Source organism: Salmo salar, chromosome ssa18, assembly GCF_905237065.1.
Source record: "Salmo salar chromosome ssa18, Ssal_v3.1, whole genome shotgun sequence".
Lineage (NCBI taxonomy): Eukaryota > Metazoa > Chordata > Actinopteri > Salmoniformes > Salmonidae > Salmo > Salmo salar.
In genome coordinates this window covers 5610453-5671400 of record NC_059459.1, presented here as the reverse complement: position 1 = coordinate 5671400, position 60948 = coordinate 5610453, and the positions used below count along the sequence as shown (strand labels likewise).

The 60948-nt window shown below is 42.1% G+C and overlaps 1 protein-coding gene across 14 annotated transcripts; it reads left to right on the top strand.

The window, feature by feature from the left end:
- The first annotated feature begins 8134 nt into the window (after positions 1-8134).
- On the top strand, positions 8135-55276 carry LOC106576859 (LIM domain-binding protein 1). 14 transcript variants are annotated; one of them, XM_014154338.2, is made up of 12 exons: positions 8135-8284; positions 15086-15187; positions 42684-42789; positions 42909-42953; positions 43103-43178; positions 43312-43414; positions 43554-43726; positions 43894-44016; positions 46510-46593; positions 46899-47022; positions 49796-49932; positions 51160-51948. In XM_014154338.2, exons 2-12 carry the CDS (start codon positions 15160-15162, stop codon positions 51382-51384), a joined length of 1224 nt encoding a protein of 407 aa, XP_014009813.1. In that variant the 5' UTR covers positions 8135-8284; positions 15086-15159; the 3' UTR covers positions 51385-51948. The 14 variants fall into 14 exon arrangements, with proteins under 14 accessions (XP_014009813.1, XP_014009815.1, XP_014009817.1 ...); XM_014154340.2 differs by having other exon boundaries at positions 8219-8237; XM_014154342.2 differs by lacking the exon at positions 8135-8284 and adding an exon at positions 10053-10071.
- The last annotated feature ends 5672 nt before the right edge of the window (positions 55277-60948 follow it).

The following is a 60948-nucleotide window of genomic DNA, read 5'->3' as shown; positions in this document are numbered from 1 at the left end:
TATTAATTCATATTTGTTAGTAGTTAATACTCTGTTGGATTTAGAAGTGTGGGGTATTTTTATTTGGTTTTAGTGTTTTTTTCCCCAGGTTAGAAAGGATGCTGTACACACATTCAAGTTTCTACAGTCAGAGTTTTGGTTGCACACATAAATTCTCTTGATTAGTAGAACTGTACTGAAAACCACAATGTAAATCTGACACAGAAAATGTTTGAATTGTTTGAAATATCTTTAAATAATGTCTGAGGTACAGGAAAACAATCACTCGCTTAATAAGGCTGACTGAACTTTGACCTCTGTTCTGACTTCCTGGTGAGGCATGATCACCCTCACTAGGAACAGGGAGACATAGTTTCTTTAATGGGCTATGTAAAAAGAAATAATTAGGAAAATGTGCATAATTTATAAATAGTCCTATGTTCGGGCCACGAGAAGGACAGAGAGAGAGCTGTCGCTATTCTATTTTATCCTTACCTTATGTGATACAATTATTTCCTTATGGAGTTATCAAGAGATAATTTGATTTGTTATTCTAATTTGTTTATTTTTGTTGTAGTTGTTTATTATTATTATTATTATTTTAAGTAACCATCATTTATTTGCCTGCGCGCTGGAGAGGTTCCAGTCAACTGAATGCACCATAGTATATGTCAGTCAGAAGCTCTGCCTGGGCAGTCCCAGCAATTGTCTTATATACGGCTATATACAGACAAGTTCTATTTGCATGATTTAGCTGTCATGTGACTTTTACTAAGGAGTGGTTTCCATCTGGCCACACTACCAGTAAGGCCTGATTAGTAAAGTGCTGCAGAGATGGTTGTCCTTCTGTAAGGTTCTCCCATCTCCACAGAGGAACTTTGGAGCTCTGTCAGAGTGACCATCTCCGCCAATTGCTGTTTGGCCAGGCGACCAGCTCTACGAAGAGTCTTAGTGGTTCCAAACTTCTTCCATTTAAGAATGATGGAGGCCACTGTGTTCTTGGGGACCTTCAATGCTGCAAGATTTGTTTTGATACCCTTTCCCAGATCTGTGTCTCGACCCAATCCTGTCTCGGGGCTCTACGGGCAATTCCTTTGACCTCATGGATTGGTTTTTGCTCTGACATGCACTGTCAACTGTGTGACCTTATATAGACATGTGTGTGCCTTTCCAAATCATGTCCAATCATATGAATTTACCAAATGTGGACTCCAATAAAGTTATAGAAACATCTCAAGGCTGATCAATGGAAACAGGATGCACCTGTGCTCGTCTTCGAGTCTCATAGCAAAGGGTCTGAATACTTCTATAAATTAGGTATTTCTGTTTTAATATTTTTAATACATCTGCAAACATTTCAAAAAAACTTTTTTCACATTGTCATTATGGGGTATTGTGTGTAGATTGATGAGGAAAAACATTTATGTAATCAATTTTAGAATAAGGCTGTACTCTAACAAAATGTGGAAAAAGTAAGCCTCTACTTTCCGAATGCACTGTATATATGTTATTACATTTAGAATTACAGCAGTATGTACCGGTATGTTAGCTAGTTACCTAATGTTAGTTGGATACTAATACATCGAACTTGCCAGGCAGTATATTAACTACCGTAATTTCCGGACTATTAAGCGCACCTGAATATAAGCCGCACCCACTGAATTAAAAAAATATATATTATTTTGAACATAAATAAGCCGCACATGTCTATAAGCCGCAGGTGCCTACCGGTACATTGAAACAAATGAACTTTACACAGGCTTTAACGAAACACGGCTTGTAACAAAAATAAATAGGCTTTAACAAAACACGGCTTGTAACAAAAATAAATAGGCTTTAACGAAACACGGCTTGTAACAAAAAATTAAAAATTAGCAGTAAGCTTTAGTTGTCTTTTTTGCACTGAGTCAATTCCTCACGCTGCTGTTTCCAATGTCTTATCATCGACTCATTAAGACCAAGCTCCCATGCAGCAGCTCTATTTCCTTTTCCAAAAGCCAGATCAATCGCCTTCAACTTGAAAGCTGCATCATATGCATTTCTCCGTGTCTTTGCCATGATGAGGGTGACAAAATGACTACCGTAGTCAGAATGATGGGAAGTTTGAGAGTGCTCGATTTAACCTAAACAGTAAACAAAAAAGTTGTTTGACCTTAACCCGTTCGGCAATTTCATTGGTCTAATGAAAGCTTCATGCCGCCAAAAAACTGAGCACATCACAGGATGTGTTTTTTTGGAGAAAAAAAAATTGAAAGCGTGAAAAATCCATATATTAGCCGCGTCATTGTTTAAGCCGCGAGGTTCAAAGCCTGGGAAAAAAGTTGCGGCTTATAGTCCGGAATTTACGGTATCTGCTATCTAACTAACTAACTAACTAACTAACTAACTAACTAACTAACTAACTAACTAACCAACGTTTATTGACTCGATTATTCACATCATTCTTAGCTAGGTGGTATAGTCGTTGTGCTTTCAATGGACATTGTTAATTCTGGCTGTCTACTCTGATTTCAGAGCACTCTCGCGCACCGTTAAATATGGCCGGGGTCAGTAAACATTGGCAAAAAAAAGTGTCATAAATTGTTGCCAGCAGCACAGTTCCAGTCACCAACACTCTGGATAACATGAAAAACAGCCTAAACAGCTGTGCTGGGGCGAGTAAAGTGAGGTGTTCTCAAATAGTTTTTGGAAGTAACTAGCCACCATTAGCCAGTTAACGCACTCTGGCACTCCAGATTGAATTTACGAACACAACCAAAATTGCAAAATGTTTAGCTAGTCATTTGTTATGCTAACAAGCTAGCAAGAGGTTGCATAGCAACGGCATCAACTTCCGGTAGACAGGTGAAGCTCTAGTACTTTCAGCTGAAACGATATTGTTCGTTTACAGTATACTAAAATTAACTAATTGTATATAGTATGTAGTATATACACATTAAGTGTGTAGTATACTGTATGTTAGTATGGGTATTCGAACACAGCTCATGACTTATTCCACATTTTGTTGTTACAGCCTGAATTCAAAATGGATTAAATAGATTTCTACACACAATACCCCATAGTGACAAAACTACGATTTTTTGTTGTTGACCATTTTGCAAATTTATTGAAAATTAAATACAGAAATATCTAATTTACATAAATATTCACATCCCTGAGTCAATACTTTGTAGATGCACCTTTGGCAGCGATTACAGCTTTAAGTCTTTCTGGTTAAGTCTATAAGAGCTTTCCACACCTGGATTGTGCAACGTTTGCCCGTTATTCTTAAAAAATTATTCATTCTATGTCAAATTGGTTGTTGTTCATTGCTCGACAACCATTTTCAGGTCTTGCCATAGATTTTCAAACAGGATTGTAACGGGTACGCTATGAGTCAGGAAGCAAGTACAGGGAGTGAATTTAATAGTAAATGAAACATGGAACAAAACAAGAAACACGAGTATGGTACAGACATAAAACACAGGAACAGAATCAATAAAACCTGGGGAAAGAACCAAAGGGAGTGACAGATATAGGGGATGTAATCAGGAAGGTGATGGAATCCAGGTGAGTCTCTTGAAGCTCTCAACCTACTCCACTTCAGCCCCATCGATGAGAATGGGGGTGTGCTCAGTTCTCCTTTTCCTGTAGTCCACAATCATCTCTGTTGTCTTGATCACGTTGAGGGAGAGATTGTTGTCCTGGCACCACACGGCCAGGTCTCTGACCTCCTCCCTATAGGCTGTTTCATCGTTGTCAGTGATCAGGCCTACCACTGTTGTGTCATCGGCAAACTTAATGATGGTGTTGGAGTCATGCCTGGCCATGCAGTCATGAGTGAACAGGGATAACAGAAGGGGACTGAGCACGCACCTCTGAGGGGCCCCCGTGTTAAGGATCAACGTGGCGGATGTGTTGTTGCCTACCCTTATCACCTGGGGGCGGCCCATCAGGAAGTCCAGTATCCAGTTGCAGAGGGAGGTGTTTAGTCCCAGAGTTCCTTAGCTTAGTGATGAGCTTTGATGGCACTATGATGTTGAACGCTGAGCTATAGTCAATGAATAGTATTCTCACTTAGGTGCTCCTTTTGTCCAGGTGGGAAAGGGCAGTGTGGAGTGCAATAGAGATTGCATCATCTCTGGATCTGTTGAGGTGGTATGCAAATTGGGGGGGTCTAGGGTTTCTGGGATAATGGTGTTGATGTGAGCCATGACCAGCCTTTCAAAGCACTTCATGGCTACAGACTTCTTGAGTGCTAGGGGTCAGTAGTCATTTAGGCAGGTTACCTTAGTGTCTTTGGGCACAGGGACTATGGTGGTCTGCTTGAAACACGTTGGTATCAGTCAGGGACAAGTTAAAAATGTCAGTGAAGATTCTTGCCAGTTGGCAGGTGTGTGTAATTAAGATGAATAAACTGGCGACAACCAGCACCAGAGAAGGGGAGCGGGAGTAGACTTGACATGGATTTTAGTCAAAACAGTAAATCGGCCACTCAGGAACATTGACTGTCTTCTTGGTTAGCAACTCCAATGTATATTTGGACTTGTGTTTTAGGTTATTATCCTGCTGAAAGGTGAATTAATCTCCCAGTGTCTGGTGGAAAGCAGACTGAACCAAATTTCCTTCTAAGATTTTTCCTGTGCTTAGCTCCATTTCTTTTCTTTTTATACTGAAAAACTTCCCAGTCCTTAACGATTAAAAGCAAACCCATAATATGTAGCCACCACTATGCTTGAAAATATGAAGAGTGGTACTTAGTATTTGTTTTATTGGATTTGATCCAAATTGAACACTTTATTTGTTAAGCGGAGAAACACAGGGGAACACAAGAGCAGACTCAGATGAGGAAACAGGGATGAATGAACCAAAATATTTATTGTTACAGAGCGAGATATGGAGTGCAGATCCGGGGAAGCTCGGATAAGTTGCAGAAAAACCAGATGTTGCGACTGAGGTTGGATTTAGCTGAGTAGAACAGGGTAAACAGGTCCTGAGGGAATCCAAGGTAGTGGTGGGGAGTAAAATCCAGAGCAATGTAGTTGGGCGGTGAGATGTGGAACAGGAGCCAGAGAGGTAACTGCAATGAGAAGATAAACAGGGTCAAAGAGGGTCAGGCAGGGAAACAGGCACAGCAGCATAACATGATCTTGAATAATCATAAATGGCTAGAATCATGAACTGACTGAGCAGAGATTACAATATGGCAGAGTGGAAGTGGCAGGACTGAGTATTTGTAGAGGTCTTGATTATGGAACGAGTTGCAGCTGGTAGGGATCTGCTCTGACTCCAGCACACCTGTCTCCAACCACACAATCACACAGAGAGGGAGAGGGAGAGAGAGTGTTCAGGGGGAGTAACTGCAGGTCAAGAAGACACCGGATGAACACCAGAGGTCATAGCAAGAGCAGATGTGACAGTATTCATGACAAAAAGTGAATTGCTTTGTCACATTTCTTTGCAGTATTACTTAGTGCCTTCTTGCAAACAAGATGCATGTTTTGGGATATTTGTATTCTGAACAGGCTTCCTTCGTTTCACTCTATCAATAAAGTTAATATTGTGGTGGAACTACAATGTTGTTGATCAATCCTCCATTTTATCCTATCACAGCCATTAAACTCTGTAACTGTTTTAAAGTCACCATTGGCCTCATGGTGAAATCCCTGATCGGTTTCCTTCCTCTCCAGCAACTGAGTTTTTTCCGGCAACTGTATCTTTGTAGTGACTGTTTAATAGTGATTTTACCCAAATCAAAATTGCATTTGACTAAGAATTCCAGACCACTGACCTGTTGGTATTAAATTAGGGAATATATTCCAAATGCAATCATTATTTCTTTGATCATTTTGGATCTCTTGATCTTAAAGATTCTGTTAGAGGTTTTAAAATCCAGAGCATTCAACACTCACTCACCTTGGGTGTTACATATTACCTATTTTCTTAAACAATGAGGTTTATTCTTCATATCAATTTAAATGATTTTGTATCAACCATTTTAGTTACTGACAAAAGAACATCTAAGGCAAGGAAGGTATAAACTAATCTGGACAAACCTTCAGATTTGGATAAAAGTACAATTACGATCTCTTAATAACCAGGAGTTAAATCTCTTTCCAATTTCTCTACAATAGGAGATACATTTAAATTCTCCTTTTCTTTTTGATCTTTGCAAACTTTAATTCCAAGATATGTTATCATGTCCTTTACAGGAATATTACATTTTGGGTTCAAGTCACATCTTTTCAACGCAAATAATTCACATTTCCTATTATTCAGAGATCAACCAGTATTATCTTTTAAAATAAAGAAGTGTACCTCTTTATCTTGTATCTGAATACCGCCAAAACTATACTTATTGATAGGAAGCGCCATAACTTGTGTAACTAATTCCGAGTCTAATATTGAATCTTTGTGAGATTCCTATGGGATTACTATTGATATAAAGTGCCTTAATTATGCCTTGAAAATATTGAGCAAAACCAAAGAACGAAGTCTCAAAAATAAAATAATGTTCAACTATATCAAAGCTTTGTAAAACTCAACAAATAAAATAAAGCTCTCTTCGATAATATGCTCATTGTAGTCTATCAAGTGCAATACTAGTCAGATATGATTACATACATTTCCAGTCAAAAGTTTGGACACATTCAAGGGTTTTCTTCATTTTTACTATTTTCTACATTGTAGAATAATAGTGAAGACATCAAAACTATGAAAAAATACATAAGGAATTATATGGTAACCAGAAAAGTGTTAAAGAAATGAAAATATACTTGAGATTCTTCAAAGTAACCACCCTTGATGACAGCTTTGCACACTCTTGGCATTCTTGGTAAAGACCAAGTCCATATTATGGCAAGAACAGCTCAAATAAGCAAAGAGAAACGACAGTCTATTATTACTTTAAGACATGAAGGTCAGTCAATCTGTAAAATGTCATGTTCTATGAAAGTTTCTTCAAGTGCAGTCCCAAAAACCGCCAAGCACTATGATGAAACTGGCTCTCATGAGGACCTCCACAGGAAAGGAAGACCCAGAGTTACCTCTGCTGCAGAGGATTCATTCATTAGAGTTACCAGCCTCAGAAATTGAAGCCCAAATAAATGCTTCACTGAGTTCAAGTAACAGACACATCTCAACATCAACTGTTCAGAGGAGACTGCAGGAATCATGCCTTCATGGTCAAATTGCTGCAAAGAAACCACTACTAAAGGACACCAATAAGAATAGACTTGATTGGGCCAAGATACACGAGCAATGGATATTAGACCGGTATAAATCTTCCTTTGGTCCAAATCTGAGATTTTTGGTTCCAACCGCCGTGTCTTTGTAAGACGCAGAGTAGGTGAATAGATGATCTCTGCATGTGTGGTTACCACCGTGAAGCATGGAGGAAGAGGTGTGATGGTGTGGTGGTGCTTTGCTGGTGACGCTGTCTGTGCTTTATTTAGAATTCAAGGCACACTTAACCAGCATGGCTACCACAGCATTCTGCAGCGATACGCCATCCCATCAGGTTTGAGCATAGTGGGACTATCATTTGTTTTTCAACAGGACAATGACCAAACACACCTCCAGGCTGTGTAAGGGCTATTTGACCAAGAAGGAGAGTGCTATATCAGATGACCTGGTCTCCACAATCACCTGACCTCAACCCTATTGAGATGGTTTGGGATGAGTCAGACCGCAGAGTGAAGGAAAAGCAGCCAACAAGTGCTCAGCATATGTGGGAACTCCTTCAAGACTGTTGGATAAGCATTCCAGGTGAAGCTGGTTGAGAGAATGCCAAGAGTGTGCAAAGCTGTCATCAAGGCAAAGGGTGGCTACTTTGAAGAATCAAAAATATAAAATATATTTTGATTTGTTTAACACTTTTTTGGTTACTACATGATTCCATATGTTATTTCAGTTTTGATGTCTTCACTATTATTCTATAATGTAGAAAATAGTAAAAATAAATAAAACACTTGAATGAGTAGGTGTGTCCAAACTTTTGACTCGTACTGTATATAAACAAAATAAAGATTAAATAAAAACTAAGATGTTTGGTGCAGTTTTTCTCAAGTGCAAAAAATGTTTCATGAAAAGTAGTCATCTCTCGTTGAATGACAACAAACAGTTAATGTTCCCACTCCAGTTAGGAGTAGTACTGTTGACCAATCACTGACGAAGGGGCGTAGACTTCGGCTACGGATACTCGACTTGCCTCAAGAACATCTTTGGTGTGCTGGAACAGCTGAAAAAAACCCTGCCGAAGACCAAAACGAACGACAAAAGTAATAATACTGTATATGCACGAACTGTTTTGACTGGCAAGCATACGGTAAGCTTTAGGATGGACTCAGTGTAGCCAACTGTGTGATGATCATCAAAGCTTAGCTTATGCAAAAGAAAACTGACATATTTATGAAGTATATGTAGCTGGAGTAGGCCTATTAGGGAAAGGGGATACCTTGTCCGATAGTACAATTTGTGTGCTTATAATGATGATCACTAGAAGTACTGTAGTAAAACAGTAATTACTGTGGTTTTGTAAGAATGATTCATTTGCTTACTTCATCAACAACAGTAGGCATGGTTAAGGTAGGCTAGGCTACTACTAGGCCTATAGCCTAATCTAGTTCTTCACTGGTCCAAAAAGTTGTACCTGACATGAACTGGAGCAGTGGATATTCTACTCGAACCGAATGATTTTCAAAAAAGAGACCCGACCAGATCGGACCTGAGTGACAGATGAAACGTTATTCAGCTAATTTGCCCAACACTATGTAAGCTATGCAGAGCTGTGGTCAGGTTCGGAGGGGTCCACTCGGATATATCAGCTCTACTTACACAGACCTGATCAATGACAACTCAACCTGACTTGGACCCGAGGGACAAGTTGAATTTTGGACCCTCATGGTACACTAACCTGAATACTGGACCCAGGATCAGAACAGGCCCAAAAATCTAACTTGTCCCTCTGCCCCGGGTCTCTTTTGTTCTTTTGCACAACTTTTTGGACCCTTGAAGACCTTCACCTTCTCATCATCGATTGATAAATAAATAAAAAATACTTGCCATTTTGTAGGTGGCTTGAGGTATGACATGGCATTGCATTATTGCCAAAGACCAGCCTCTTTCCAGAGATTACATACCTCACCAAAACATCTTCAGAAGCTGAGAAGGGCAGATGGAGGGAGGGGGACCCTAAATTAGGTCCCCTTGTAGTGTGGTAGTCTGTCATCATTAGGACATTCACTGCTGCTCTGGAGGACTATAGGGAATCACACAGGCTGTGTGCATGTCAGGAACAGACTGAGATAGCGTGCTCATTAAAGAGCGAGAGTGACTGTGTGTGTGGGGGGTGGGTGGGGGGGGAGAGCTGGGAGAGAACACTGCTGTGCCCCAGCGCGCTCAGTAACCACCGCTTACTGCTGCTCTGTAGTTGCCATGGATACAGTGCCCTCTCTCTCATGGGTATGGAGGGATGGGGTGGAGGAGAGGAGAGGAAAGAAGTGACTCTGGCTGCTGCCTCTGCGTCATATTTATACCATCGGAGAGCTAGCTGTCTCCATCCCTCCTCATCACCTCCGCGATCCATCACATCTCTCTCTGTTTCGCTCTGTCTCTTTTTCTGGCGGTCTATTTTTCTTTGCGGTTGACCTGGTGGATGTTATAGTGAACTGGCTCTGGTGTTTCTACAGCCAAGGACAGAAGACTGGAGGAGACAAAAGGGGGGGGGAAGGTAAGCATGGATGGCATGTGTGTACGTGTGCCTGTTTGTGTAGTGAGGTGCCAAGTAGACAGACTGACAAAGAGGGGAGGTAAGAAGGATTTTGTGACCTCACCTGAGATGGACTGGGACTGGGAGATGGATGTCATGCCTCTCAGGCTAGACTATGCCAAAGTCCTTATTTTGTGTGTGTAAAATGTAATGTTCATAATGAGTGTTTGTTTACCTCCAGAGGTCAACATGTTCTTTACATGTTGTGTGATGCCTCTCATTCAGTTGTGTTTGTGCAAGTACTTGACTCCTCCTCTGACATTACTGTTGTGCTGTTGCTGCATGCCTTATGACAGAGAAAGACAGCGACACCATCTTTGTTTTCGGAAAAGCTGCTTCGGAGGGTGAGTGACAGAGTGTGTGAGTGTGAGCGCCGGTGCGGTTAACATTGCCTGTTTGTGCAGTCAGCGGTGAAGTGTATATCTCTAGGCTTAAAGCCTACCTGGTTTATAAACAGGAGCCATTTCTCCAAAGCTGCAGTGGAGACAGACACACTGTACATGCAAACACACATACAGACACACAAACACTCACTGTGTGTGTGTGTGTGTGTGTGTGTGTGTGTGTGTGTGTGTGTGTGTGTGTGTGTGTGTGTGTGTGTGTGTGTGTGTGTGTGTGTGTGTGTGTGAAAATACTCATATCTGCCTTTGTTCTCAGTACGCCATTTCAAAAACAGAGTTCTACTGCCAGCTGAGATAATTCTGTTTTAGTCTGGCTGGACTGAGAGAGAGAAGGGGAGAGAGAGGAAACAGAGTAGAGAGATCTAAGAGCGAGAGATGTGAGGACTGACAGTAAAGGCCTCAGGGAGGGTGGTGATAGTTCTTCAGAAATGTGTCTAACAGCATGTCTGACATTCAGCTCTGATGGCTCGGTCATCGACACGGCGCTTAATAGCTTGTGGAGAATGTCGTGTCCCACTTGTCGTTTTTGTAAAATGGTTGTTGTCTACTCAACGTATTGATCCTGACTGACGAATAACAAAGAGCTGTAGCTTGTGAAGAGGAGTCCCACTCCTACTGTGAGTATATGTGTGTCACTGCGAGTGTGTGTGTGTGTGTTTGATTTAATATTCTCTCCTCACCATTCTTGATGTTCCTAAGATATCATGTAGTGGAGCGAGGAAGAGTAGACATGGGGCTCAGAGGAGTGTGTGTGTGTGTCTGTTTCTGTCTGTGCCCGTGTGTGTGGTGGACTGTAAGATTATTGGGTTAGAGAGCAGACACGCTTGATGGAGAGAGGGGAGGCTAAAGAGAGGAGAGAGCTAGTGTAACCGATGTGAAATGGCTAACTAGTTAGCGGTGGTGCGCGCTAATAGCGTTTCAATCGGTGACGTCACTCGCTCTGAGACCTTGAAGTAGTTGTTCCCCTTGCTCTGCAAGGGCCGCGGCTTTTGTGGCGCTATGGGTAACGATGCTTCGAGGGTGGCTGTTGTCGATGTGTGCAGAGGGTCCCTGGTTCGAGCCCAGGTAGGGGCGAGGAGAGGGACGGAAGCTATTCTGTTACACTAGCGTGTGTGTGTGCGCGTTCAAATTTTTTATTTCACCTTTATTTAACCAGGTAAGCTAGTTGAGAACAAGTTCTCATTTACAACTGCGACCTGGTGTGTGTGTTTGTGGGTGTTATTATATATATTTTTTTATATACAGTTGAAGTCGGAAGTTTACATACACTTAGGTTGGAGTCATTAAAACTCGTTTTTCAACCACTCCACAAATTTCTTGTCAACAAACTCTTGTTTTGGCAAGCCGGTTAGGACATCTACTTTGTGCAAGACACAAGTCATTTTTCCAACAACTGTTTACAGACACATTATTTAACTAATAACTCACTGTATCACAATTCCAGTGGGTCAGAAGTTTACAAACACAAAGTTGACTGTGCCTTTAAACAGCTTGGAAAATTCCAGAAAATTATGTCATGGCTTTAGAAGCTTCTGATAGGCTAATTTGAGTCAATTGGAGGGGTACCTGTAGATGTATTTCAAGTTCTACCGTCAAACTCATTGCCTCTTTGCTTGACATCATAGGAAAATCAAAAGAAATCAGCCAAGACCTCAGAAAAAAAAATGTAGACCTCCACAAGTCTGGTTCATCCTTGGGAGCAAATGCCTGAAGGTACCACATTCATCTGTATAAGCAATAGTATTCAAGTATAAACACCACGCAGCTGTCAAACCGCTCAGGAAGGAAGAAGCCACGACTCCAAAACCACCATAAAAAAGCCAGACTACGGTTTGCAACTGCACATGGGGATAAAGATCATACTTTTTGGAGAAATGTCCTCTGGTCTGATGAAACAAAAATAGAACTGTTTGGCCATCGTTATGTTTGGAGGAAAAAGGGGGAGGCTTGCAAGCCAAAGAACACCATCCCAACCGTGAAGCACGGGGGTGGAAGCATCATGTTGTGAGGGTGCTTTGCTGCAGGAGGGACTGGTGCACTTCACAAAATAGATGGCGTCATGAGGAAAGAAAATTATGTGGATATATTGAAGCAACATCTCAAGACGTCAGTCAGGAAGTTAAAGCTTGGTCGCAAATGGGTCTTCCAAATGCACAATGACCCCAAGCATACTTCCAAAGTTGTGGCAAAATGGCTTAAGGACAACAAAGTCAAGGTATTTGAGTGGCCATCACAAAGCCCTGACCTCAATCCCATAGAACATTTGTGGGTTGAAACGGTAAAAGTGTGTGCAAGGAAGGAGGCCTACAAACCTGACTCAGTTACACCAGCTCTGTCAGGAGGATTGGGCCAAAATTCACCCAACTTATTGTGGGAAGCTTGTGAAAGGCTACCCATAACATTTGACCCAAGTTAAGCAATTTAAAGGCAATGCTACCGAATACTAATTGAGTGTATGTAAACTTCTGACCCACTGGGTGTGAGATGAAATAAATAAAAGCTGATGTCACGGTTGTTGTCGGTGAATGAGGACCAATACGCAGCAGGTACGTGAATGCTCATCTTGATTTTTAATTATCTTCAAAACGAACATACAAAACACGAACGATCAACAAAAACAGTCTGGTAAGGCACAAGGCGAAACACAGAACAATCACCCACAAATACCACATACAAACACACCCTAATATATGGAACTCTCAATCAAAGGCAGATAGACAACACCTGCCTTCAACTGAGAGTCCCAACCCCAATCAACCAAACATAGAAACACACAACCTAGACTAACCATAGAATACTAAACATAAACCAAAACCCGGAATTACTAAATCAAACACCCTTTACACAAAACACACCACCCCGAACCACATAAAACAAATACCCCCTGCCACGCCCTGACCAAACTACAAAACAATTAACCTTATATACTGGCCAGGACGTGACAGCTGAAATAAATCATTCTCTCTACTATTATTCTGACATTTCACATTCTTAAAATAAAGTGGTGATCCATACTGACCTAAGACTGATTTTTTTACTAGGATTAAATGTCAGCAATATTGAAAAACTGAGTTCAAATGTATTTGGATAAGTTGTATGTAAACTTCCGACTTCAACTGTATACACTACCATTCAGAAGTTTGGGGTCACTTAGAAATATCCTTGTTTTTGAAAGAAAAGCACATTTTTTTTGTCCATTTAAAGTAACATCAAATTGATCAGAAATACAGTCTAGATATTGTTAATGTTGTAAATTACTATTGTAGCTGGAAATGGCTGATTTAAAATAAAAAAATAAAAAAAATGGAATATCTACATAGGTGTACAGAGGCCCATTATCAGCAACCATCACTCCTGTGTTCCAATGGCACGTTGTGTTAGCTAATCCAAGTTTATCCTTTTTAAAGGCTAATTGATCCTTTTGCAATTATGTTAGCACATCTGAAAACTGTTGTTCTGATTTAAAGAAGCAATAAGACTGGTCTTTCTTTAGACTAGTTGAGTATCTGGAGCATCAGCATTTGTGGGTTCGATTACAGGCTCAAAATGGCCAGAAACAAATAACTAACTTCTGAAACTCGTCAGTCTATTCTTGTTCTAAGAAATTAAGGCTATTCTATGTGAGAAATCGCCAGCAAGCTGAAGAAACAGATGCCTCACAAGTCCTCAACTGGCAGCTTCATTAAATAGTACCCGCAAAACACCGGTCTCAAGCCATATCTCAGACTGGCCAATAAAAATAAAAGATTAAGATGGGCAATAGAACACAGACACTGGACAAAGGAACTCAACTCGCCTCTTCACTGTTGAGACTGGTGTTTTGCGAGTACAATTTAATGAAGCTGCCAGTCGAGGACTTGTGAGGTGTCTGTTTCTCAAACTAGACACACTCATGTACTTATCCTCTTGCTCAGTTGTGCACCGTGGCCTCCCACTCCTCTTTCTATTCTGGTTACAGCCAGTTTGCACTGTTCTGTGAAGGGAGTAGTACACAGCGTTGAGTTTTTTTTCTTTCAAAAACAAGGACAGTTCTAAGTGACTCCAAACTTTTGAACGGTAATGTGTGTGTGTGTATATATATATGTATGTATGTGTATATATATGTGTGTGTGTGTGTGTGTGTGTGTGTGTGTGTTTTTTCGGAGGATGGTGGGATGAGCTATAGGAGGACGGGCTCATTGTAAAGGCTGGAATGGAATTAATGGAACTGTATCAAACACATAAAAAATATGGAAACCACATGTTTGCCTCCGGTCCATTGATTCCATTCCAGCCGTTACAATGAGCCCGTCCTCTTATAGCGTGTGTGTGTGTGTGTGTGTGTGTGTGTGTGTGTTTTGTGTCATTGGTCTCCAGTGTCGCAGTGCTCCAGGAGGGCTTTGCATTTTTAATCGATGCTGCCTGTAGTGATTAACACTGCTGTTCTACACACAGATACAAAACAGAGGGAGGACAAGGGAGCGAGGGAGTGTTTTGAGGTTATTCCTATTTACACGAATGAGCATTTCAAATGGACGCTCAAATCAATGAACTGCACATTAAGGCCACCAATTAAATACAAGAGCCGGTACTGGCTGATCAATGTTTGCAAAGCACATAGCCTCTGCACGACATCATACATTTAGAAAAAAACAGGAGATTGCCCTGTCTGTTGCCCTGTATAATCATGTTGTTGCTCTGCATAAGCATAGTCACTGATACGTTTGCCACAATAAGCGATTTCAGGAGACCTATGGTTTGTCTCCTTCTCTCTCATAGCTTTCTCCGCCCACCAGTGTTGCAATTTGCATATTAATGAACCAACCAGAGCACTCTATTTCCTACTTCCTGATTCTCAGAGAGAGCGAGAGAGAGCAAGAGAGAGAGTTCCGATCCAGTTTTGTTTCATTATCTTCCCTGTTGTTCTACACCTTTTTCTCACTCTTCTCCTTGTTTCTTTCTCTTTGCATGTGTCCAGTGTGTCCTTGCGTACGGAGGGAGGACTGAAGGCAGCTGTTTCCAGCAGAGCAGAGACCTACAACATGTGAGAAGATGTCTGTTGGAGGCTGCGCTTGCCCGGGTTAGTCCACCCATCTCTATCTCTCTCTCTCATGTTATCTCTCGTGTCTTTGCTGCTGTAAAGGTTTGATGGTATCCACACATTTCTTTAGAATGTACTGTTAAAAAAAGTCCATCAACTGGTTTACAGTGTTTTCCTGACTCAATATTCAGTGTACTTTATGCTGTATCTCAAGAAGACTGCACAACAACTTACTAGCTATTGCTAACTCACATCTGCACACACATATGTGGCTTTCCCCCATGTTGAATGAGGTAAAGATTGTAAACAGAACTTGGGAGCAATGTTTTCTTGCTGGGACAAGTTTAGGCCAGTGGAGCGCTCCTGTGCCCTCAAATGTTCCTTGTGGGGGGGTGGTCGAGGAGGAGAGACTGAGGGAATGAGAGTGAGAGCGAGAGCGAGAGAAAGAAAGTGATAAAGAGGACACACACAGTAACTCAGTGGTCCTGTTTGAAAGCTAGTTTGTTTACATTCCTGTATGATGTTACACTGAGGGATCCTCCCCTTGTGTGTGTGTGTGTGTGTGTGTGTGTGTGTGTGTGTGTGTGGGTGTGGGTCTGTGTAAGACTGAATGTGGGCTGTGCTGTGGAACACTAACATGACTCCGTCCTAACAGTCCGTGAGAGTCTGATCTGTAAGTACTGCAAGACAGATCTCACTGTTCTATCATGGTGGAGGTAGTCACAGCCTGGTAAAAATAGAATGCCCGTGTGCTAAATTATCCCCCCCCGCACACTCTCGCACATGCACACACACATGCAAGCTGCTCTTTCCCCTCTCCTGTCTCTTCCTCTACCACTCTCCTCTCTTTACCTCTCCCACTCACTCCCTGTTGTCTCTCCGCTTTCTCACTCTCTTTCGCCATCGGTGGCACCAGCTCATGCAGAAAGTCACATGGTCTGTCTCCTTGATTGAAGGGAAAAGGACTTGAAGCAGAACTAAGATGGCAGACAGGGGGAGTGAACCGATTCACTCTTTACCCGATAGATTGGTACTGCCTCTGCTGACTGATACCACTCTCCCATTTTCACTGTCCCCTCCCGTCAGAAAGAATGCAGTAAGAACAGGGATGGAGAGAGGGATGCAGAGAGGAGAGAGGGATGGAGAGAGGGATGCAGAGAGGAGAGAGGGATGCAGAGAGGAGAGAGGGATGCAGAGAGGAGGGGGGGATGCAGAGAGGAGGGGGGGATGCAGAGAAGAGGAGAGGGATGCAGAGAAGAGGAGAGGGATGCAGAGAGAAGAGAAAGGGATACAGACAGCTTTCGATGTGATGTCACGTGCCGCAGGGAGAGAGGAGAGCAGATGAAAGTTGGCATGAGCCACTGACGGGAGAGAGGAGAGGAATGAGAAATGGGTTTTCTACATGGTTGAAAATTAGATTACAGGTAAACAAAGTCACTCAGTTGAACACAATCCATCGTGTTCAGAGAAAGCTTAGTTGTGAGGAATAGGTGAGAAGAAGAGCACTAAAAGATGAACAACATCATAAAGCTAGTATTGCATAGCTTTATATAATAATTAGCCAGTGAGGTATGTGGTTTAGCACTGAAGGAGAGGCAGCCTATGGTGAGTAATACAAGCAAAGAGACAGCAACTATTTGCTGTGCTTTTAAATTCCATCTCAGTGGATCATGTTTGTGCGTGCGGTGATGGTTACTAGGCATGCCCATGATTGTGCCCGGCCTCCACAACCCCTGCTATCCCATATAGACTCAGTAGAAGGGATAGAGTAGATATATAGGCTTAATGCTTTCTCTCACTCTTTTTTTCATCCCCATTGTCTCCCTCTTTCAGCTTCTAACTACTTGCTTTGTTTGCCATTCTGTTGGCCTCCTTGTTGCTATCACAACCAGTGAGCAGCTATGACAATCCTGACGGGCTTGTGTTTTGATAACCGTTTGTAGGTAACTAAGCGGTTATATAACGGTAACTTAGTCTGAGCTTAATCGCTTTTTTCATCACTACCCTTCTTCATGTTTTACTTTTCCATCATAAGTGGACAAACAAAGAGGACACACTCCAACTATGCGGTTTCTCTGAGACCTAAAACCTGTAGACATTTAAAAGATAGATTCACGAGCTGTATGTGTGTGTGTGTGTAATGGCTTGTGTATGAGAGAGAAGTGTGTACATATGGTCTTTGTTGAGAGAAATTGTCAGTGACTTTTTGTACAGTTCACCTCAATCACTTATCTCATATCAGTATCTTGTCAGTTTCATTTGCAAATACAAGTCTGAATCACTCTATTCAGAACAAGCATGATGACTACCAGGGCGTGGGAGTCAACGTCCGTCCCTTCAGGAAGTGAATTAAAATGTAATTCATGAACTGAAAAATAATTTTTTTATTCAATGATCATTAATTGCTTAGTGGAATTTGCCTTAACCCTGCTGCCTGTCAAGTCAACACAGCTATTGGAGGGGACATTTTGTCATCTTACAGCAGGGTCATGATCAATAGGCACCAATTGGAAGAAAGTCGACAAACGGGGACTACCTGAAATATCAATATCTAACACTAATCCCAATAACAAATGCCAATTTTCGATTCCCATTACAAAACATTTTCCATTGAATGCCATACTAATACACATCCCCCAGATCTGTGTAGATGAAAGCCTGTTGGCCAGTGAAGCACACAGTGGCGTCCATCATCAGCTCTGCCTAACCTTTTACAGGAAACACAGAGAGCAGAGTCTGAGTAGATGGAGTGATGTAAGACAAGACACGTGGCAGGCTTCTAGGGTAAAGGTTAGACTTGTGAATGAGACTACAGTGGGCCTGCTTTTCAGCGAGGTCTGTCTGGCTTTGAACCTGGGCCGTCTGAGCTTCACTGTGAATTTTCCATAGGGCATTCAAGGTTGTAAATTCCATCAGCATTCCAGTTGAATACAACTAAGTTATATTGAGCATTCTGATATGATCTAGATGGTTTGATGAAGCAGAGCACGGTAAGGAGATATTCAGGACGATCAGAAGAGGACGCCAAATCATCCGTTTCATGCGTGACACGATTTCTAAAATACACTACATTACCAAAAGTATTTGGACACCTGCTCATCTAACATCTCATTCCAAAATCATGGGCATTAATATGGAGTTGGACCTCCCTTTGCTGCTAAAATAGCCTCCACTCTTCTGGGAAGGCTTTCCGCTAGATGAAGGAACATTGCTGCGGGGACTTGCTTCCATTCATCCACAAGAGCATTAATGAGGTCAGGCACTGATGTTGGGCGATTAGGCCTGGCTCGCAGTTGGCTTTCCAATTCATCCCAATGATGTTTGATTGGATTGAGGTCAGGGCTCTGTGCAGGTCAGTCAAGTTCTTCCACACCGATCTAGACAAACCATTTCTGTATGGACCTCACTTTGTGCACAGGGCATTGTTATGCTGAAACAGGAAAGGGCCTTCCCCAAACTGTTGCCACAAAGTTGGAAGCACAGAATCGTCTAGAATGTCATTGTATACTGTAGCGTTTAGATTTTCCTTCACTGGAACTAAGGGGCCTTGCCCGAACCATGAAAAACAGCCCCAGACCATTATTCCTCCACCAAACTTTAGTTGGCACTATGCATTGGGGGCAGGTAGTGTTCTCCTGGCATCCGCCAAACCCAGATTCGTCCGTCGGACTGCCAGATGGTGAAGCATGATTCATCACTCCAGAGAATGCGTTTCCACTGCTCCAGAGTCTGATGGCGGCGAGCTTTACACCACACTAGCCGACGCTTGGCATTGCTCATGGTGATCTTAGGCTTGTGTGCGGCTGCTCGGCCATGGAAATCCTTTTCATGAAGCTCCAGACGAACAGTTCTTGTGCTGACGTTGCTTCCAGAGGCAGTTTTGAACCTAGGAGTAAGTGTTGCAACTGAGGACAGACAATTTGTAAGCGCTAACAGCATTTACAATTGACCGATGCAGGTCTAGCAGGGCAGAAATATGACAAACTGACTTGTTGGAAAGGTTGCATCCTATGACGGTGCCACGTTGAAAGTCACTGAACTCTTCAGTAAGGCCATTGTACTGCCAATATTTGTCAATGGAGGTTGTACGGCTGTGCGCTCGATTTTGTACACCTGTCAGCAACGGGTGTGGCTGAAATAGCCGAATCCCAAAAGGTGAAGGCGTGTCCACATCATTTTGTATATATAGTGCCGCCTATAGACACTGTTTAGCAACAACCAACGCGTGCTTAACTATGGCGTAAAACAGACAGGGTTGGCTTAGACTTTTGACAACATGTAGACTATATTTCTTCTCGAAATGTTTATTGAATACATGAATACATTTGCACTAGAGGTCGATTGATTAATCGGAATGGCCGATTAATTGGGGCCGATTTCAAGTTTTCATAACAAACGGTAATCAGTATTTTTGGGCGCCGATTGTTTAAATAAAAATAAAAAATGACGGCCTAAGAACAGTGGGTTAACTGCCTTGTTCAGGGGCAGAACGACAGATTTTTACCTTGTCAGCTCAGGGATTAGTTTTTGCAACCTTCCGGTTACTAGTCCAACGCTCTAACCCGCTGCCTTACATTGTACGCAAGGGCAGCTAGCTAGCATTAAACTTATCTTATAAAAAAACAATCAATCTTAACATAATCACTAGTTAACTACACATGGTTGATGATATTACTAGTTTATCTAGCTTGTCCTGCGTTGCATATAATCGATGCGGTGCCTGTTAATTTCTCATCGAATCACAGCCTACTTCGCCAAACGGGTGATGAATTAACAAGTGCATTTGCGAAAAAAGCACTGTCGTTGCATCAATACACAAGTATATTTAGTTAATATTGCCTGCTAACATGAATTTCTTATAACTAGGGAAATTGTTTCACTTCTCTTGCGTTCCGTGCAAGCAGTCAGGGTATATGCAGCAGTTTGGGCTGCCTGGCTCGTTGCGAACTGTGTGAAGACCATTTATTCCTAACAAAGACCATAATTAATTTGCCAGAATTGTACATAATTATGACATAACATTGAAGGTTGTACAATGTAACAGCAATATTTAGACTTAGGGATGCCATCCGTTAGATAAAATACGTAACGGTTCCGTATTTCACTGAAAGAATAAACATTTTGTTTTCGAAATGATAGTTTCCGGATTCGACCATATTAATGACCAAAGGCTCGTATTTCTGTGTGTTATTATGTTATAATTAAGTCTATGATTTGATAGAGCAGTCTGACTGAGCGATGGTAGGCAGCAGCAGGCTCGTAAGCATTCATTCAAACAGCACTTTCGTGCGTTTGCCAGCAGCTCTTCGCTGTGCAAATACAAAAAGCATTGAGCTGTTTATGACTTCAAGCCTATCAACTCCCGATATTAGGCTGGTGTAACCGATGTGAAATGGCTAACTAGTTAGTGGGGTGCGCGCTAATAGCGTTTCAAACGTCACTCGCTCTGAGACTTGGAGTAGTTGTTCCCCTTGCTCCGCAAGGGCCGCGGCGATGGGTAACGATGCTTCGAGGGTGGCTGTTGTCGATGTGTTCCTTGTTCGAGGCCAGGTAGGGGCGAGGAGAGGGACGGAAGCTATACTGTTACACTGGCAATACTAAAGTGCCTATAAGAACATCCAATAGTCAAAGGTATATGAAATACAAATGGTATAGAGAGAAATAGTCCTATAATTCCTATAATAACTACAACCTAAAACGTCTTACCAGGGAATATTGAAGACTAATGTTAAAAGGAACCACCAGCATATTGCACTTTTACTTTCTTCTCCAACACTTTGTTTTTGCATTATTTAAACCAAATTGAACATGTTTCATTATTTATTTGAGGCTAAATTGATTTTATTGATGTATTATTTATTTATTTATTTATTTATTTATTTATATTCACCTTTATTTAACCAGGTAGGCAAGTTGAGAACAAGTTCTTATTTACAATTGCGACCTGGCCAAGATAAAGCAAAGCAGTTCGACAACATACAAAAACACAGAGTTACACATGGAGTAAAACAACATACAATCAATGATGCAGTAGAAAAAAATAAGACTATATACAATGTGAGCAAATTATGTGAGATAAGGGAGGTAAAGGCAAAAAAGGCCATGGTGGCAAAGTAAATAAAGTATAGCAAGTAAAACACTGGAATGGTAGATTTGTAGTTTGAAGAAAGTTCAAAGTTAAAATATAAATAAAATAAATAAATACAGTAGGGGAAGAGGTAGTAGTTTGGGCTAAATTATAGATGGGCTATGTACAGGTGCAGTGATCTGGGAGCTGCTCTGATAGCTGGTGCTTAAAGCTAGTGAGGGAGATAAGTGTTTCCAGTTTCAGAGATTTTTGTAGTTCGTTCCAGTCATTGGCAGCAGAGAACTGGAAGGAGAGACGACCAAAGGAGGAGTTGGCTTTAGGGGTGACCAGAGAGATATACCTGCTGGAGCGCGTGCTACTGGTGGGTGCTGCTATGGTGACCAGTGAGCGGAGATAAGGGGGGACTTTACCTAGCAGGGTCTTGTAGATGACCTGGAGCCAATGTGTTTGGTGATGATTATGAAGCGAAGGCCAGCCAACGAGAGCGTACAGGTCGCAGTGGTGGGTAGTATATGGGGCATCGCCGAAGTCGAGGATTGGCATCGCCGAAGTCGAGGATTGGTAGGATGGTAAGTTTTACGAGGGTATGTTTGGCAGCATGAGTGAAGGATGCTTTGTTGCAAAATAGGAAGCCAATTCTAGATTTAACTTTGGATTGGAGATGATTGATGTGAGTCTGGAAGCAGAGTTTACAGTCTAACCAGACACCTAGGTATTTGTAGTTGTCCACAAATTCTAAGTCAGAACCGTCCAGAGAAGTGATGCTAGACAGGCGGGCAGGTGCAGGCAGCGATCGGTTGAAGAGCATGCATTTAGTTTTACTTGTGTTTAGGAGCAGTTGGAGGCCACGGAAGGAGAGTTAAATGGCATTGAAGCTCGTCTGGAGGGTTGTTAACACAGTGTCCAAAGAAGGGCCAGAAGTATACAGAATGGTGTCGTCTGCGTAGAGGTGGATCAGAGATTCACCAGCAGCAAGAGCGACATCATTGATGTATACAGAGAAAAGAGTTGGCCCAAGAATTGAACCTTGTGGTACCCCCATTATATTAAGTTAAAATAAGTATTCATTCAGTATTTTTGTAATTGTCATTATTACAAATAAATAAAAAAATCGTCCAATTAATATCGGGGTTTGGGTCCTCCAATAATCGGTATCGGCGTTGAAAAATCATAATCGGTCGACCTCTAATTTGCACAATGAGCACTTGTTGTCTTTCAAATACATTATTACAGTTTTGGTTAGCTCGGTAGTGAATGTTAGCCATATTAGCATAGACATGACATCAGTCAAAACAAAAAATGGTATCAGTAACAAGATGGAACAAGCTGAGACGAGCCACCTACAATTCCCCACATGGCAGCTTCTTGTCATTGTTATGAATCTGAACGTTCAGATAGCTAGCAACAATGTACGCTCCCTGGCCATATCTATGCACGCACATAATTTCCGTGACGTACTTAGTCAACCCGTCTATTGTACTGAACACACAATGGCACAGTGGAGGGCATAGCGATTACTGTCTTTAACAGGCTGGCATACCAGCACACTGTCCTGCTGTTTCCAAGAACTCGCTCACGCACGAGCGCAAGCTTGCACACACACTCCCACAAACACACACACACACACACACACACACACACACACACACACACATGCATGCACGTACAACCATATTGTTTGTGTGTTCTTCTGTCTCTGAGATAATCCCAGCAAAGAACCACAGAAAGGCCAAGCTCTGTGTGTGTTTACAGTATTCTACATTCTCAGCCTGATGTGACTTGTATTCACCAGTGATGTACAGTCCTCAGAAAGTGCATTGTTTTCCACCAATCTACACACAACTCCCTAATGATAAAGTTATATATATTTTTTAAAATTTTTGCAAATTTATTTAAAATAGAGCTATTCCCATTTAGTCGACTGGTCGATTGTTTTGTTGATGGGCTGTTGGTCGACCGAGATTTCTTTAGTCGAACAAAAATTGTATATAATCATGGGGTGCAAGACATCTGTCTGAAATATTACACTACCGTTCAAAAGTTTTGGGTCACTTAGAAATGTCCTTGTTTTTTTTGTCCATTAAAATAACATCAAATTGAACTGACTAGAAGGCCTGCATCCCGGAGTCGCCTCTTCACTGTTGACGTTGAGACTGGTGTTTTGCGAGTACTATTTAATGAAGCTGCCAGTCGAGGACTTGTGAGGTGTCTGTTTCTCAAACTAGACACACTCATGTCCTCTTACTCAATTGTGCACCGGTGCCTCCCACTCCTCTTTCTATTCTGGTTACAGCCAGTTTGCGCTGTTCTGTGAAGGGAGTAGAATGCAGCATTGTATGAGATTTTCAGTTTCTTGGCAATTTCTCGCATGGAATAGCCTTAATTTCTCAGAACAAGAATAGACTGACGAGTTTCAGAAGTTATTATTTATAGCCATTTTTAGCCTGTTATCGAACACACAAATGCTGATGCTCCAGATACTCAAGTAGTCTAAAGAAGGCCAGTTTTATTGCTTCTTTAATCAGAACAAAAGTTTTCAGCTGTGCTAACATGATTGCAAAAGGGTTTTCTAATGGTCAATTAGCCTTTTTCAAATGATAAACTTGGATTAGCTAACACAACATGCCATTGGAACACAGGAGTGATGGTTGCTGATAATGGGCCTCTGTATGCCTATGTAGATATCCATAAAAAAATCTGTCGTTTCCAGCTACAATAGTCATTTACAACACTGTATTTGTGATCAATTTGATGTTATTTTAATGGACCAAAGGCATTTCTGGACCAAGGACATTTCTAAGTGACCCCAAACTTTGGAACGGTAGTGTATATTTATTATAATAATATTAACCCTCCTTTTTCTTGATCTCCTTGTTGTTGTTATTATTATTTGTATTATTATTATGTTATTATGTCATTATCATTAGTAGGCTTAGTATTGCAGCTTCATATAACCACCAGGCCTAAGAGCACATCCTGTTTAGTCTTAGTACCGTAACTTACTTAGGCCTGTATTTCAATACTTTTATATATAGGCTACTGTATCAATCAAACATTAATTTGTTAATGTCATCACACAGCATGAGTCATTCATGATTTGAATTGCAATTAAGCATTTTAGTTAAAAAATAAATAAATAACAAAGCGACCCTTGAATAATTAGCCTAAACAATAAATAAACCGTTCCATGTCGGCAATTGCATGCGACTGTTTTTAGTCTTTTCTGTTTCTTTGTGACGTCCTCTTCATCCGTTTTTCTGTCGCATGTTTTAAGGTGTTCGGAGTGTGTTATAACCAATTTATTAATGTGATTATGATATGCTATAGGTCAGGCCCTATACGGCATGCAATGCATACATGTGTCACGTTAAAAGAGCAAGGGTTGAGGGAATAGGGAATGTTTTTCATAAACAAATTAGCGATTTTGATAACAGAACTTTTCAGTCAGAAATGGCTGTAATTATGTTGCGTCTTCAGCAATATGGACAGCGCGAAAAACACTGTTGCTGTTCTGAGAGAGACAGAGAACGGGTGCTCAGTAAGTCTGAGCCTGGCCCGGCACAAGCAAATCAATTGCGTCCCTCTAGTCATTTGTGCGTCTTAATTTTTTCATCAAACAGTGCGCATAACGTGTCAGACAAGCTCAGTGCATATAGGTGATTTGATTCAAACACATATGATGTGTCTATATGTGGAAAAATAAGTTTTAAGATTTCGACCAAACGATTGGTCGATAGAACAGATGACTCTTGGTCGACTAAGAATTTTTTTTTCGGGGACAGCCCTAATTGAAAATGAAATACAGAAATATAATTTACATCAGTATTCACACCCCTGAGTCAATACATGTTACAATCACCTTTGGCAACGACTACAGCAGTGAGTCTTTATGGGTAAGCCTCTAAGAGCTTTGCACACCTGGATTGTACAATATTTGCATTATTATTAGTTGGCTGTTGATCATTGCTAGACAGCCATTTTGAAGTCTTACCATAGATGTGCAAGCCGATTTAAGTCAAAACTGTGATTAGGCCATTCAGGAACATTCAATGCCATATTGGTAAACAACTCCAGTGTATATTTGGCTAAGCGTTTTAGGTTATTGTTCTGCTAAAAGTTGAATTTGTCTCCCAGTGTCTGTTGGAAAGCAGACTGAACAACGTTTTCCTTTAGGATTTTGCCAATGCTTAGTTAGGTCTATTCCATTTATTTGTATCCTAAAAAAAATCCATTGCCAATGACAAGCATACCCATAAAATGATGCAGCCCCCACCATGCTTGAAAATATGAAGAGTGGTACTCTTGTATTCAGGACATAAAGTACATTTCTTTGCCACATTTTTTGTAGTTTTACTTTAGTGCCTTATTGCAAACAGGATGCATGTTTTGGAATATTTTTATCCTGTACAGGCTTTCTTCCTTTTCACTCTGTAGTTACTCCACAATAATAACCTAAATTATGTAATTAATCCATCCTCAGTTTTGTCCTATCACAGCCATTGAAGTCTAACTGTTTTAAAGTCACCATTAGCCTCATGGTGAAATCCCTGAGCAGTTTCCTTCCTCTCCGGCAACTGAGTTAGGAAGGACGCCTGTTTCTTTGTAGTGACTAGGTGTATATAACTTCACCATGCTTAAAGGGATATTCTATCACATTTTAGGAAAGACCCAGATGCAGACAGTGTCGAAGTAACAAAAGTGTATTACTAGAACAGGGGGCAGGCAAAACGACAGGTCGCGGGCAGGCAGAGGTCAGTAATCCAGATCAGAGTCCTAAAGGTACAGAACGGCAGGCAGTCTCAAAAACTCTGGTAGGCTTGACAAACAAACTGGCAACAGACAAACAGAGATCACAGGTATAAATACACTGGGGAAGATGGGCGACACCTGGAGGGGGGAGGAGACAAGCACAAAGACAGATGAAACAGATCAGGGTGTGACGTATTCAATGTCAGCTTTTTTTTTTACCCATCTACTTATAGGTTCCCTTCTTTGCGAGGCATTGGAAAACCTTCCTGGTCTTTGTGGTTGAACCTATGTTTGAAATTCACTGCTAGACTGAGGGACCTGATAGATCATTGTATGTGTGGGGTACAGAGATGAGGTAGTCATTCATAAATCGTGTTAAACATTGCACACAGAGTAAGTCTATGCAATTTATTATGTGACTTGTTAAGCAAATCTTTACTTCTGCACTTATTTAGGCTTGCCATAATAAAGGGGTTGAATACTTATTGAAGGCACTGTATCAGATCACACAGTCTATTATTGAGAGGAGAAGCTGTTATTCAGCTGGTCCAGTAGAGGGGGATGCTTTTTCAAAAATCTCTCTCTATACCTCTCCACCCCTATCTCTACCTACCTCTTCAGAAGGCAACAGTTAGTGAGGCGTGACTGATCACATGCCTCTCATATGGAACAAACATCAGGCTGGGAATTAGGCTAGTAGTGGGATTCTCATTCCTGTTTCAATAATACAAGATGCTACTTTCCTCTGCTCCTTCCATTCCTCCCCCCTTCCTTCCATCCCTCCTAACTTCCTTCCTTCCTAGCTTTCTTCCCACCTTTCCTCCCTCCATGACCAGTCCACTAAAGAGTAGAGATTGGGTGGATTGGGTTAACACAGATTAGTGATCACTGGTCATGAATGAGTGTGTACTAAGACGGAGCCCTGTGGGAACAGGAGTTTGCCATCTAGTGCCTCCCATGGCTCTGTTTTGTGTGAGGGGGGGTTCTAAGATGATATATGGAATTGTTTAAAGATGGTCATACAATGGATCATTTAGCTATTTGATTTTGAATTTTAGGACTCAAAAAAGATATATAAAAATATTGAATTTGGCCTTCACTACTATAGCCCAGAGAAATGCATTAAATGACACATAAATGGCAAAAAAGACGCTCAAGAAATAAATCATAAGAATCAAGGTTTTGAAGTGTTTGTCTTATATATCCAGCCGATATAAGAAAGCTCAGGAAATATATATATATATATATATATATATATATATATATATATATATATATATATATATATATATGGAAGTATGAAGGTCGTTTTGTGCCTAGCCAATAAAGGGCTTAAATACTGTAGGTGTAATATATATATATATATATATAACTTACTGTGTGACATTTTAACACATATTCGCACAAAGGTGTTTTGCGTTGTACTTCCTGAGCTAATTGAAACTCTGGAAGTAACAAAAAAAACATTGCAATCAAGGATAAATTGTTTCTAGATAGAGCATTTCACACATGACCAAATCACCTCAGCTATTAATCAAAAGGGACTTTTTGGCCCTGACGGAGACATGGATCACCCCCAAAGACACTGCTACTCCAACTGCTCTCTATTCATCTTACTATGTGTTCTCTCATAGTCTGAGAGCATCTGGTTGTCATGGTGGTGGCACAGGGCTACTCATTTCTCCTAAGTGGAGATTTTCTCTTTTCCTCCTCACATGTCCATCTCCTCATTTGAATTCCATGTTGTCATGGTCACTTGTCCACTCAAGCTTAACATTGTTGTCATCTATCGCCCGCCGGGTGCCATTAGAGAGTTCCTCAATGAGCTTGACACCTTGATAAGCTAATTTCCTGATTATGGTTCGCCACTCATTGTACTGGGTGACTTCAACCTCCCGACGTCTGCATTCAATTAATTTATTTCAACCTCTTTCCACTCCTTTCCTCTTTTGACCTCACCCGTTCCCACTCCCCTCCCACTCAAGGCAGGCCACTTTACTACATGCTGTTCGCCTACTAATCTCACTGCAATCCCCCCTCCAGGTCTTTGATCACTACTTAGTTTCCTTTTCCGTCTCCCTCTCCTCCAGCCCCTACCGAGATGGTCATGTGTCGTCGCAATCTTAACTCTCTTAACTCTAACCCACTACTCTCTTCTCTTATCCAATCATCTCTCCCTTCCACTAAATCCTTCTCCCTCTAGTCTCCTGATTCTGCCTCTTCGACCCTACTCTCCTCCTGTTTCGCATGCTCTGACTCTCACTGTAACCTTTCCTCTCAGCTGGCTTGGCCCTCTCCTCCTGCTCCGTGGCTGTGACACCATTGCGAGATCACAGAACATAGTTGCGGGCAGCTGAGCGAAAATGGAGGAAACTTAACTTCCGGGGGACCGATCATCCTTTCTCTACCTTCTCTTCCAGCTGCTAAAGCCACTTTCTATCACTCTAAATATCAAGATTCTGCCTCTTTGCCACCTTCTCTCTTCCTTAATCCTCCAACACCTCATTCCCCTCCCTCTCTGCAGATGACTGTCAACCACTTTGAAAAGAAGTTTGACGACATCCGCACCTCATTCACTCAGCCTATTGAGTCCACTGGTCCCTCTCGCACAGAACATGCCTTGGTCTCTTTCTCCCCTCTCTTTCCAGATGAAATCCTGTGACTAGTGATGTCAGTCTGCCCAACAACCTGCACATTCAACCCAATCCCCTCTTCCCATCTCCTGACCTTCTGCAGTTCAAGTCGGAAGTTTACATACACTTAGGTTGGCATCATTAAAACTTATTTTTCAACCACTCCACAAATTTCTTGTTAACAAACTATAGTTTCGGCAAGTCGGTTAGGACATCTACTTTGTGTGTGACACAAGTAATTTTTTCAGCAATTGTTTACAGACAATTCCAGTGGGTCAGAAGTTTACATACATACACTAAGTTGACTGTGCCTTTAAACAGCTTGGAAAATTCCAGAAAATAGTGTCATGGCTTTAGAAGCTTCTGATAGGCTAGTTGACATCATTTGAGTCAATTGGAGGTGTACCTGTGAATGTATTTCAAGGCCTACCTTCAAACTCAGTGCCTCTTTGCTTGACATCATGGGGAAAATCTTGAAATCAGCCAAGACCTCAGAAAAAAAATGGTAGACCTCCACAAGTCTGGTTCATCCTTGGGAGCAATTTCCAAATGCCTGCAGGTACTACATTTATCTGTATAAACACCATGGGACCACGCAGCCGTCATACTGCTCAGGAAGAAGACGCATTCTGTCTACTAGAGATGAACGTACTTTGGTGCGAAAAGTGCAAATCAATCCCAGAACAACCGCAAAGGACCTTGTGAAGATGCTGGAGGAAACGGGTACAAAAGTATCTATATCCACAGTAAAACGAGTCCTATATCAACATAACCTGAAAGGCCGCTCAGCAAGGAAGATACCACTGCTTCAAAATCACCATAAAAAAGCCAGACTACGGTTTGCAACTGCACATGGGGACAAAGATTGTACTTTTTGGAGAAATGTCCTCTGGTCTGACGAAACAAAAATAGAACTGTTTGGCCATAATGACCATCGTTATGTTTGGAGGAAAAAGGGGGAGGCTTGCAAGCTGAAGAACACCATCCCAACCGTGAAGCACGGGGGTGGCAGCATCATGTTGTGGGGATGCTTTGCTGCAGGAGGGACTGGTGCACTTCACAAAATAGATGACATCATGAGGCAGGAAAATTATGTGGATATATTGACGCAACATCTCAAGACATCAGTCAGGAAGTTAAAGCTTGGTCGCAAATGGGTCTTCCACATAGACAATGACCCCAAGCATACTTCCAAAGTTGTGGCAAAATGGCTTAAGGACAACAAAGTCAAGGTATTGGAGTGGCCATCACAAAGCCCTGACCTCAATCCTATAGAGAATTTGTGGGCAGAACTGATAAAGCGTGTGCGAGCAAGGGGCCTCAGAGGCCTACAACCCTGACTCAGTTACACCAGCTCTGTCAGGAGGAATGGGCTAAAATTCATCCAGTTTATTGTGGGAAGCTTGCGGAAGGCTACCCAAAACGTTTGACCCAAGTTAAACAATTTAAAGGCAATGCTACCAAATACTTTTTGAGTGTATGTAAACTTCTGACCGACTGGGAATGTGATGAATGAAATAAAAGCTGAAATAAATAATTCTCTCTACTATTATTCTGACATTTCACATTCTTAAACTAAAGTGGTGATCCATACTGACCTAAGACGGGGCATTTTTACAGGAATTAAATGTCAGGAATTGTGAAAAACTGAGTTTAAATGTAGTTGGCTAAGGTGTATGTAAACTTCCGACTTCAACTGTATATCTCACTTCCCTCATCAACTCCTCCCTGACCACTGGCTGCATCCACTCTGACTTCAAAATGGCCCGAGTATCTCCCCTCCTCAAGAAACCAACAATAGACCCCTTTGACGTCAAAAACTATAGACAGGCATCCCTTTCTTTTCTTTCCGAAACACTTGAGCGTGCTGCCTCTGACCAGCTCTCTTATCTCTCCCAGAACGATCTTCTTGACCCTAACCAGTCAGGATTCAATATGGGTCACTCAACTGAGACTGCTGTCCTCTGTGTCACGGAGGCTCTCTGCACTGCCAAAGATGACTCTCTCTTGCCTTTGTTCTTATCCGTACTAGATCTCATCATCTCACTTTCCCTCTGATACTGCCCACACTGTAGCAATACATGCTCCACTGTCTCTGTTTCCTGGCAATAATCACAATAGTTTGATTCAATCCGGCTGTGTCCCACCCTTAATCTTGTAAAATATTGCCTCCTCTCTTCTGTCCCTTTCTGCCGTCCTCCCCTCCCCGACTTTCCTCTGTGCTTTAAATAAATGCCTGCCCTTAGTATCTATTTTCCATTGCTCCTGTCATCTCTGCACCATCACTGTCCATATCAGGCTTTTTGCCTCGGCCTTGCTCATTGAAACTACAACATCAACATCCCCACTACTAAGTGCTTGTTTAGCCAGTACATCAACTGCCTTGTTCCCCTCCACCCCCATCTTATCTGTATACCCATCTGTCTAACCTTGCCATGGGTTTGTAGTACCTCATAAAGCAGGTCTTGTCTGTTACGTGAGCTAAAGGACTGCAGACTCATCAACACTGCACATGAATCAGAGAAAATAACTACTCTGTCTGGCTTGACTTCCTCCACCCACTGCAAGGCCAACAGTATGGCCATCAGCACCGCTGTATATACAGCCAGATGATCTGTAATACGTTTCCTGACTGCCACCCTATATTCCTGCACTACAAATGCTGACCCAGTGCGTCCTGTCGTTGGATCTTTTGAACCATCTGTGTAAATGGTCACAAAATCCTGATACACAGTATCCAGACGTCTATTAAACAAATCAGAAGGATCAACACCCTCCCCATCTTTCTGTAGTCTCTACAACACTTCTAGATCAACTACTGGAGGCGGGAGTAGCCATGGTGGATTTACAGGAATAGCTACTGTTGGACTAAACTCCCTTCCATACAGTCCCATCTCCTTTGCCTTGGTATTACCCACCCACCCAAAGCGTGTATTCTGTTCTTGTTCATGTTCCTAACATGCCTGTAAATTCCCTTTTGTAAGATGAGACACCCCATGTCCCTGTAGGTTGACCCAATAATTCATTGCCAGCTGCTGTCTCCTAATCTGCAATGGCATATCCCAGCATCTCCACCTGTAGCGCAGCCACTGGAGAGGTCCGAAACACCCCACTACATATTCTGAGCCCTTGCCCCTGTATGACATATAGCCTTTCCAATGACATTCAGGCTGCCGAACCATACGCTATACTGCCATAGTCTATTAGAGATCAGATCAATGCAACATACATGGTCCTCAATGAGGAACGCCCAGTCCCCCCCCCCCCCTCCTTCCCCATCGGACAGCGCATCACACTTAGCACCTTCTTACACTTTCCCACCACTCTTTCAATGCGTTCTACCAAGGTCGGTCTGGTGTCAAATTATACCCCAAGGAACCTAAATGACCCCACCCTCTCCAAGTTTCTTCCATATAACCTCAAGCATACCTCATCTCCCACCTTCCTCCTGGTAGAGAACACTGTCTGAGTTTTCTCTACAGAGAACCTGAATCCCCACATGAATGCCCAGCGCTCTACCTCATAATTTGCTCTCTGTACCTTCCTGACTATGCATGGCACATTTCTTCTCTTCTTCCATAAGGCCCCATCATCTGCAAATAGCTACCTTCCAATATCCATCTGTACTTGAGAGTAAACATTATTGATCATGATTGAGAACAACAGAGGACTAATCACGCTCCCCTGCGGTGTACCGTTATCCACCAGGTATACGTCCCTACCCTCACCCGGGATAGACCTTCCAAACAGGAAATCCTTTATCTAGTTGTACGTTCTTCCTCCTAGCCCAATAATATCAGGCTTGATTTACAACCCCTCCTTCCACATCATATCATACAGCTTCTCCACATAAAAAAGACAGCTACAACAGTCTCCTTGTTCACCTGAGGCTTCCTGACCTCTGCTTCTAAGCAGAGCGCTGGGTCCATAGTTCCCCTACCCTTCCTGAACCCACTCTGATGTGGCGATACTAGTCCCTGCTCTCCAGGAAGTAAGTTAGCCTCTATGTAATCATGTGTTCCATAATCTTACATACATGTGATGTTAAAGCTATTGGCTGATAGCTTGTTGGCCTCGTTGGGTCCTTCCCTGGCTTCCGGATTGGTACCACTACGGCCTCCTTCCAGCTTCCTGGTAGTTTCCACTCCTCTCACACTCTGTTGTACAACACCAATACCTTATCCAGTGCCTCATCACTAAGATGTGATAACATAGCACACCTCAGCTTTCCCAGGTGAAGTTAAGATATACACTTGGATAAACACTTTGGCCATCATCTCTGCCTTCTCCTCATCTGTTACTGCCACATCCTTCCCACTCGTCAACACTGGATAATTCCACTCTCTTCTGACCCCTCTCATTCTCTTAATCATCCTGCACACTTCTCCCACTTGTGTCGCCCTTCCAATGGTGTCACAGAACCGATGCCAGCATGACCTCTTTGCCTGACGAATAGTTCTCCTCACCAGGGCCTGGGCTTGCTTATACTGAATCAGATGTTGGAAGTTATACGTCCTGGGCAGTACTCTAAATGCCCTGTTCCTACTCCTCACCATTGTTCCTCACTCCTCCAACCATGGGACTGCTTTCCTCCTTCTCCTCCTCCTTGAACTCACAGGTATTGCCTCAGCAGCTGCCCCAACTAAAGCTGTTCTCACCCAGTTATTCATACTATCCACATCCCCTCTCTTATCCACTTGAGCCATCACCTGCTCACTCAGCTCCTGAAACTGATCCCACTTTGCCCTTCAAAACACCCACCTGCCTACTTCCTCCACTGACACCTCTTCCCTCCGGCCTACTGCGCATACTATGGGATAATGATCACCCCCTACTGTGGACTCCTCCCATACCTCACACTCACAGATTCCTGCCATCGCACTAGATACCAGAGTGAGTTCCAAGGCAGACTCTTTCTCTATGGCTACATCAATCCTGGTCCCTCGGCCATCATTCAGGCACATCAGATCTTTCATTTTTTTCAGATTTTACATTGCTTGGCGACCCCCCCCACACCACATTACATTACTTATATCATGGCCCTCCGCCCTCTCCAGCACTTCCAGGTCCAATATCTGATAAAGATAATAGTACTTCACTAGCACCCCTCCTCTCAACCACACCTCCACCACCACATATTCCAGTTCAATACCTTTGCCTAGCATTCTGTAAGGAAGTCCTTGCTTTATGAAGGTGGCACATCCCCTCCTCCCGCTACATCTCTGTCCACACGAACCACTACATATGATAAACTCCACAGTCGGTTTGAGCCATGTTTCATGCACACAAATCACATCGGCTTAGCTGGCACTATCTACAATGAGCTGCTTGAACTCCTGCCCATTAGCCAACAGGCTTCGAGCATTCCATTGTAGTACTACCACCATAACTAAGATCCAGTAATACATGACTCCACCCTTAGATGGTTGAGGGCATCTCAAACTACTTCCCATGTCAACCCTGTCGTACTCAGATGTCTCCCAGCCGCTTTCACTATTAGCTGAATCCTCCCTGTTGTAGACTCTACTTTGGCAGTTATATTGATAGCTCCTGCTATGATTGTCACTAGCTTTCTCTTATCTATGTATGCCATATCACCACCCACCTGCCCTGTAATCCCCGGTCTATATGTTCACGCCTACCGCACCTCTGATTCAGAGGGTTTGGGTTAAATGCGGAAGACACATTTCAGTTAATTGCATTCAGTTGTACAACTGACTAGGTATCCCCCTTTCCCTTTCCTACCCATCTCTCCATCAAACCTGTATCTCCCTCGACCTGGACCACCCTCACTGCCTCAGCATATAACTCCCTTCACTCCACTCTCACTTGTTGCACTTCCACTGCCTGCTTCATTGCCTCACACCCACCATATGCCACACTATGAGCACCCCCACAGCTGCAACACCTTGGTTGTACACCATCATTACACGTTTAATACTCCCCTCCGCATCTGGCACACACCTTTTTCTCTTTATAGGCTGTTGCCACATGCCCAAATCTCTGGCAGTTATAACATTTTAAAGGCTTCGGTTCATACACCCTCACATAATAACTCATATATCCTATGGTTACTTTATTTGGCAGTACCCTGTCCTTGAAGTGTAACAGAATAGACAAGATATCCACCTTAACTCCACCCCTTTTTGCTTGTAATCTTTGAACATTCAATGGAATGCCTCCTCAAGTTGTCGCCTACCTCTTTAATGCTAACACTCACAGGCACTCCTGTTATCACCCTTTTAATCCACTGCTTCCCTGCTTGATCAGTTCAGTTGCTCGAACATCACCTTACACTTCCCTTTTTTACAGAACACCAACAAGCTCCCATCTCTTAACACTTTTGCATTGACAACTTCCCCAATCAACTCTTTCATCACAGCCGTCAACCTCATTGGACTCATCGCCCCAACTCCCCCTTCCTCTCTAAACTTCGGAATCACTTTATGCTCCTCCTCACATCCATACGCCCCTCGCAACTTATCTCGCACTTCCTCCGCACTCTACCTCCGAACTTCTACTAGCATTGGACACTATGTTGCTCTCCTCAAATTAAATTTTCTGCCATCTCTCTGCCTCCATAAACCTCTCGCTTCCCTTCAAACCCCTACTCCCTTTCTCTCCCGCTTTCATTTTTTATTTTCAACTCCCCCCTTAATTTGTACCACTATGCTCCATACTTGCTTCTCTTTCTTCTCCATCACTATCTCCTACCATCTCTGACCCAGTCACAGCACAGCCGTGCCGAACCGCCACCAAATCGAGTGAAGTTTGATTGTTTGTTTATCAACTATTGATACCGGAGCTCTGATCATCCCAACAACCGTTGCCAGCAATTCCGTCCACACTAAATTAATTCCCGTCAGAGATACTTTTGAGGAGATGGGGAAAACTCCATTGGAATTGTCCGCTGGGTGTAAGGTTAGTTGGTAAGCCAATTTTTCTTCCCTTTTTCCCCATCCCTTTTGAGTCACAAAGTGTAATGAATTCACACTCCAGAACAGTAGGTGGCATCACAGGGCTAGAAAAGAAAAATATGAACAGGGACCGGCTTCACACTCCAGTACAGTAGGTGGCGGTCAAGGCACCTTTCATTTGGTTTTGATCCGCTAATACAAATGTAAAGAAGAAGACAAAACAGTGAGAAGGGGGAAGAGAGAAGGAAGTGAGACAGTGGATGGTGGTTGGAAGAGCGTGCTTGTTTGGATTGGAAAAGCATTGCAGTCGCTTTTGCTAAAGAAGAACATCAAGACGAAGCAGCTGCTTTATAAGTGGGATGCACTGTTGAGCGCTACATTCCGAGGGGTTTGTGCTGATTGTACAGAGATTGTGACAGCCGGTTAAATGGTGTCCCTTGAGAAGGCAAGAACAAGATGTATGTCAGGAGAAGTACGATATCATAAGATGTATACTTGGAATACAGAGGAGGAATGGAGGTCTAAGAGAGAGGGTGAGCTCGAGCCAGTTAAAAATGGCGGGAAAAAGGGAGATGGTTTGTTACAGAAGAATGGTGGAAAGTGTAAGCAGAGTGAGCTGAAGACAGGAGGAGAAATGGAAGTGAATGCGGTTGAAGTGTCGGAGGTGGTAGGTGTGGTGAAGTTCTTGGAGCCCGAGGCTCGCACCGAGGGTCAGGATAAAGATGTCTGTGACTGTTTTTTTGTTGAAAAAGTGGACCCCTGCCTTTTGGCTGACCCATTTCTGGTTTCAGGGTGGGTGAAAACAGAGTTGGGTGCTGTGGAATTGGTGAGGGTAACCAGAAGTGGTCTTGTGATAATTGTTTGTGTTTCTGCTGGTCAGAATGGGGGAAAGAAATGTGAATTGTTTTGCTCTCAAGATGTTGCGTCTTTTCCCACCAAAGTGATGTTAAGATATAGACTACAGTTCAAAACTTTGGGGTCACTTAGAAATGTCCTTGTTTTTGAAAGAAAAGCTCTTTTTTTTTGTTGGTCCATTTTAAAATAACATCAAATTGATCAGAAATACAGTGTAGATATTGTTAATGTTATAAATTACTATTGTAGCTGGAAACGGCTTACTCCATTAGAAATATCGACATAGGTGTACAGAGGCCCATTATCAGCCACCATCACTCCTGTGTTCCAATGGCACGTTGTGTTAGCTAATCCAAGTTTATCATTTTAAAAGGCTAATTGACCATTAGAAAACCCTTTTTCAATTATGTTAGCACAGCTGACAATTGTTGTTCTGATTTTAAAGAAGCAATAAAACTGGCCTCCTTTAGACTACTTGTGTATCTAGAGCATCAGCATTTGTGTGTTCGATTTATAGGCTCAAAATGGCCAAAAACAAAGACCTTTCTTCTGGAACTCAACAGTCTATTCTTGTTCTGAGAAATTAAGGCTATTCCATGCGAGAAATTGCCAAGAAACTGAAGATCTCGTACAACGCTGTGTACTACTCCCTTCACAGAACAGCGCAAACTGGTTCTAACCAGAATAGAAAGAGGAGTGGGAGGCCCCGGTGCACAACTGAGCAAGAGGACAAGTACATTTGAGTGTCTAGTTTGAGAAACAGACGCCTCACAAGTCCTCAACTGGCAGCTTCATTAAATAGTACCCGCAAAACACCAGTGGTAACGTCAACAGTGTAGAGGTGACTCCGGGATGCAGGCCTTCTAGGCAGAGTTCCTCTGTCCAGTGTTCTTTTGGCCATCTTAATATTTAATTTTTATTGGCCCGTCTGAGATATGGCATTTTCTTTGCAACTCTGCCTAAAAGGTCAGCATCACGGGGTCGCCTCTTCACTGGTGACGTTGAGACTGGTATTTGGGTGTGCAATACTTTACATCAGAGGAGTTACAGGGTGTGTTAAGTGGTGGTGTCCCATCCTTTCAGGTTGTTGGCCTGAGGTAGGACTACATAGATTTATATAATGGAGTTGGGTGGTATTTCGGTTTTAGTTTTTTTGTGAGTAGTGTTAGATGGTAGGGTATTTGTTTTTTTCAAGGAAAGGGTAAGGGAGTTGTACTCCAGTCTAGTAGGTGGCGGTAATGCAATATTTATTAGATGCCAACCGCCGTTACACCTCATTGAAGAAGAAGAAGAGGAGGAGCGAGGGGGGAAGCAAGTGCAGAGACGGGGGGCCATTGTTCGCTGCTGGCTAGGAACAAAGGGTTTGGCTCCTTCTCCACTTTTCAACATCTGTGTTGCTAAAAAAAAAAAACGCTATCTTGGAGGAGCAAAAATAACGCAACTGGGGAAATACTAATTATTGCCACTTTTGTTTTGCTTTTCGTTTTGTTTCGGAGGAGCACTGAAATAACGGCTATTTTAAGCTGAGCCTGAAGGTGCTTCAAATTGGGACAGTTAGCATTCAAGCTAACCTGCTAACCGAGCAGTGGTGTTGAAAAAAAACACCGTTTCGTTTAACCATTCGGTGCAGGTATGGTGGATTGAAGTGTTAGCAATTATCTCTAGGTACTAGTCTTGTTGCAATTTAAGTAGCAATGAATTATTATGATGCAAAAGTGAAATTTCGAATGCGGCTCGTGCAGCTAGCTAACGTACTTAGTTACTTAACAGTTAGATGGCTAACGCCAGCGAGCTAACTTCACTGTCACTGGTCAACAGACAATCTTGCTGTTGTAGCTAGCTTGCTATCAGCATCCAGTCAAACCTTTGTTCAACTGATCTCACGCGACAGTATTCATCAAGATAAGACAATTAATGAAGAATTTACCATGTAGTTGGCTGCTAGCTTCTCAGCTATGTGACTTCGATGTTTAACGTAATCTGTACTAGGCTCATAATGCTGTTTTTCGGTGTGTGCAAATGTCAATTGGCGATTTTTGTTTTTGTTGTATTATTCAATTCTCGTTCTAATCAATCATAACCCCCTAGATAGAGTATAAGCTCATCCAAATCTCTTTGAGTGGAAAATTCCAAACAGGCCGTAGATCAGTTTCTCTAGTAGTAGACTTCACCCACTCCAAGATAGGTAGGTCAATGGCGCTATCATTGATAGTGTGTGTCATTTTGGGAATATAAGAGAGGTTTGTCTGTGACTCCTATATATGACATCTACAGTGACATGATGCTCCTCCGTGTTAGAACTCTGGAAGCTTGGACTGATGTCATCCATCTACATCTGTCATAAATGTATTTTACCTTTATTTAACTAGGCAAGTCAGTTAACAACAAATTCTTATTTTCAATGACGGCCTAGGAACACTGGGTTAACTGCCTTGTTCAGGGGCAGAACGACAGATTTGTACCTTGTCAGCTCAGGGATTCGAACTTGCAACCTTTCGGTTATTAGTCCAATGCTCTAACCACTAGACTACGTTGCTGCCCATAAAGACAATAAACCCCCGTCCTCCATTTTGAGAATTAGGATTGACCCCCAGAGTAGGGTGAGTGGATGCCACCAACTGCTTATCCATTCTAATCTCATGTTGGCATGGCTATATGCAGAGGTTGAAGGCTTGAAGCCAGTCTGTGCAATGAAAGTATTTTTATTGATTGTAGGATGATTAATGAGTAATTTAATATGATGTACCTGTCTAGCCTAGAGAAAGGCTGAGTGTATACAGGGGGATGTCTGGGGCTGATGTCTGGTGTACCAGGGTTTGGGGTTGCTGCCAGGTCAAAGGTCATGCCAATAGAACTGCAGTGAACCCTGTAGGGGAGGATAGACAGCCTCTCTGGGGTGCAGTGAAACAAGGAGGGATTTGAGTGCTTTTTTTGGGGGGGGGGGGGTATATAATGTGTAATGTAATTCTCCAAACAATGCTTTATTGGTGAGATGCAGGATTCTGCTTTTGGGAGCATATTAGAGTTGTAGAAGCTATCGTTTTCCCTGTGTTAAGGCCTCAGCATGTTTCAGTTCTGCTGGTGCCTAGCCAAACTCGGCTAACCGAACGTGTACTCGCATACTCCCTTAAAAGACCTTCGCTTGAAAAACGAGAAGCCGTAGCCAGATCCTCAAAATAGTCATAATTAATCAACGATAACTCAAGATATCTGTCATTAATTTTGACGCTTTTGCTGAGGAGATCTTAGTCGTGCAATTTCACATCTAAATGAGCTTTTTGGTGCGGTATTTCTCAATGAAAAAAGGTATTTGAAAACGAGTCGTCTCTCGTTTAAAAACAATACTTTATTGAAGAATCCCTACTGTTGACCAATCACAGAGGAAGGGGCGTAGGCTTCAGTTTGCCTCCAGAAAAAATGTGTGCCGAACAGCCAAACAAACCCTCAGAAGTCCAAAACGAAATAAAACAACACAAAATGCCATAACCTATGCAAACTCTTCGAACAGTATTGGCTGGGAAGCATTTGGATGCCTTTTATAATGACCTGGGCTGGCTGAGTTGTGCACTAGAGGAAGGAGGGCAGGCAGCTCAGGACAGTGCACATATCCCCATCTCTCCCTCTCTAATCTCTCTCTACCCCCCCCACCCACCCGTTGTTGACGAAGTAGGCCACAGAGTAGCCTTTTTTTATATATATATATATATATATTTCCAGCCATACTTCTACAGATGGAGATGTGATGTTATTGAATACAGGTTGAGACTCAACGCAGTGTTTGTCTTCAAATTCAGTAAGCCTTAGAAGGGGTGTTTAGTTACAGCAGCGTTGTAATGAAGGCCTGAGTGGTTCAGTATACACAGATCTAGGCAGGAGAAGGTTAACACCACAGCAAGCTAGAGGGAGGGGTGGGGGATGGGCAGGACAGGACACACCACACACACAGCAGGACTGTGATCACATGATTTTAGGCTGCTGTATGCAAGAGAGGGGCTTAGTGTTGTATGGTACATTGAAACTTCTGTATTTAAAAAAAAAAAAAATGTTAAGCTGTTTGGTACTAGAATTTGTTACCTCTGTCAAATGTTTCTCGTGTGATGGAGGATCAAGTCTGTCTATCAGTGCAGCCCCTTTTATAGAGCAAAATACCTGCTCCACTTACTCAGTAATTGCAAGAGCTGTCTGGGCTGCGTTATTAGCTCCTGACTCATGCTGCACATAAATTAACACACTTGAATAATGCAACATGACATGTAAAAATTTAAACAGAATTACTGTTGGCAAAACAATGTTCATACAGGCTAGAACACTTTTACAATGCAAGACGATACTAGCTTTAATTGAAGGCTAACTTTACTTGCTAGCTTACAGCTGAAGCAACAAATTCACTACCCTAGTACTTTCTTTGTGATAATATGGAAATATAATGAAAAATATGCACATTTCAAAGCTGATTCTTACCCAAAACTTGATTAATTCACTTTGTCTATCTCACCACCATAAACTCATTCACTTCATTTCCCTCCTGCCTGGTTTCCCCAATATTCCATAGCCACAAAGCCAGAATCCACCGCCATGTTCTGCCTCACAAATAACGTCATTACTTTCTTAGAGACAGCGCACATTTTTCTAAAAGAAGACTGCTTCTTCTATGGGAACGTTAAGTACAATAAGTCCTACATGGAAGGGATTGTCATCTGTAGCCCCACAAAATCAGTTGAAACAAGCTCGATAGCACAATGCATTCACACAGTCGTATTGAATAATATGCATTCATCTGTATCATGAATAGACCTAGGCTACATCTTGATTTACCCAGTTTATCAATAGAGATTTAGAGCAATTCCATAGTACGGTCAACTTGAGCATGAAATGGCTAATTTACTAAATATTTACCTAGCATGTGTGTATTTTGAAGTAGACTACATTTGGCCTTTTATATTTGCCTAGTTTAATGTTATTTTTACTACAAAGTAGGATACAAAAGTCTAAGTATTTTCAGTCAACCAGATTGCATAGCTTTTGGCAATTGCTCACAACTTGTTTTGGTACACACTTTATTTTTTAAATTATTATTTCACCTTTTTAACTAGGCAAGTCGGTTAACTAATTCTTATTTACAATGACCGCCTACATCTGTCCCCGTGTTTCTGACGAAGTAGGAAGGTTAATGAAACAATATTTAAAAAATGTTGGTCTATTTGACTGCTACTATAGAATTCTAAAATCTTGTGAAGATATGACATTGTGATGTGACAGACGATAGTTTCTATATTATAAAAAAAAAAAAGAAAACGATAGTTTAACCTATTTAAACATGACTGGCCCTGCCGGAGTCAGGCAGAGCACAACAGTGCAGCTCACAGCCGGGTGACAAATGACCTACCTATTCCTATTTACCATAGCCTTTTTCAATAAATATTTAGGTTGACTTACTATTAACACAATGAAAGAGTAGGCCTAGAATGGAGATTATGAGCGGAGAGTGCCAAAAGTCGCGCAAAATGTCAGCATTTCTCTCGCTCACCTCTCCAATGTCCGATGATCATGGGCTTTTTCAAATCAAGTTTTATTGGTCACATGTTATTGCGGGTGTAGGCGAAATACTTGTAACAAGAATTACTTTTGCAGCGGACACGCCGTTGTCTGGCTTGTTTTAAAATCTTAATTTCCTTTTTGTCCCAATAGCCATTTTATTTGAATTGTTGGTCGAAGTATCTTTCATGATGATGAGAGAGAGATCTTCATCGGTGAACATGCGCACTCGATCTCAGTTGAAATTGTCCCAAATCACCATTGAAAGGGTCTTGTATCACACTGTAGGCATATGATTGGTTTGTATTTATTTGCACACAAGAAAATACAATATTGGTAACATTTCTACAATGTAGTCAACATTTTATTTTTTTCCTGTTTTCTCATCTGTACTCTGAAATATGCTATAAATGAATGTTATTTCAGTCAAAGGTCGCAGTTGTAAATTAGAACTTGTTCTCAACTAGCCTACCTGGTGAAATAACTTTTTAATAAAAAATGTTTTAAAAATCTACCTGGTAGAGTGTAAATAAGATTAAAGATGCATATTTGTCTAATAGTCTGCTTTCACACATGGAGGGGCAAAAACAAGCAAGTAAATTAATTGGTTGTAGCTGGCTTAATGTTGGAGTGTGTTGGTGCGAGGCTGCAATTCATTGGTTGATTTATTTTTTATTTTTTTAGCACGGGCTGTGTACGGAGCCTCAGGCTGTAATCCCGTTGTCCAAATCGCTCAATCTCTCTTTCTCTCTCTCTAGGCTGTTCGTCTAAGTCGTTCAAGCTGTACTCCCCCAAGGAGCCCGGCCCTAACGGCAGTGCCTTCCCCCCCTTCCACCCCGGCACCATGCTGGACAGGGACGTGGGGTAGGACACGCACACATTTGCCACTTAGCTCATACTCTTAGTACTGTAAGTGTATTACTATTATCACCTATATAGTACTGGGTTTTCATTTTGACTTTCTCCTGTCTTTCCGTCTGCAGGCCAACACCAATGTACCCCCCGTCATACCTTGAGCCTGGCATGGGGTGAGTACACCGACTGACGATCACAGCATCAGCCTTGACCCCCCCCAGGCCTCGAAATAGTGTTAGAGCAAAGCTTTTAATTAGAAAATAAAGTTGTTGTGCCTTCAAGTCCAGTCCATCTGTACTGACCCTGCTCTGTCCTGTTGCAGGAGACCAACACCATATGGCAACCAGACAGACTACAGGATATTTGAGCTCAACAAACGGCTACAGAACTGGACAGAGGTGAGCGACGATGGCGATTTGGCTGTGCCCTTAGTCTGTGGTGGGAGATTGATTTATTGAATGATTGATTCACTGATGGTGGGAATATCTTCTCTCCCCTTTACTGTTGGACTGATTTGGTTGTGTGTTGTAGGACTGTGACAATCTCTGGTGGGATGCCTTCACCACAGAGTTCTTTGAGGATGATGCCATGCTCACCATCACCTTTTGTCTAGAGGATGGGCCCAAACGATATAGTACGAAACATTTTGAATTCCAGGGCAGCTATGCTTTATTATGGGATTGCATCGATTTCACCCTCTGTAACCATAACGTGTTAATCTGCATTTGATACTAAATAAATGTATTGAAACAGTAAATGTATCCTCTCCCTAGCTATCGGCCGGACGCTGATCCCACGGTACTTCCGGAGTATCTTTGAAGGCGGCGCCACTGAGTTGTTCTACACGTTGAAGCACCCTAAAGAGTCCTTCCACACTAACTTTGTGTCTCTGGACTGTGACCAGTGCACCATGGTTACACAGAACGGCAAGCCCATGTTCACACAGGTACGAAAATACACTTTCTGGTCAATTTGAACATTTGCAAATACACATTACATTCCCCATTTACAATGTATTTTAGTCTCTTTTTCTCCCCCTATTTTCTGTGCACTGTATGATAAGAAACCTTACCTTGCTCTAGGTGTTTGACCTCTAACCTCTCTCTCCTTCAGGTGTGTGTGGAGGGCCGTCTGTACCTGGAGTTCATGTTTGACGACATGATGAGAATCAAGACGTGGCATTTTAGCATCAGACAACACAGAGAAGTCCTGCCTCGCAGCATACTGGCCATGCACGTGAGTCGCAGACACACACACACACCAGGGTTTCCGTTAGCCGGTAATAGCAGGCGGTTGGTCAATACATTTGAAATTGGCGCCGACCAATTGTCCCGGAGAAGTAGAAGAGAAATCCTATGGTGAAATAATGCTGTTTAGTCTATTAATTTATGGAAATACGAGTCGATCGGTCATGCTTATCGGTCTATAGGTTAATTTGCATAATTTAGTTTGTGTACGGTATATTCGTTATGTTTCAGCATACACATACAGAGCCTTTGAGCGGAATGTCTGTCAGGCAGTGCTAGAGCTTCTGCTACAGAATCTCAAACAAAGGCATAGTTAACGGAAGTTGGGCTTCATCATTGCGTCACACCACTTTACACTGAGCTGGAGGCAGTATGCATTTTGAAATCGTAGTGCCTTCGGAAAGTATTCAGACCCCTTGACTTTGTTCACATTTTGTTACGTTACAGCCTTACTTTAAAATTCATTAAATAAACAAATATCCCCAGCCATCTACACACAACACACATTTTTGCAAATGTTTTCAAAATAAAAAAACGGATACCTTATTCACGTTAGTATTCAGACCCTTTGCTTTGAGACATGAAATTGAGCTCCGGTGCATCCTGTTTCCATTGATCATCCTTGATCATGTTTCTACAACTTGATTGGAGTCCACCTGTGGTAAATTGAAATGATTGGACATGATTTGGCACACTCCTGTCTTAATAGGGTCCCATAGTTGACAGTGCATGTCAGAGCAAAAACCAAGCCATGAGGTCGAAGGAGACTTGTCAGGATTGAGGCGAAGATGAACAGAGCAAAGTACAGAGATCCTTAAATGAAAACCTGCTCAGACTGGGGCGACGGTTCACCTTCCAACAGGACAACGCAGGAGTGGCTTCAGGACAAGTCTTTGAATGTTCTTGAGTGGTCCGGACTTGAACCCGATCGAACATCTCTGGAGAGCTGAAAATAGCTGTGCAGAAACGCTCCCCATCCAACTTAACGGAGTTTGACAGGATCTGCAGAGAAGAATGGGAGAAACTTCCCAAATACAGGTGTGCCAAACTTGTAGCGTCCTACCCAAGAAGACTCAAGGCTGTAATCGCTGCCAAAGGTGCTTCAACAAACATTTTACTACGTATTGAGACATTTCTTACCTTGCTTCAAAGTAGCTTACTCAAAATCAGACCATATCCGTGGAGGCAATTATTTTATATAAACTTTCTTTCATTGTCCAGTCACCAAAGGCACAATCCTAGTCACATTAGATCTCCCCTCTTTCAAAATTTCTAACTAATATGTTCATCTGTCACATGAAACCGCTCGCATGTGCAGTGTGCTTTGACAGTGGTGTTATCCCCACTATGGAATGGACATTGCTGCACTAATAATGTGAAGAAATAATAGTTTAGCAACTTTCAGGTTACCAGGTTACATTGGGACAGTTGTGGGAGGATAGACTAGCCTGAGTCTGATATTAACCTACCAATAGGATAGGTTAACTTCCATTGGGGGATAGTAGATTCACGTAGGCTAGTGATTTTGCTGTTACTCGTCTTGTTTGCTGAAGAAGATATGGTAGCCCAGGGGAGTCAGAGGTGAAACTCACAATAAAATAAGACTGTGGGGGACTGTTTTGCAGTGCTCAAACAAGTTGTTCCTTACTAATTGTGGGGGGAATGGGGAGAAATATAACTGAAAGGCCTTTCAGGTAACGGGTGGGTCACTTGGTGTCCGGCGTGGCGGCTCCTCGGACCGCCTGTGGTAATGAACAACAAAAGAGAGAGAGAGAGAGTGATGAGTCCGGGGTTTCAATACTTGTTCTCAACTTGCACCAGGTGGCATCTTCTCCAGTTCTTCTAAGGTCTAGGCATACCCTCTGCCTGTCTGCTCAAGCGCCCGAGTGACAGCACCTCTACTTATACTCATTTGGGTTAACGAGGGACAGGTGGGACCAATTCCAGGTGCCAATTGGTTGCAGCACCTGGACTGGGTAGTACCAGTGTTGGATCACCAGCCCCAGTTGGTGCCTGTAGAGCTGTCCATGGTGCTGACTCAACTTGGCCTCTAGCCCTCTGGTGCTGACCATGGCCCTGCTCCTTCCTTTGTAGCTCCCTGCTGGCCCGCGGGTTGCCACAAAGTAAATGTGGATAGTTATTTTAACATCTTCAAATTACGCAGCAGAATTCAGTAAGAAGGACTGCACATCGTTGGATCCTCGACCTGCATGTTCTGTTAATATGAATGACCATAATCTAAATGGGATTTTCTGTCATCCTGAGCACTGTGGGTGGACGCCCTAATCAGGTTACACAATACATATGGTCCGGTATATATCTCAAATTTCCGGTGCCACAATTTCCTAACGGAAACCCTGACACACATCCACAGATTTGGTGGATTGATTTATGAATTGATTTCCAGACCAGTGTTACTGACCACCTTCCCATGTTTGTTCTCTGCTCTCTTTCCACCCTTCTCTCTTCACTCTCTTCCAAGGTGCAGGACCCTCAGATGCTGGATCAGCTGGCTAAAAACATCACAAGATGTGGCCTGTCCAACTCCACACTCAACTACCTCAGGGTATGTCCAGTCCAGTGGAGGCTGGTGGGAGGAGCTATAGGAGGACAGGCTCATTGTAATGGCCGGAATGGAATTCATGGAACAGTGTCAAACGTGTTTTCCATAGGTTTTATTTTGTTTGATACAGTTCCATTAATTCCATTGCAGCCATTACAATGATCCCGTCCTCCTATAGCTCCTTCCAACAGCCGCCGCTGGTTGTCTCGTTCAGTGCTTTAGTCAGTGGAAGGGTAAATGTGGTTAGAGATGCTGGTACTTAAGCAGTATTGGTAATCTGTTTCTCTGACTGTCTTTCTCTCATCTAGCTGTGTGTGATCTTGGAGCCGATGCAGGAGTTGATGTCCAGACACAAGACCTACAGTCTGAGTCCCAGAGACTGTCTCAAGACCTGCCTCTTCCAGAAGTGGCAACGCATGGTGGCCCCACCAGGTGACAATCAGACTTTACACATGTTTGGTAGGGATGGGCATTTGACATTTTTTGACTGTTCCAGTACTCGCATTATTTTTTTCCCCGAGTACTCTAATACATGTTTAAATTTACTTTTAGAATGCAAGGCCCGAACTGGAGAGATATGTGCACATTTATCTATAGGCCTATGCCAACAGTGCGCGACAATGCCTCATTTATCATAACCATTACAGATAAATCTTAATTGCTAAATTGCCCCATATTTAGTCAATAAAAAAGCAAGCACCATTTAAGATTAATTTATTGAAATTGTAATCTCAGCCGTCTATTTTTGAACACAATCTTCAAAAAGGCAGTAATCTCAGCAGTGGCGTTGGTTTGTAGAAGCCAATGGCTATGCAATGGCATAGCCTTGCTTTGTTAATTTAGCAGTCAAGATGCTCTTATTTCCTGATCCCTTATCAGTCAAGACACCTTTTTTTTAATTGTTAAAAAAAACCATGATGTAATATAACAGAATAAAATATAATATTTTTCCAAATGAAAAAACGTAGTGATGCGCATCTTGCATCTGGAACAGTTACTCTCAGTGATAATTTGAAACAGGGCTCAATTTGGCGAGTTGAAAGAAGATTCAGGGTTACAAAACAATCTGTCTTTTCGATATACAGACGTCTAATTTATTTTATTCTGCCTGGTTTTTTAGTTTTTCAAAATGTATTAAGAGTTTCACAGTAATTACGGCCATGACATCTGTTTGGTGAGTAGGCCTAGGCTTAATGATCCTGATAAATACAATTTTGTGTATTTTCAGTGTGGAACCTGTCTATGTTTATGGTGTTATAGCATAGGCTAACCAAAACTTTTTGGCACGAGGGCCTCATCGGGATTTTGAAATTCAACAGAGGGATGCATTTTTTTGGGGGACCAATTGATTGTTAAAAATACATTTGCGGGGGCACGCAAGTGGCATAGCGGTTAAAGTCACTGCATCGCAGTGCTTGAGACGTCACTACAGAACTGGGTTCGATCCCAGGCTGTGTCACAGCTGGCCGTGACTGGGAGACCCATGAGGCGGCACACAATTGGCCCAGGGTCGTCCGGGTTTGGAAGGCTAATATTTCCTTGTCCCATCGTGCTCTAGCGACTCCTGTCGCGGGCCCGGGCGCATGCCCCCCCCCCCCCCCCCCGGCTCTAAGCTGTGCACGGGCAGAAGAAATATCAGCCCGCTCAAAGAAGCACGAGATTGAACTTCACCCAACTTTCTAGTTAACACTATCAACGTTTCCCTCTACTGTGCGAATTGTGATCGAATCAACGCAATATTAGTCACTTTCAATGCAACATACCAAAACAAAACTAACTATCCAAGCGATTTTCTTGTAGTCAGAGAGCATTGGAGTAGGATTCTATTGCATTGACGGGCACGAATCAGGCCCATACTCTACACAGACTGGTGTGCCATAACCAATCAGAGCTGCAGTTTCCCTATATGCAAATAAACCATTGCCACATGGGTCTGTGCCATTCACTTTGAACTAGATTGTGTTTACAGCATGTGGTCGCGAGTAGATGCCCTTGCTTTGAGATCAAAGCGAGAGCTGCGTGTAGCCAGCTGTGTACGTTTGTTCATATTCTTTGCTAGTAAGTGAGTTATTAGCCCAGTTGTAGCTAATTTATAGTCACCAATGGGGGGAGTGGTTGCTTCCTACAAGAGTACCAAACACTGTGCATTTCTAGCCATAATATGTCTGATTCTCTGTAATAATGGAAATAATGAATTGTATTTTGCATCAAACAACACATTTCAGTCATAAACCTGGATAAACAGGTTGTCAATCCCTACATATTTTTTTTATTTCAAAAGTCTCATGGAATGTAGACCTACATTGAGCACAACACATTTGGCTGCTACTGTTGGCTGAATGATAGAACAGCTGTTAAAATGTTATTGGATGCATTTTCACCATTGTTTTTGATGATGGGCCACTCTGGTAGGCCTACATTATGATCAAGTAGTCTACTTGGCCACTTAAAACTGTAACTTAAAGAGGGTACAGCTTCAGTGAACACGTTCCAATTGCACAGAATTTTCACAACGTTCAAGTTTGCACTCAGCAGACTTGAAATTTGCTCAGTGCCCCAAAAAATTAGCGGGAACATTGGTAGGGAGCAGTTGGAACGCAATTGAGTGAATGAGACACTAAGGGGAAAAGGAATCTAGGGAGAAGAACTGTGACGCTTGGTTTCTTTGTTGTGTCCCGCAAATGCACATGTACAAATAGAAAACTAGAGTCAAAGCAAATTAACATTTTGTCTTCAAGAGACAATAATAAAACTTTTCACTTGCCTGTTTGGGCAGCCACTAATGACATTCCACCAAATAGTTTTATAATGTTTTTTTATTTCTGGTTAAAGATTGAGCTTTGACGTCCGTTCGAGTCCTCGATTACTCATGCCCATCCCTAATGTTGGGTAAACCACACAACCTTACTTGAGAATTGAACCCTTTAGCTTGGTGCACAGATGAATCCGATTCTCTCACACACACACAGCATATGTTTAACTATCCTTGTGGGGACCTAACATTTATTTCCATTCAATCTTATTTTCCCCAACCCTAATTGTAAGCCAAAAATAGCCTTGGGGACTGTCCCAAAAAGGGCATATTTCCCTTGTTTTTCTATCCTTGTGGGAACTTTTGGGATTCCGGTACCCACGAAGATAGTAATACAAGCCACACACACACACGCTGCAGATCTGTTACACCTCTCCTCCTATTTCTCTCCAGCTGAGCCGGCTAGACAAGCGCCCAACAAGCGGAGGAAAAGGAAGATGTCTGGCGGCAGCAACATGAGCGCTGGTGGAGGAAACAACAGCAAGAAGAAGAGTCCTGCAAACAACTTCCCTCTCTCCACACAGGTACCTGTAAGCATCCCATCTTTACATATATATTTTTTTGTTTTTAATTTAACCTTTTATTTAACTAGGCAAGTCAGTTAAGAACAAATTCTTATTTACAATGACGGCCTACACTGGCCAAACCCGGACGACGCTGGGCCAATTGTGCACCGCCTTATTAGACTCCCAATTACAGCCTTTTGGGGGGTTTGGGACAGGTAACATAGGGGTAGATATTTCTGGTCAGATGGGAGTGATAGGACAGGTGAGAAAGGAATATGGGGGCAGGAAAGATGGGGCTGGTATGATAAGGATATGAGTTTAAGACAGGTTTGTAGTCGATAGAAGGCAGGATATTGGGTTGAGAGGAAGAAGGGTGGAGGTGGGGCCTTCTGGGTTTAGGATCAGATTGGGGAAATAGGCTATGGGGAATGGTGGAAGTGTATTAGGTTTATGATGCCAATGACTCCCTGTCTGACGTGAGCCAGTGCTGGGCAGTCCCTGGTCCTCTGGCCTACGGGTCACACACATACAGGAGGTAGACATTACCACGGGTCCTGGATCAGATACTATATCAACCCTCTAAATGTTAGTTAGGAGTGGAGATGCACCAATCTGATTCTAGGTCTGTGGTTAGGGGTAACTTCTACTTGGAGCAGGTGAGACATTCTGCTCAATCTGCTTTATTGTCCTACAAACTTAGGCACAGCGGTAGTAGTTTTTATCAAAACGTAGAATTCACAGACAGCTTAGGTGCTATTGGTTGGTTAAGTGAGCCAATGAGACCCGAGGTGGAATGAAAAACCCCATGATGCAGCACTCGAGGATCAGGGCTGCCCACCGCTGACCAATGGGGGAAGGGCAATACTACCCAAATCCCTGGAACAGAGGCTGGCATTGGGCCTGCTGTAGATGGTGTTAAATATTTGGGCTGTGTGCCTGAAACCCAGAGCTATGTCTGGTTGTGAGTGGGGTGAGCATTGATGGACACACACAAACATGAGTTATCCTTATTTTCATAGGTACTGAAAGGCTTCATTTTAAAATGTCCATATCATTTTAGGCCTTCAAGGACCTAAAGGTTACATAAAATATTATTCATAAGTGTCATCGAGCCTAAAATCCACCATTACATGTAACCACGGTAGTCCCAGCCCCATCCATCCCATTTTCGAAGTCCTTTGGGATCGTCCATGCTCGGTTCTCCCCCGTGGTTATGGGGATAATGTTCCGGCCCTTGCTGTCCCTCTCTAGGACGTGATGATGGTGGGCGAGCCCACACTGATGGGAGGGGAGTTCGGAGACGAAGATGAGCGTCTGATCACGCGGCTGGAGAACGGCCAGTTCGACACGGCCAACGGAGCGGGGGGCCTGGAGGACGAGGACAGTTTTGGTAGCTCCCCTGCTCTGGGGGGCGCACACTCCCCCTGGAACAACAAGACGCCCAGCAGCCAGGACAGCAAGAATGACGCACAGTAGAGCCACAACCATAAACCCTAACTCACCACCCAGATACGCTACTCATCTACCTGCAAAATGAATCCCACTCACGCTCTCTCTCGCACATGCTCAGTGGTGCTCAACCCCGGCCCTCTTCCCCTTGCTCATCAGTGCTAGGCCTGACTCTGTTCTGTTTGTGTGTGTGAGAGAGCCTGTGCATACTGGTCAGAGTGTTTGAGTCAGAGCTGGGTTCGGCCTTCTATGATCAGTGCTAGCCATGTTGGCCATTTTGCTGGCGGACATATTGGCGGGTTCTTGTTCCAACCTCGGGTCTCTGGGTGTGTTGCCTTGACAGCGTACCTCTATTTCTGTTGTGCTCACCTCACAGGGAAGGAATACCTAGCTTTATTTATTATCTCTTAGATTTTAGCAGAGTAAAACGTATTGTGTGCACTACAGCATAAATCCAACGTTCAGTTTTTAAAAACTAAATTATTTGTTTTGTAGGACCTGGTTGGAACAAAAACCTGTACACTGCCGGAGCTTGAGGACCGGAGTTGAGAACCGCTACGCTAAACCTAAAACACACACACACACACGCAACACATACACACACACACACACACACACACACAACTCGCTCGCACGCACACACACACACAGACACTCTGAGGTACTGGAGAGAGATCCTACTTCCCCACCTGGACCAGAGCACCAGGCCATACAGAAGTGGGTTTTAATTTTCTATGTTTTTAGTTTGATTTAAATTTTTTATTTTTATATCAATTTCTAAAAATGAAACAGACAAGCAAACAAATAAATGAAACAAAAATACACCCCAGAATATTCTTTACTGTTTTCCACTATCTTCAATCTATTTTTCTTATGAATTGATGGTGTATTTTGTTCTTTTTATTATGGCTTATATAAAGAAATTGTAAAGCGTCAGAAACCTGTGACTGGAGAGGAGAATCTACGGTATGTAACTGTATAAATATTACTGTTAGATCATTTGTATTATTGTCATTAAGATTACTACATCTATGTAATATTGAATTGTCTATGCCTGATACAGTATGTTGCCTGTCAGTGTCAGACATGGTAATGACGTTATAACGAATCCCAGTGATTCGGATCTGAAGGGAAAAGCCACCTCTTTTAATGTCCAAGCCTGCACCTTAAACGGCACTATATTCCCTGTGAACTACTTTTGACAATGACCCATAGGGCTATGGTCAAAAGTAGTGCACTATATAGAGCAGTGGTTCTCAAATGTTTTTTTCCTGGGGACCCAATTTGAACCAGGTCTGTTGCGGTCCAGTATTTGCATTGTGTTTTTTGTTGACGAAATGCATACTATTTTCAATGCTATATTGATAGTAAATATATCAATTATATGACAAGGGAACCACAGTCCCACCTAAATTATTCAATTATGCCCATATTCTTGAAGAATGTTAAACTCACTGGTTTGAGACTACAAAATCAACCCAATCTGCTAAATAGTGCTGCTAATAACACTATATTGAAAATACTGTGATTTTAAGAAAAAATATTTGAGGTTAAATTAAATATAGGTTCATTATAATTGTTCGTCGTTTAACTTCAGACTTGAGTATGTATTTTATTTTTAACTCACACTCGCGCCCCATTCAAAACCTCACATGAGACCCACCAGTTGAGAATCGCTGATCTAGAGGATAGGGTGCCTGTTGAGACCCATCCCAACTCCCTGTCTACTTATCTGCTCAGTACCTCACGTCCACACCTCAGACAGTACAGACACGTATTTTCTCTCTTCGATATGCTACGAAAACTTTTGAAGACAATTTTGGCACGGCATTGTAAGATATAAGAAAACAACACATTTTGTATTGGCTTGCGTTTCCCAATAATTTGTAATCACTATTTTTGAAAGCTACAAACCAAGAAGCTACTTTGCAAGATCCTTTTAAATATTGATCCCCGATATGCTATTTGTTTGTATTACAAATAATTTTGTGCGCTTTTTCCTCATGTTTTTGTGTCTTTGTGCTTGTATATTTAAGGTAGTTTCTGTATAATTGTTATTCTAAGTATCCTTCCTTAGATCAACACCCTATGGCATCTCTCCAATGTAAAGATACTTTTTTTTTTTTTTACTGTTTAGAAATTACATTCAAGGGTACAACCACCATTCACGAGAGCTGGCTATGAATTTTTGTTCTACATACAATTTATTTATTTTGATGCCAATGGCTAGGTTTCCATCTACTTTGCGACAGATTTTCATGCGAATATTCTAAAATCTGCATAAAACAATATGCGGATTTTCCTACCAGAGATGTTTCCATCAAACTGACTTTTTGCTGATAAAAGGCTGTGCGCGATGACGTGGTAGACAAAAATAACTTATGCAGTTAAATTGTCATGTATTCAAGTTAAATAGGTTTTCCATTGCATTTTCAACTCTACTGATGGTTTTCTCACAAACATTGTTGCGTTTATATAGCAAATGTGTGCGCTCTGGTTTTGACACTTGCACTCTAGCCAACAGCACACAGATACAGTGCGGGTAGGCTACCTACATTATAAGATTATGGATAAGAGCGATTTAATATTTTATTGCTCAAACTGCAGCCAAGCATCTATCATTTCACCAGAATAAGACCCTCAATATTTAGTGGAAAGGAGCATCAAGTTCATCACCTTGCACATTCACCACCCTATGAAGTTCATTTATTTAATCTGTAGCCTACTTTAAACTGCATGGTTTCCCGAGTCGTCGTTGGAGAACCATATACCATATCATCGCGTGACTCCCAAATTTACTAAAATATTATGGTTATTATATCAATATTTGCACATAAAGGTGTTTCACCCCCTTTGTCTTGCACAATTCATTTTAGAGACGCAAAAAGATGCCACCATGTCGAACAAACAAATTGGCTGTCAGCTTTTATAAAATTGTACCAGCATTTCCTGTTTCCATCAGCCCTGTCAATACTTTTATGCGTCAGGTAATTCATCTGCATGAAATGGTTGGATGGAAACCTGGTTAATGAGTTTGCAAGTTCATGTAGAATATGTATGCCTTTGACCCCAATGTCATTTTGTAGGCTTTTCTGGCTCTGTTATCTCAACTATACTTCACATTTTCAATAACTGACCCCAATGTCACGATCAACATTTAGATGTCTGAAAAGACTAGAGAATTTCATTATTTTCACATGCTTTTACATACGTTTCTCATAGGTAACTTGACATGATTTTCAGTCAAGTCAATAGGAAGAAATCACCATAGGAAAAAAAAGATTATAGAAAAAGGACTACTTAAAAATAAAATCTATGTAAAATCCATCAGGACCTAAGTTGAACGAGTAATGCATTTCTCGCTCTCTATATATATATATATTAATCTTTAACGCTGCATTGTTGAAAGACCTGTAAGTAAGCATTTCACTGTTAGCCTACACCTGTTGTTTAGGAAGCATGTGACAAATAAAATTTGATTTGACAGTGATGAATGATTCCTTTGCTTTCTCTGTACATAACTTGGTGTAGATACCTAGTTTCACCACCAGGGGTCTCCAGAGCTTGAGCAGCCCACAAGTCGTCTGCAGGATCAACCCTCTTTCCTAACTCCCAAACTGTCTCTAAATCCATTCAGACATCGCCAGACTTAACTGTATAATGTTTTCAACTTTCCAATCAAGTTCTCTTCAGCAGGCTGACTGAATAGAAACTGTGGCACGTCTCAAATCACACCCTATATAGGGCACTATCACGTATAGCGCTGGTCAAAAGTAGTAGCGTCTGAGTGGTGTGATGTACCCATACATGTCCCTGTTAGTGCATCATAGGCGTGGTTTGATATACGGTTTATATTATATTTTGCTGACTTTCTGCAATTTATTCATGTAACGGTATCAATAAAGACACTTTCACTTAAGCGCAGTTGACTGAGGTTCTTCACTTGCTATGTCTGTTCTAAGCACAGAGGCAAATCTGTGTAAGTCAACTTATCACTGTCTTGCATTGATGTCAATAGGAGACAGTGAAAATGTGACTTAAGTGGAAGTTAGGTTTTGCCTGAGTTAGAGGGTGGGTAAGTAAGTGTTTTAGTAGCCTCAGGCCTTTGAAGGTATAGAGACAGACTGACTTTTGGCAAATTGACCTTCATGTTCGCACGGGAAGCTCCAAGACTAGAATGCAATTACCAAGAATTTTATTTCCGTTCTAAAATATCACGTCTGGTTATAAGAAGACTGTTCATACAATTTGGCAGATATGATGTGGGGGATGATAATGAGTAGAATTGATTATGACTGACATTTCCTCACCGGGATGCGACTTTGTTTTTTTTTGTTTGCTGTCTAAAGCTAATTTCCTGCATTTTTACACAATCCAATATGCCATCTCTATTTAGAACAAAAAGTAAGCAAAAATGCCCACAGTCATCAAGCTTGGTAAGAGATTATTAAATATGTTTAAGTGATTTAATAAGACTGAACTAGATCAAATGTAATTCAATAATACATATTGTGTTGCACCTTTTTAACCAATAGTCAAACAAATGAACAACTCTTTAAAAAAAAACTAAGACTTTTGATTCTCTTTATTAAGACATATCAACCGCCTGCTCGCCAGACCCCCACCAGTGTAGTCAATAACTCAACTCTCTCCCAACACAATTTCCTTCCCAGTTCACAAGGCTTTGAAACAAGAAACAAAACCCACACCTCAAATATACATTAACACACACAAAATCTGAAAATCCTCCATATAATTAATAGTAATAGTACTGTAGCGCTCTTTTTACTTTCACACAATGTAGCTGTCTTGCCCTGTCCAGTCCCTAGGGGTCCACCACCCTGCAGCGCCCCAATACACCCCACTCGGCTTTAGGATCTTAGTGAAACATTCATTATTGGTTTTGGGTGTTAGGCCAAGGCCATAATGACAACCCATAGGACGGCAGACCCCCAGGGCAAGGACTGAGCAGCCCAGCAGCTAGGGATTGCCTGAATGGGTATCTCCCCTAATGTGGGCATGTTTTCAATACAGACTCTTTTAGTCACACTGTATTCCAAGTAAGGCATCCAGGCCTCATGAAAGTTGCACAGTATACCCTTAATCTTGTAATACATCAAATCTAGTGATACATAACTTGACATTGTAGGAGGATAACCAATCTTCCAATTAATGTTAATACATTTGTAAGCCTCTATACATGCTTGGTTAAGCATTTTCTTCAGATAACTGTCTCCAGTATCCCCATTTCCAAGGAAACAAAAACGGGGAGAATGGCGAATTTGTAGACTTACTGAGATAAAAGAACATGCTCTTTGCCAGAATTCAGACAGCCTCCTGCAGAGGAATGACATTTCTGAGTGCATGTAATTCAGTTTCACTGGCATGTAGTACGTTCTATGGATGGTCTTAGACTGCAGTACTTTATGTTTGAGATTATATGAACATGACTGGGCATTCTAACATATCTGTATCAATTCATCATCATCATCAATAGCTTCTATCAGGTCTTCCTCACATTTTTGCTTGACATGTTTTGTGTCATTGGGAAAAGCTTCTCAACCCTGGATACAGTTTGGAAATCAACTTTGGAGGTTTGTTAGACTTCCTTAAAATAGCATCTGGCTTGTGCAGTGTTTTCTGCATAGAGAGAATAAAGTGTTATCTGCAAAAATTCACCTCCCCTCTGTCACAGACTGGTCTTCCCTGGCTGCCCGACCCTGCTGAGACCACTGTCACAATCTGATTCTCCTAAAATGAGGCATGACAAAGAATTACCTTGGTGTGCATTTATTCGTTATATTATCTAAGAATATAATCAATGGTTCACTAATTGAAATGACCATTATTCCCAGATCCCAGACTGTAACTTTAAGCTTAAACTGCTGTACTATAGCTACTGTAGGTCTACCCATCAACTCAAGATGGAATTTTGTACCGTTCACTGATATTTAATATACTGCAAAATTCACCTGAGCTCTGTAGATTGGTCTTCCCTCGCTGTCTGATCCTGTTAAGAAATGCTGAGCATAGTGTTGTGTACTGACTGCACTAGATGGCTGTATTCCCACGGGATGCCAGGTCCAGACAGATCGTTGTGCGCGAATGGCATTTTTCATGCTGCCGGTCATACAGACAACTTCGGGATTAAATATTTTTGTTGTCCCACAGATTATTTGGAAAAGGTCCTCTTTCTGCTTTGTATGAGTTAGCCTACCAAATTGTATTAGAAGCACACATTTTTCAAACTGTTCACACACAGAATTCTGCTTCAACTTCAGTAGCCTACCTCTCCTAGTTGGGCGTGAGAGTTCAAGTGGGCTTAGTATGTGTGGTCTCATTGAAACAGAGTAGGCTGCAAGAGCGGAGAAGCACGTGGCAGTTAACTTGAATATGAAATGAACTTAAACATGATTAGACTGTAGTTTTACTGCAGTGTCTGTAAATGCGTATTGATAATGGAAAGAAGGGGAGGGCGCTCAACCAACGTCAGACAAAGTACAATCAAATGTAATAGTTGAAAAGGAAAAGCCACAACGCGCACATAGTTTAGGCTACTATGGTGTGTGAGCATTGCGCCTTTGCGCCTAGTATTGATTACCTATTTATTTGTATATGCCTGCAAATCGTCCTCCTAAAAAGTAGGCTATATCCTATAGGCCTATGCAAAATGTAGCAAGTGTCGTCATCATTCTCGCTGCTTCTCGTTCAGTAACCATACCTGCGAGATCAGGTGCGCGTGCGGTCTCAATTAGAATATACAGTCGTGGCCAAAAGTTTTGAGAATGACACAAATATTAATTTTCACAAAGTCTGCTGCCTCAGTTTGTATGATGGCATATACTCCAGAATGTTATGAAGAGTGATCAGATGTTGCACCCCTGTGTTCTCATTCCCACGAATGAGTGATAAGGATGGGTGTGTGAGTTTGGGCAGACGCTCCTGTGCCAAGCGTATGCTTCAGATTATGGTGAAACTGACTGCATAGCATAAACGTGCTACGGGTATATAAATGTGTAAAGTGATCAAATTAGGTTAGTTGTGAAAGATTTTCTAGACAACGTTTGCAGGGGCGGAAATCCCGGGGGGGGACGGGGGGGACACGACCCCCCCCATCCTGGGAAAAATATGATTTGTCCCCCCCAATATATCACTGAAACATAACTATGTAATTTAAATAATATTAATAATACGCAATGAAAGCAATTGTGCTGATTATGGACACTTAATAGCGCGTTTTTAAGTTTCAAAAGATTGCGACCCCCCCCACCCTTTGCCTCACAATGGTTTGATCCACTGCCAGTTCCTTAGTTGGCAAGGTAACAGAGGGGTGTTATCCACTGTCTGAAAGGCACTCAATGAACGTAACTGACGTGAGGTTAATCCAGTCAATCGCGCACACACACTAGCTGAATATGCAGAGCTAGCGGGCAAATATGAACTATTAAGCTAGCTAGTAATTATTCCATTTATGTGGCCTTGTCAAAGATGGAATCTTTGCTATCGTCAATTTATTCCAAGATCAGCATGCAGATGATGTAAGTTAGTGCTTCAAAGTCCCTGTGATAAGGTTAGCGATAAAATTAAGTCCAAACTGAACAGAACTACACTCTCTTCTACCATTGTCTTAAATATATTTAATGGTCTCGTTGCAAAAGCTAAATTGTCGCAAGGGAACTTCTTTTTATTTATTTTATTTCACCTTTATTTAACCTGGGTAGCAAAGATTATAGCAAACACCATTGAAACGGAATTGGTGCTCGCTAGCTTTGCAAATTCAGCTATTGTTGGAAGCCAGCCAATATGAAACAAACTATTAAAATTACAAAAGGTTGCAGCATATGTTGTGTAAATGGTGAACTCATACAGCTGTCAACTCTTGTCATTTTAATCCGTTCCACATTTGCTAGCTACCTTTTAGATTGAAGCCCAAATAGAATGATAAAAGATAAGATGATAGAAACCCATCTCCTACTGTAAATAACCTACACACTGTGTGTGTGTGTGTAGCCAGCCAGCCAGGTAGAAAAATGGCAGAAAAATAAAAGACGGACATCAGAGTATTTTTCAGTACACCAAAACGCAAAGTAAGAACCCTAGTAGCCTAATATCTCAAAGACTAGTTGATAAAATGTTCATAAGAAAGAAATGAAATTCTAATGGAAATGTTTCACAATGATGTCATTAGGCAGAGCAGGCAACAGATGGCACACAGACAGCAGAGTTGGGGACAGATATGCAGGGACAGACTTCCAGAGACAGGGAGTCTCAGGTAAGTTTGTTGAGTCTTTGTTTGGCAACATTGTGAAAGGTTCTCAATGTTTTTTACTTGTAAAATAGGAACATAATTGGAAAATGCCATGGATACCCCCACTCTCAACTTAAACTGGTGACTGAACTAAGATTTGTTAAAGGCAATGGTATTGCTGTTGTGATTAGTTGTGTAGTTTTGGGTACCGGTAGTTAGGAGTATGGCAAACACCTTATTTCTTTGGTTCCTCAATATACATTTACCATATTACAATGTAGGCTATGTGTTACGGCACTACTTTTGGTGTCCCCCTCAGGAATTGCTCTTGAGAAAATTTAATGTAATTGTCCCCTCCAAAGTTGATATCAGATTTTCGCCCCTGAACGTTTGCATGTTTCTCTTCTCTGACAACAAAAGCTGATTCAAAGGGGGTGTGGCAGATATCAAAACTATACTCGGTGAAAGGTGGCGATCGAGGAGGGAAGGACACTTCCGTTCGCCTACTAACAAATTGACACTCTCCTCGACCACTTATCGGTTTCCGGGTCTCGGAGGAGAGAGGACAGAGGACGGTCTTGGCCCAAACTAGAGAACCCCAGGGCCTGTGTGTTTTGAGGCTGAAGGGTCATCGGTCACAATCAGCAGTGGCTGGTGGGAGATGGTGGCAAGTTTGGTTAAGGGATCAGTGTATCAGCGTGTCCTGTCATCTACTCCTCTTACCTCTGACCCATACAGAAGCACCCTACACCTAGGGTCACATATCCTCAGGTAAGGATGCTCTCTAAATGACACTAACCAACACTATCATAATGTTCAATCAAAACTTTAATGTTCTATCTTAAAACACTGTTTTATTGTTTTAGTTAAAGGTAAAAAAAAAAAAAATCCACTGGTCCACGTTGCAAAGTGCCTCTCAGAGCCAATGAGCTACTGGTTATATGGCCACTATAAAATCGATATTATATTCCATTAGAGGCATGTTCTTTTGACAATGATGGCTTTTATATGTGATATCAACATTTTATATAATATGACCTTTTTAATTGACTTTTTCCATAATGCACATAAAACCAACTGATGGAAGAGCGGTTAGGTGAGGCCTGGGTTGTGTTCATTAGAGCACGTAAATGAAAACGAGCGGTTCTTATATACAACAACAATTATGAGCGGTTCTTATTGGCCAAGTCCAGGTAGTCCCTCCCTGTTTCAGTCCGTTTTCTTCTGTTTGGTACCTAAGGACCATGACCCTTTTTGTTTTGACACTGGCTGCCTCTGTGATGATGATGGGAGGAGATGAGAGATGGATGCGTCCCAAATGGCACCCTGTTCCCTATATACTG

Excerpts from the sequence above, each read along its gene's own strand:
- LOC106576859 (XM_045700664.1), top strand. The coding sequence starts at position 36,023 with ATGTATACTTGGAATACAGAGGAGGAATGGAGGTCTAAGAGAGAGG. Across the intron at positions 44,017-46,509 it reads GCAGCATACTGGCCATGCAC|GTGCAGGACCCTCAGATGCT; the intron begins GTGAGTCGCAGA and ends CTCTCTTCCAAG. Across the intron at positions 47,023-49,795 it reads ACGCATGGTGGCCCCACCAG|CTGAGCCGGCTAGACAAGCG; the intron begins GTGACAATCAGA and ends ATTTCTCTCCAG.